Below are 64,136 nucleotides of genomic sequence, written 5' to 3'. Positions count from 1 at the left end.
GCCCTGAAAAAATGTTCCTAGGAATCTGCACGTATCCTGTGGCCTTTCCAATTACCCCGCCTTAGTTCGACAGGAATATCCAAGCTCCCCCACACAGCCTCCCCCAAGGCAAGCAGGAGGTAGCACAGGACTCTGCACTTCCTTTCCAGGAGGCCTGGCCACAGCATCACTCTTCCTCAGGATGCAGGGCACAAGTGTATCCCTAGGAAATCCTCAAAGTGTGCTCCTGCCTTCCCAACCCCTGCGGCCCAAGTGCGTGGTCCCGGGTACCAACAGCCTCCACAGAAGCTCTTGGCAGAACCTGGGCAGGCTCTCCTGACCCGCCCAGCCCGCCAGCCCCCAAGTGCACAGTCCCGGCCTTGCCTCGCGACCGCGGGTCCCTAGACCGCGGGTCTAGCGGGTCCCTCACACACGCCCACAGCCAGCCAGGCTCGGCTGCTCCGCGATGGCCAACAACCGTGGACCCACCGCTCCTCCACCTTGGGGCCCAACCCTCTTTCCTCCACGACTCCCAGCCGCGATGCCAGGCCCAGCACTGCCTAGGACACTGGATGGCTGCTGGGGGCGAAGGCGGAGCCCAGAGGCGGAGGCGGGGGAGGAGCCCGCGGGTGGGGGCAGAGCCGGGGGGAGGGAGCCCGGGGACAGAGAGAGGCGGAGCCCTGGTAGCAGAGGCGGAGCCTACTGGGGGCAGAGCCCGCAGGCGGAGAGAGGAGCCCGGGGGCTGGGGTGGAGCCAGGGTTGGGTCGGAGGCGGAGCCCGGGTCAGGCGGAGGCGGAGCCCGGGGGCGGCAGGAGGCGGAGCCCGGGTTGGCGGAGGCAGAGCCCAGGCTGCGCCCGCCCCACACCCTTACCTGGCTTCTCCCGGTCTCTGCCTTCCACGATGAAGTAGTCCACTAACCAAGCCAAGACCGCTGCCACTGCGCCCGGGAAGCGGATTCCCGTCGCCGCCCTCGAGGCCGCCGCTGCCCACCTCAGCGGTTTCCCTTTGGCGGCTGTAGCCATAGCAACGGCGCTGCTGTCACGATAGACAATGGAGGCGCACACTGCGCCTGCGCTGCTCCTCGCGCTAGCCCCTCCCCCGCCCCACCCGAGTAGGTTCTGCCTTCGGGTTCCTCCGAGGCTGCTAGGACCCACGGCTCGGGAAGTGGGCGGCCGGGCGCATTCTCGCCACGGAGGCCGAGCTCTTAGAGGCCGGGCCTCTGCCTCAACGCCCCCTCCCCATTCTTTATTTTCCTGGAGCAGGGGTCTTTCCTTCCGCCTTCTCTCTCCCTTTTGGGGAGAAGGGCATGGATGGGCGTGGGGTCACTTGGAAAGTTTGCTGATTTCTGCTGCCTGTTTGCCACTGGCAGCACGGAGGAGATTCCCCCGCCCTCGGCTGGAAGCTTGGAATTTGCACCGCTGAGGCGTTTAGCTGCCCGTTCCCTGTTTATGTTATGCTGATGGGAATTTTAGAAACATGCCACCGAGCTGGCGGGGGGAGGAAAAGACTTGTGTAATCTTTAGAGGCGCCTATGGTTTCTGGGATTCCTGGGTTGGGGGCGCTCACCTTGGGCTTTCCTCTGAGTGCCCAAGAGAGTTGGGTTCCTCCTAGGAGCAGGGCATCAGGGCATCCCAGGGATCCTCCTGAAATGGTCCTGTCTTTCCTCCGGGAGCCCTGCCCACCTGAATATCACTGCTTTTTTTGTCTCAAAGTTCTGGTAGCTGAAGCAGGTATTAACTTCCAAGTTGCCTTATTGCAAACGTGCAATCAGATAAATTCATGGGGCTCTTTGTCCAGTCTAGAGATCATCCTAGTCGATTGAGTTTATTTTTTATTTCTTTTTTTTTTAATTTTCATTAGTTAAAATTTATCCACTTTGTATCCCTCCTGTAGCTCCCTCCTTCCTCCTCTCCCAATCCCATCCACCCTCCCCCTTCTCCGCCCATGCCCCTCCGACAGTCCACTGATAGGGCTGGTTTTCCTCCCCTTCCTTCTGATCCTAGCCTATCAGGTCTCATAAGGACTGGCTGCATTTTCTTCCTCCTTGGCCTGGTAAGGCTGCTCCCCGCTCAAGGGGAGGTGATCAAAGAGCGGGCCAATCAGTTCATGTCAGAGACAGTCTCTGTTCCCAAAATATCCACTAGTTATGTTTTCAAATTTGGCTGGCACAACAGTTGGATGAGTTTACTTTGTCACTTTTTCTTAATGATCATGAAGTTTTAGTAGTAGAATATGTACCCAAATTAAGACTGAAGCTTTCAGAACCTGTGGTTTAGAAATTATCTTTGTGAGGATATCATTCATTGAGGGGTTTGATCCTTAATATATTGTATGTAGTAGATGCCAATGAGCTTAGTGCAACACACACCTTCTGCCAATGACTAGCAGGAAGCTAGTGACTAGAGCTGTGAACTCAAAGAGTCCAAAGGGTCATCACCTCAGTTGCTCTGATTGACTAGTTCTCTTTTATGGGCCAGCGTTTCCCTTCCCGATTCCATGCTGGTAATTGAACTTATGGTCTCATACAGTGTAGGAAAGCCTTCTACCATTAAGCTATATTCCCAGTGACAGGGCAGACTTTTCCAGCAGGGGTCTGAGTGGGTTGGGCTGGGACATGCTGTAAGAATTGAAACTGAGGGGTACTTTAACTCAGGGCCTCCTTTGTAAATGGCTGCTAGTCAGACAGAGGAGTCACCATAACTGAAGTGATGAAGAGTAGGTTGTTAAAAAAAAAGAGTAGGTTGTTTTTCAAAATAATTAAAGCAAACAAAACAGCCAACCACACCTCATATAGACATTTTCCCAAATCATGTCCTTGGGAGCTCTTCCTCCACCTTTTCAGTAAAGAGAATCTCACTTCCTCCCGAGACAGCCTGTTCCAAGGCTTAACAGCCAAGTTAGAAAGAGCTTCCTTATGAAGTCAGGATTGGCCCCCTGTAACTGCACTTGTGTTCTCTGAAGCTACCAGAAGGGGAGGGACACCACATGACTGTGTCTGATTTTTTAAAATTATTATTGTCGGGTTTTTTTTCCTTCAGTTTTACCTATTTTTTTTTTTTTTGAAATTTGGGGTAAGGGACTGAAGTGATGACTATGCAGTTCAGAGCACTATTTTGCTCATCCAGAAGACCACATCCAGAAGACTAGATTCTACTCCAAGCATTTGCTTGACAATTCAAAACCATAACACCAGGTACATGGTATCCTCCCCTGATCTCCTCCAGAAACAGGCATGCATGTGGCACATGAACATGCAAAATCAATACACATAAAATAAACAATCTTTTTATACTTGGAATAAATTTATATATCATAAAAGTAAATATACACTCCAGTGGCATTTAATATATCTCACCATTGGACAATGAATACAGCTGTCTTGTTTCAAACCATTTTCACCACACACCCTAAATCCATTAAATATACACTACCATTTCTCTCTCTAGGCCCTGGCAATAACCACTCATTTTCTGATTCTATGGGTGTGCCTGTGTCCTATAACTTGAATTAATCTTGTCTGAAATATCGTTTCCTAGGATTTCGGTTTTTGCTTTTCAAGTTGGTTAGTTGATATTTTGAGAGAGGGTTTCTCTGTGTAGCCTTGGATGTCCTGGAACTGTCTTTGTAGACAAGACCAGCCTTGAACTCACAGAGATCTGCCTGCCTCTGCCTCCTGATTGCTTGGATTAAAGGCATGAGCCATCACAGCAGCACCTGGCTTGTTTCCTAGTTTTATCCCTGCTGTATCATTAGGACTGCCTTGTACTACATCAGAGCATCAGTACTGCATTTTCCCTTACTACTGAATAACCCTCTACTGTATGTACACAACAATGCTTTGCTTATCCACTGGTAGTTTGGGGTATTCTTTCTGTCTATCACCATGACCATGTATAGAAAATATGTGAGCTAAAGAGATGTCTCAGTGGTTAAGAGCACTGGTTGCTCTTCCAGAGGTCCTGAGTTCAATTCTCAGCACCCACATGGTAGATCATAACCATCTATACTAGAATCTGATGCCCTCTTCTGGCATGCAGGTGTACATGCAGATAGAGCACTCACATACGGAAAATAAATCTTAAAAGAAAAATAATGTCTCTGAGTACCAATTTGGAATTCTCTTGGTATATCCTTTCGAGTAGCACTGCTGGACAGTGGTGAATTACATATGGTAATGATTTTACCTACCAGCACTGAACAAAGATTCTAACTTTATTTCAAACTTTATATCTTTGTCAACACTTGCTTTCTTGTTTTTTTTTAATATTATAAGTATTTTAAGAGGTATGGATTACTTTTTGTTTGTTTGTTTGGGTTTTTGTTTTTTTGGTTTAGTTTTTGTTTGCTTGCTTTTTAAGACAGGGTTTCTCTGTGTAGCCCTGGCACTCACTCTGTAGACCAGGCTGGCCTCAAACCCAGAGATCTGTCTGCCTCATACTCCTGAGTGAGTGCTGGGATTAATGGAGTGCCCTGTCACTCACTCTGTAGACCAGGCTGGCCTCAAAACCCAGAGATTTGTCTACCTCATACTCCTGAGTGAGTGCTGGAATTAATGGAGTGCCCCACAACTGCCTGGCCAAATAAGTATGAATTATTAACCTTTGCTGATGCTTTTAAGACAGAGTCTCACTAGAGACCTAACTAATCTGTAACCTAGTTTACTCTTTTTTTCCTAGTTTGCTCTTAAACTCTGGATCCTCCTGCCTAACTTTCACCCCCAATACTGAGGTTAACAACATGGAATTGACCACCAGGTCTAGCTGAGGAGATGTCTTACTGTCCTTCTGATTTATATTTCTTTAATGACTCACAGTGTTCACCATTTTTTTCTGGTGTATGTCTGCCATTTCTAAATCTTCCTTGGAGAAATGTCTAGTCAAGTCCTTTGCCTAACCACACCCTTACCCTACTCTGCTGAGGCTCTAAACCTTGGCTTCTCCCATGCTAGGTAAGCTCTGTTGTATTGAGCCATACCCCTAACCCAGCCATGTTTGTGTTTTGTGTGTGTTTGTTTACTCTAAAAACAAGATTTCTATCAAATATAAACTCTGCAGTTGTTCTTCCTGTTGACTGTCATGTTATCTTCTTGATATTGCCCTTTGGTTGACAAAAATATTTTACTTTGATGAAGTCCAAACTTTTATTGGTTTTATATTATTTTTATATCTAAGAATTAATATTGAATTTAACATCATGAAGATCCACTTCTATGTAGGCTATGCATAATTATAGCTCTTATATTTGGACCTTTGATCCATTTTGGATTGACTTTGTAATGGTAGGATTTTCATTTTACCTTTTCTTTAAGATCTATGTTTATTTTCTGTGTGTGTGTGTGTGTGTGTGTGTGTAACTGTGTGTGTGTACATATGTATGGGTCTGCTTGTGATGACCAAAAGAGGGTGTCAGAGTCCCCAGAGCTGGAGTTAGAGGCAATTGTGATCTACCCAGCATGGACGCTAGGAACTGAACTTAGTTCTTTGGATGAGAATCAAGTTCTCTTAAACACTAAGCCATCTTCCCAGCCCCCATTTACTCTTTAAATGCATATTATTTAAATTATATTTGCAAATTTTGACATTAACCCAAGGTAATCATTGTTCTTCCTACTAATACTAAACTACACCCCAACCTGCAAGTTTATTTTGATTACTTTCTTTTTCTTTATCAAAGTTGTTTTTCAAACCAAGAATTGAGCATTACCTTCCTGAGTATACTTATTCTATTAAGGTCTTAAATAGACTAGTGGATATGTAAATTGCTGTTTTGTAAATAAAGTTTTCCCATGACCTAAGGTAAAGGCCTAAAAGTACTGTGTGTTCCTATCTACACATGAACACATTAGCATCCACTAAAACTCTACTTTGATTTCTCACCCCAAAACTGCCAGGCTGCTGAAACTGATAAGCCTGGACAGGGGAGCCTGATTGCTGAGGTTGGCTGAAGGCCATCCCACCTCCTAAGATAGATACCATCACCTTTCACTAACAAGGGCAAGAACAAAGCAAGTTCAGATTTGTTTTTCTGAAGGCTGGGAGCCACAAGGGAGGAAGGCTATACAGCATAGCGATGAAGCTACACAGGAGAGACTAGAGCCTTTTTTGTCTTAGAAGACAAAATGGAGCTGATTGCTAGTGGGAGGATTTCTCACCCTGGTCCTCTCCCAGTGGGCTACAGAGGGGCAAGTGGTTTCATTGTACAGTCATTGCAAGTGATTCTTGTGGTTAGCCACTACAGTTCAGGCAGGCAGTCTGAGATTTGGATTTGACTATATATCCAGCAGACACAACCAGGGCCCCTTCAGATTGCTTCTCCAACCCATAACAAAGGAGACTGAGAGATGTGTTGGAAATTTCCCTTATACATCACCACATCTCAGACCATTCAGTTGCCTAAGAAAGAATCTTAATGACTGCTACCCTTGATACTGGCCTTTCTCTCAGCCCCATATTCGTCATTCAGTCCTGTTGGTCCTACTTCCAACATGTCCACATCACCCTCATATCATTGTCATCTCTAATCTTGATACTTTATAATAGCTTCCTCACCTGTTTCCTTGTTCGTGTCTTCCATGTATGTAAAAGATGGTTTTATATATGTAAAACTTATTTTTTAAGATCAGGTTTTACGTATATCAGGCTAGTCTCAAACTTGCCAAGTACACAAAGATGACGTTGAACTTCTGATCCTCCTGATTGCACCTTCTTATTGGGATTACAGCTGTGTAACAAATGCAAGGTTTCATGGATGCAACGCAAGACTTTACCAACTGAGCTACATTCCAAGCCCTTACATAGAAAACCTAAAGACAAAAAGCAGTCTATTGAGCCTCTCTTAAAATTAAATCTGCAAGCCAGGTGCAGTGGCGCATACCTGCGAGTCCAGCACTCAGAGTGGCAGAAGCAGGTAGGTCTACAAAGGCCAGCCTGGTCTACAAAGCCAAGACAGACAAGGCTACACAGAAAAGTCCTGTCTTGAGAAAAAAAATGTTTGTGTACAAAGCACACCATTTTCAGGTTAAACTATGTTTTGGATGCAGGAAAGAGAAATTCAGAGATGGTTGATGGACTGTGTCCTAGGCCTTTTAGTCTTGACATATTTTTCTGAAGTACCCATGACTCTAGTGGCTACAGTATAAATAGGTACTGTGTAGCTTAGCAGGTTGCTCTTACTTATTTGCATGTTTGGTAAAGAGGCCTTGGCAACAGTGCAAAACGAAAGTGAAAGACCCCTTGTTCAAAAGTTAAGGATTTCAAAATTTGGGTCTTTCTTAGATTTATTTGTTTATTCTACATACACCGCAGAAGAGAGCACTAGGTCTCATTATAGATGGTTGGGAGCCATCATATGGTTGCTGTGAATTGAACACAGGACCTCTAAAAGACTGGCTTGTATTCTTAACCTCGGACACATCTCTCCAGCCTGGGTTATTTTTTTGTTGTTGTTGTTGTTGTTATTGTTTTTCTTTTATGAGTGCTCTACCTGCATATACACCTGCATGCCAGAAGAGGGCATCATAACCCAGTATATATGGTTGTGAACCACCATGTGGTTGCTAGGAATTGAACTCAGGACCACTAGAAGACCAGCCAGACGTTTTAACCTCTGAGCCCTGATACTCTGCTTTTGTTGTTGGTATTTTGGAGCTGACAATGGGGCCTAGAACTACCTTGTGCATGCTTAGTACATGATTTACCACTGAGCTACACACCCCAGCCTCAAAACGATCTCTGGTTGCTGTTGTGTTGTCATCATTGTTGAGATAATCTCACTATATACCCCAAGCTAAAATCCTTATGCCCCAACCTCCTCAAAGTGCATCATTACACCCAATATTCAAAATTATTGTTTGTAAAATGTGTGTGTGTGTTTAGCTTTTAGGAACTTGATTTTCCTTCCACCTATTTTCCCTTTGCTCAGGTGTCTGCAGAGTTGCTCAGGACCATTCAGTGGTGGCTCCAACCCACTCAGTACCCTGTGCTGTGGGAGAACTGACCAGTCATCAGTGGCTGGCTGGGTACTCCAGTCTTCAGTAGGTAACTGCTGGGTGGGTACAGAGGGCACCTGCTTACCCTCAGACCAGTCTGCCACCTTGGGATGAGCGACAGTGAACTCAGGAACTGGCACAGTCCATTCACCCTGGAATTCCTCCTTGCTCATGGCCTTCTCAGCAACAGCCTGCTACTCTTTCTCAGTCTCCTCTGAGTCTATGTAGAAGTAAAGATCAAGCATAACCTCCCATGACTGCTCATGGGAGATAGTGCCATGTATGAGCAGTACTTCCTGGGCCAACATCCACCACATCTGGCCCACTGAGTGAACTCCCTTGTTGTTGCATGGATGGCAATGTCCACATAGAGCAGAAGAGAATCTGTGTTGCACTGAGCGATGGTGGGCAGGTTGACCTAAGCAGCCTCTGTGAGGGGCTGGTTTCAGCCCTGGGATCAGTTACCACTAGAAGCCATGGCTCCCTGAAAGCTGCTTGCATCTAGTTAGTGAATGTTCCAGGTGTGAAAGGGGCAGCAATTGGAGTAGTGGCAAACTTCAGCATAGCTTGCTCACCAGGGTCCCTGGAGGAGATGACACTGACATCAGCAAGGTTCTCAATGGCAACAATAGCCTGAGCTGCAAGCAACAGGTCCTCTTCAGATTTATGATGTAGATACCATCACTCTTTCTTTTGTAGATGCATTGCTCCATCTGAAAGTCAAGGTTGGTGCCACATAACTGGGTTCCTGTGGCAAGGCATTTGAGGACATCCTCCTACTTCATCTGCAGGACATCAAGGGCTCAGAACATTGTGTAAGTTTCCCCTTTAAATTATTCTGGGAATCAAGAACAAGACCATATGGACCCATCCCCAGGTAGTGCATAAAAGTGTGTGTATGCTTAAATTTTTGAAATCTTACTATTAATTTTACAGGACAAAAAGATCTTTGAGATAAGTGTACACCAAATCAATTCTATCCTATTTTCAAACCACTTGTCTTAATTACTTTTCTATCACTATGCTAAGATATCATGACCAAAGCAGCTAATAGAAGAAACAGTTGTTTGGGTACTTAGAGTTTCAGATGTTAAGTCCATGAATATCATGGCAGGGACCATGGTAGCAGACAGGAATGGCAGGCAGAGCACCAGAGAGAACAGTGGCTGTGAGCCTACATCCTGATCTACAAGTATGAGGCAAAGAGCTAACTGAGAATCGTGTGGGATTTTAAAACCTCAAAGCCCAACCACAGTGACACACCTCTTCAACAAAATCACACTTCCTAATTTTTACAAAACAGTTCCTCCAAATGGGGACCAGATTTTCAAACATATCATTCAAACAACTACACTCCTCAATAGCTTCCTATGTAGCCAGGAATTAAGATAAAATATTTGAATGTCCCAAAGCATCCCAGGCACTCAGATTCTTGTGCTGTTTTGTTGTTGCTGCTGTTTGTTATTAGACAGAGTTTCATATAGTCCAGGTTGACCTTCATTCCTGAACTTCCTAATACTCCATTTACAGGCATGTGTCAACACACTTGCTTTATGATCTTGTTTATTTTTGTATTGTTTTGCTTTATTTTGTTGTTGTTTTGCTTTTCAAGACAGGGTTTCCTGTTTAGCTTTGGCTGGTCTGGACTCACTCTGTAGACAAGGATGGCCTCAAACACACAGATCTGGTGGGTGCCACTATGCCTGCTGATCTTCTTTTTTGAAGGGGGGGTATTTTTAAATTTTGCATAGATCAGTGTTAAGAGTATTTTACTTGTATGAATATAAGTGTACCACATGTGTGTCTTATATCTCAGGAAGTCATATGTCATCAAATTCCCAAAAACAGGAATTATAGAAGATTGACAGCCACCATGGACATGCTAGGAACTTGGCAAAAAAAAAAAAAAAAAAAAAAAAAAAAAAAAAAAAAAAAAAAAAAAAAAAAAAAAAGCAGAGAATGTTTTGTTTGGTTTAGTTTTAAGATTTTTATTTATTATGTATACAATGTTGTGTTTGCATGTACACCTGCATGCCGAAAGAGGGCACTATATTTTATTATAGATGGTTGCGAGCCACCATGTGGTTGCTGGGAGTTGAACTCATGACCTCTGGAGGAGCATCCAGAGCTCTTAACCTCTGAACCATCTCTACAGCCCCACAGAAAGTATTTTTCATCACTAGGCCATCTCTTCAGTCCCTCTGGCTTCCTCTTTAATTATCATCATTATTATTGTTCCTTTCTTCTTCCCTAGTATATTTCAAACAAATTCACCTTCTTTGATTTCCCCTACTGAACTAAAACTTTCTCACCTCGAGGCCTTTGAATATGTATATTCTTTATCCCTTTTGGGGTGTTAGGTACCTATTGCTTTTCTTTAGGTTTCACAGTGCAATTTATAGTGATGTACGCATTTCTATGCATGGTCTATAGGTTTGTTTATGGTGGATTCCCCCACAAGACTGTAAGCTTATAGAGAAAAAATGGTGTTTGTATGATTCATTTTCGTGTGTTCAGGACTTAGCACAGTACTGAATACCTAATTCACAAACAGTAACTATCTGCAGAAGGACAAATAACATGTTAAACAGTAAATGTTATTAACAAAGTTTTCATAATCTGATAGTAGTACAGAATTCCCACCTAGAGGATGGGAGCACAGAGCACTTTATTTCTTAATGCCAGCCATTATGCCATCTGTAATAAACTTCTCCTAAAATATTTTTTATCTTTCCTCTGTTTCTGCTGTTAGTAGGACAGCCTCTATGTCTGTTGCCTTCTCTGTGTTCTCTTTCATTTATCCCATAACAAGTTACTTTCTTTAAGCTTTAGTGAGTTTTAGCATCTGGCTTTATCATATGCAAAGACTATGTCTATCTGTCTGTTTTGTACAGAAGCTAGAAATACAGCTTGGGGGTAGAACATTTCCTTCACATATATGAGGTAAAGAAAGAAGAGGAAGAGGAAGAGGAAAAAAAGAAACAGAAGAAGCAAAGCATTGCTTTTCTTTATGCAGATGCTCTGCCTTAAATACAGGGATTAACAGTCTTCCTGTCTCTGCCTTCCAGATAAGTAGAAATTACAGGTACAACAACAGTGCTACTTATTTTCTGTTAGTTTTATCCTGGTCCTTCTCCTGACATTCGCTGTATACATGTTTTATACATAATTGGTTTTATGTACATGTTCATTTTCTGAAAAGAGTCTATGTTTTCATTAGGTTTTATGAGAGGTCAGGTCCTCAGAAAATGTCCTGGGCTTTGCATCCTGCCATACTTATCCCTAGGAGACCATATCCACAAAGCTGATCGTGTCCTCTCTGTACATCATTAGATGTTATGACTTCAGGATGCATCTTGAACTTTGTTTTTAAGAGCATGCTGTAAACAAACCCTAAGCTTAACAGGCATTTTGTTCCTCATGAGAAGATTTCATCATAAAATGACCTGTGTGAAAAGATCATCTGAGATCATTGTACAATGCATTCAGTTACTTTCATTTTAGTCACTAACATTACAAGTACTGTTTATTGTTTTTCATTACTTTTCTAGAGACCCAAGTATGATGACCCTGGTGTAATGGACTGTGGACACACTATTAACTAGGAAAATAAAACAACACATTCAAAACAAGCAAAACCTCTAAATATTGATAAGAATTGGGTCTAGATTTAGGGCCCAAAAATAATTCAGTTGAAATGTAAGGAAGACATTGAAACATCATTATTCAGCAAGCTTTTTCATCATATATGTAAATATGATGAAAGGATGTACACATAAACACAACTTAAGAATTCCTGGACACACAAAAGGTGGAAATTCATTAAGCAGGATGTTTTTTCCTTTTCGTTTTCTTGCCAGGAAGATTTTGAACATGTTCCTTCCCGCTCCCTCCATTCCCCTACTCTCTCCTCCCCTTCACTTTCCTCCCATTCCTTTCCTTCATTGCTCAGTGTGAATTTACAAACATTGCAAGTGAATGAATGCAATTCTGCAAAAGCATTGCCAAAAGGACCCCTCCAGCCTCACTTTTAGACCTTGAACTAATACATTCTAGCTATTTTTTTCTTGCACTAGTGATTAAGTAAATTAACTTATTTTCTGGGGGGAGGGGTAGATACCCAGACATGGTGAATTCCTCATCTATCCATCTCCCCACCCTCTACTGCACCCTCCACTTAAGTCCTTTTGCTCTTTGAAGAGCACATTGACAGAAGTTCCCTGAGGAGTTTAAGTTAGCATGTGTGACTCCATTTTGAAATAAGGCACCATCTTGACCAGGAGCTGAACTCAGGTACCAGGAAATATCACAGAATGTGCACCTGACAGAATACAAAGTTAGCTCTCCAAGCAACGGCCTCCAGGAAATATGACAGAATAAATGTTTAGTGAAAAATTGAGACAATCTCCCGGGGAATTGTGATCATGTAAACGGTCACCTCTCCCTTATGGCTTCTACCCAATTCTGTAACATCAAGGCACGAACCTTCCTGCTTTCTCTCATGGAAATATGTATCCTCCTGCTTGCTGTTATGGAAACCCACCTGCTTAGAGTCTTTCCCTTTAAAAACCCTGCTCACTCAGGGCTCAAGGTCCTAGTTCTCTACTGCTGTGTCAGTGAGACTTGGGCCCCAAGTTCAGTCACTCTTGTAATAAAGCTCTCTTGCTCTTGCATCAATTCATCTCCTGGTGGTCTCTGAGGGTTTTGTGTTCCTGGTATTACATCCCCACCTAAGGAAACCACAATCATACATGTGCTTTCTAAGATTTTCTAACAAAATTCTTGTAGTTGCCAGTCTGAGACCTCACCTAAAAAAGAATTGGCTGGGTTGGAGAGATAGCTCAGAGGTTAAAAAGCAATGACTGCTTTTCCAAAGGTCTTGAGTTCAATTCCCAGCAACCACATGGTGGCTCATGACCATCTATAATGAAATCTGGTGCCCTCTTCTGGCCTGCTATTACACATGCAGGCAGCACACTGTATAAAAAATGAATCTAAAAATAAAAAGGAAAAGAATTGGCTTAGTTCTGAGGTGACAATTTCATAAGTGCAGTCAGGCTAATAAACCTTGTGCCAAGGTGTGCAGGTGGGCATTCTTGGCACAGTTCCAGTACACTGGCACAGACCCAGGAGCTCAATGAAACCAAGCCTTCTCCTTTTGGGTTTGGTCCATTTCCTTGTGGAAGCCACCTGTGGTTCAATACAAGAAGCTTGAGGAATTGGGGGGTAGCTCAGTTGTTAAGAGGTGGAGAAGAAGGATCATAAATTTAAGGTCATCTTATAGCTGTTTAATTTCAGGCCAGGCTGGGCTACAGGGAACCCTAACCAAATAATAATAGTAATAACCACAATACATTTTGGCTGTGAGCATATTTGGCAAATCATTATTCCAAGTCAGAGCTAACCTCAGGTCACCAACTTTCCTCAGAGAGGAAGCAAGGAGGCAAAGAGGTCCAGCCCAGCAAGATTTTCTGCACACAGACCCCTCTGCAACTGAGCCTTCCTAGCCAACCATGTAGAAATGTGTGCTCCTACTAGTGACCAGAGGTGCCCCTACTTGTAGTGCTGGAAACATGGGGCAGGCAAAGTCACAAAGAAACACAGCTGTTTGGTCACTGGCCTACTGAGACCATCAAAAACAAACAAAACCACAAAAGAACAACACAAGAAAAGAATGTACCAGGTACAATGTGCACAAAGAGAATGGAAGAAGAAAATACCAAAACTCAGAACAGTGGCCTGTCACTCTACCGGCCATCTATCCTGTTCCATTAGTGGTGGTCTACCACCAAATCAGGCTCCACCCAAGTACACCAGAGTTTGGAATGGTGACCGCATTCAGACAGACCATAGAATAGAGCAGCAACATATCTTTTGATCTCTACCAGATCAGAGGCCAAAGCAGCAGCCAATCTCTACCAAACCAGAGACCATAGCAGCAGCCAACCTTTTCCAGACCAGAGGCCAGAGCAGAGGCTAAGTTCTGACAGACCAGAGACCAGAGGACATTTGCAGAGGTGCCAAAACTGGGGCTCCGTATACCTTATCCATCCCTTGGTGCCTCCTTGCCACTGTCACTGAAGCCTGTGGAGCATGGCTCAAGCCTCCTGAAATGGGAAAGAATCAAGTCAAGGGGGGGTAGAAGGATTCTGTTACATATACTCAGTCAGTCCCAATTAATAAAAAAAGGCAGCTGGCAGCAACAGACAATACAGTCAAACAAAAAGACACAAACAGCCACAACCCACTGCTTGCACAGCAGAAAACAGAGGGCCAGACAACAAATACCACTACTCATGCAGCAGAAAAACTGGAAGTAGGACATCAGTGAATCAGTGCTGCAGGAGCTACCTGTATTGTCCTTATCCAAAGATTCAGAGATCACAGAAAACTGGGTTCTCTCCCACCCTTTCCAGATAGGGGCACATTCATCATCTCTCCTGGTGACCTTGCAGTAGAGTCAGTAGTCTGGTGACCTTTGGGTGTTGATTTTTAGGCCTAGTTCCTGGTGACCTTGAGGGGTGTCAGGTCTGGTTCTTTCAGTTCAAAAAATCCATTTGGATTTTGTGGGGGTTGTCAATTGTATGTCATGTGTCAGAGAGCACTCCAATATTAAACTGTGATATAGAAGAGTAGAACTGATGATATAAAAGATTTCCTATTGCTGAGAAACTAGTGGCACCAATTAGAATTTAGCTGAGGGAAGCCTGCCTGTAAAACACTCCACAGATAAGTAGCATGCTAACCAGGCCTGTTAGAGAGTAGGATCTGGGGATACATGTTTGCTCACCAGGATTATCTAGGAATGTGGCAGGATGAGGTTTTTTAATTTGTAGTTTTCCAATGTGTATTTATTAATTCATGAATGAGAATGAAAACAGACCAGATTGGTGGGTGTACAGTTTGGGTCAGGTAGCTTGATCCAGTGAATATTGAATTTTGATTTAAGGGACTGTCCTATGCCCATATGTACAATCCTCATTAACACAGTTCTGTCAGTTCAACTTTGAGACACAGGCTATTGGTTAAAGCTGTGTCTGTCAGATTACAGGTCTCATCAGCTAATATGGTACACAGGGACAACCTTAAACAGTATCTTATTAATGGCTTTCCCTCTACAAGAGAATGGCCTTGTTTTTCAAAGTCAGTATACCTATGTGTATTTTTCAACTAAGAGATTAAGAGCACTGGCTGGACTTTCAGAGGTCACAAGTTCAAATCCCAACAACCACATGATGGCTCACAACCATCTATAATGAGATCTGGTGCTCTCTTCTGGTGTGCAAGTGTACATGCATGCAGAACACTGTATACATACTAAATAAAGAAATCTTTAAAAAGTCAGTTGTTGGTATGATTAAATTTTATTTTGTTGATGCATCACTGCTCTAGTCTCTTATTAGTTAATATTCTCTGATAATCCCTAGTCATTAAGAATTTCATTCCTTTTTCTTTAGTGCTTTGATATTTATGTTTAAAGTAATGTCTCCTGTAGATCTACCTTTCACATGTTATGTAACTGAGACTGTCTTTGAACATGGAATGCTGCCCCTACTGCCCACTGCCTAGAACATAGTCCTGCAGTTTTTTTGGTGGGCCCTGACTTGTGAGTGTGAAGTAAAAGAGACCAGTGAATGGGTGTCCACTGAACACCCTGAATTTTTGGAGGTGAGCAATTACAAATAAAGAGGGAACTGTGTAAGAATTGAGTTCACTGACCTACTTTGAAGAGTGTGTAGTCACAACACAGAAAGGGTGGGGGAGGAGGGAAGATGGCAATGAGTCAGGTAATCAATTTTAGATGGTCAATAAAAGTGAAAACTGTACATTTGGGGGAGTAATACACAAAGGGAATCAAGAATATAGATTAGTTGCTGAATTTGTTTCTGGAAAGCAAATTTCTATAGTTGCACAAGTTCAAACAACACAGAAGTTCTGGATAAACTTCTGTGGTAGTGACTAACAGGCATGTTTCCTCCCCCCCCCATCTGAAAATGCACAATCTGAGAGAAAAGTTGTGAGTAATACTTGGTGTGCTCTAATACATATTAGAATTCCCTGAAGAATATTGGACTATAAAGTCATTTTCAACCTTTAAAAATAATTTTTGAGATTTTAATGAAATCATTTCAACCTCCTCATTCCTCTTTACTCTTACGTCTCAAATGCTGGGATGAATTCTTAAGGTGGCTACTTAACAATCAAAGCAGACGTGGTTGTCAAGTTCTCTCAGCATCCCTCAGTCCTTACCTGTTACAAGGTATGAGTGTCAAACACAGATCTCTAGCCCAGGAGTTGAGCCGCCCTTCTCCCAGCTGTCCTTCCTCCTGTATTCCAACCATTTTGGTTACCTGGTCTTTTTCATTTATCATTTACCCTCCTGGCCTTTTGTTCTGGCTCTCCACTTTCCTCTCTCCTCTCATCTCACATGGTCATGTCAACTCTAGACTGTCCCAGATGTTCCTGTGTCTGAGTATGTTCTCTCATCTATCTATAATAAACTTTCTGCTCCAACATACTTAGGAACTGCCACATCCTTTTTGTTTTATTTATCATTTTCATTTAGCTCCCATTAACTACTCCTTGTTTTCAAATTCATGGCCATTTGTTTCTTTAATGGTTGTTACTGTTTGGCTTTGACTGAAGTTTGGCTGAAGGACTTCCCAACTATGAGGTAGAGATGACTGCACTGGACACTGATTTTGTAATGGGATGTGCAACATAAATGACCTGTATCTTGGAAGATGAACAGGTGCCCTGGGAGAATGGAAGATTGTATTTTAAAACATTTCCAAGATGAGAGTGTTGCAGGATATTTGATCCCAGTGTGATCCCTTAGACTGTGAACTGTAAAAGCCTGTGCTTTGTTTGGTGTGGTTGAGCCCTAACACAAACCTTAATTCCAAGAACTTTCTGTTTATCATAAACAGGTGATTATGGTGTAGTTCTGTCAGCCCTAGAATATACCTTTAATTCAAAAGCTCTCTGTGCACAGGATTTAATAATGTTAACCCTAGGTCAAGAAGCAAAGCAAGAAACCAGCTGACATGGATTAAAGAGTAAGAGGAACTTTCAGCTGAAATGTATTTATGACAGAGTGTAAAAGTAGAAGGAGTTTTAGCTTGGTAGCTTTTGGGCTTTTTGAGATTTGAGCTAGAATGCCTTTGGCCTTGGGTGTTTTTGTTTGTTTGTTGTTTGTTTTGGCCTATCCCCCCTGAACTGTCATCTGAACTGGTGAGCTTTTGGGGCTTTTCCCTCTTAGCGGTGAGGTGAGTAGGATGGTCAGCTGGGTGCTTTCTCTGCCTTTCTGAACTAGCAAGTTTTCACCCAAGTATATGGCTCCTGGGTTTGTTTTGGTAAAATTGAACAATTGGCATTTTTCATTCTTAATTTATAACAACACTAGAGTTCTGTGTGCCCATAGGGGTTGGGGCAAAGCTAGAATGCCTCTGATATCTGCATTATTTAATCTTTGATCCACTGGTAGAAGAGTTATTACTCTCCTGAGACTCAGCTGTATTGTCCAAGCTAATGAGGGAGTCTGCATGGGCCTAGCAGTCAGGAACAACAGTGGGAGGTAGCTTATGAGTTTGTTCTGGGATTGTCCTCTGATGTAGCTGTAGGGAGCTGTGAATGAGACCAGAGCCCATGCCATGGTGAGTGAGGGGTCATTGTTCCCAGGCCAGGCAGAGCAGGTCTTTTGAGCTATGACAGCCTGATCTGCTTTGACCAAGATGGGCTGTGGTTCAAATTCTGTTTCTGTTGTTCTCCATGTGGAGACTTCAGCAGAGATCCTTGTCCTCTGACCCTTCTTGAGTGTTGACTGTCCAAGGAGGAGGAGACCCTGTGGATAGGCAGTAGAATGTTGTGGTGCTTATAGTATCACTATCTAGTGTGCACACCCAGGCATTGCTTTTGCTGTGCATTAGATAGATAGATTGGAAAACTGAAAATCTCAATACCTCATGTTATATTCCACACATGGTTTTGTGTAACAAATTTTACAAATAGTTTTGAAACTAGTAAAAAAAAAAGTGGTGGTGGTCATCATTAAGCAATACTTGCTTACTTTTTAAAAAAAATATTTTTTACCTTTCAACTACCACCGGGCACAATGGTGTGATTCAAGGAAATTCAATTCCTGGGTTCAAATGGATTTTCTGAGATGCAAAATTTTGTCAGTGTCAGGTGTGCCTGGATTTAGGTAAGTGGGAAGGGAAGATTCCACATCTTGTGACATAATCCAAGCAGCAGGAAACAGATATTAAATTATTCTCCAACATTGTTTTGTGTGTGAGTGTTGGTGAGGGCAGGGCTATGCTTGAACCCACAAGGGAACATGAGGGACTGCAAGCCATAACCCATCTTTATTATCGTCTCCATTTTCCAAGAGACTTCCAGAGAAAAAGGACTCTCTGGAAAGGAGATTAGTAGTAGCAGGAGGGTCATAAATATAGCAGTTTAAAGGTATCACTTTGAGTTTGTCTTGTAGGAGTTGTGAAATCTGTGTTTATTTAATTTGTATTAAATTAAAAAAAAATCAAAGGTACCTCTGATCCAGTGCACATTTTTCATGTTAGAGTTTCCTTAGGCCTTTTCATGTAAACTTGGCTATATTTTAGGCTTATGTTTTTGGCTTTTTCTCTTATCCCCTCACTCTTTCACAAAATCTGTGCATTCTTGACTGTTGATGTTTGTGCTAAGTATAGAAGTCACATCATGCCAGAAGATTATGAGATTAGTGGCAATAGAATTGTCACTTATTTTTCTGTTTTCCTCTGTTTTTTACCAGGTGGCTTTTCTGATATGAGATAGAGATTTTGTGTTGTCCTTTAACAAGCATAGAACGACAATTTGCACTTATGTCTGTAGAAGGCAGAGGAGACTACATGAAGGTGGGTGATACCACTTGGCCAGTTTACTCCTTTTCTTTGGGCATAATCTTTTGGTGATCTGTCCTTTTTCTTTAGAAGTTTCATGTTTCCAGTGGACTCCATATTCTTTATTTGGATGTTTTTATTCTCCTGAAATTATTATATCAAAACCCTGCCCCATACCTAATTCTGGGGTGAGGATAGTTCCTTTTCAGGCAGTTATATCTTTTATAGGGCAAAATGGTTTTTGGAAATAGAAAAAGTATAATCTCTCAATCTAAGTTACAAAAATCTTTGAAAGTTTACAAATATACCTTCAACTCTATTTATTTCTAGATAACAAAGGACATTTACTTTGATTTTCACCCTGTCTTTTACAAGTAGCTTTTAAGTGGAATCAATGTAAATCCTATGTGCCTGCCTCTGCCTCCCACGTGGTATGTAAAAGGCATGTGCCTCCCAAATGCTGGGATTAGGGCTATGCTATAAACCACCAACACCCTGTCATTGTAACTCCTGAATTTAGAAAACAACTAATTAATAGATAACTGCTTGTCTCTGCTGGGATTAAAGGCACTGTCTATCACCACACTGATCAAATATGTTATATTCACTCCAAATTATTCCAACTCAAACAAGTTTATACCTTTGAATTTACTTAAAACATTTTAAACCTCTTAACTGTTTTTAATATGAAACAACAAAAGTATCCTTTTTTATTTAAAAAGAAAACACTAGTCTTTATAAGTTTGTGTGGACTCAAGGACCAAGTTGTCTGAGGAATAGTTACCCCTGCTTATTCAGGAGATCTCTACTATTCAAATCTAATTATTATCAATTTTGATAGGATCCACCATTCTATTCCTGTGGAAGCATTCAGTTTTACCAGTGAAGACACAGTTTCTCACTATCTACTCCTTTTAGTTATGTTTACTTTTTTTTTTTTTTTGTTCTACAGTATTTAGGTGTGCTGTTAAGTTGCTAGGAATAGATCTTTCTGATTTTTTTCTGAATGTACTTAATGCTATAAACTGTCTTCTGGTCAACACTTCTATTGTGTAGTATGAGTTTTGATATGTTATGTATTCATTTCAAGAACTTATTGCAAGTTTCTTATATCTTTTGAGACTTCCACTGTTCAAGTATATCATCAATTTTGGAGAACAGTATATGAGTTGCTTAGAAGAGGGAATACAATCTTTTGTGCTTGGGTGCATGTTCTGTAAACATCATTTGGGTATATTTAGTTTTTTGATCTTAATTATCTGGATCATTTCTCTGTTCAGTTTGGTCAGAAGGACCTGTCCATTGGTGAGAGTGATATATTGAAGTCTTCCCCTACTGGTTTATGAGGGCTAGGATGTGATGCAAGCTGCAGAAGGGTTTCTTTTATAACTTGGGTGCTCTTATGTTTGGGGCATAGATGTAAAGTATTGAAATGTTATATTGCTGGATGTTTTTTTTTAATATGCCATGTCCTTTGCCATCTTTTTATTAGTTGTTTTTGAAGTCTGTTTTGTTAGATATTAAAATTGCTATACAAAATTGATACTATTGTCCATTCATTTGGAATATCTTTTCCAACCCTTTACCTTGAGATAATGTCTATCTCAAGGTAAAGCTGTGTTTGATGTATTTAGAAGGATAGATTCTGTTTTATCATCCATTTTGTGAGCCTGTGTCTTTTTATTGGTGAATTTGGGTCAAGGGTATTAAGAGATATGAATGAACAGTGATTGTTAATCTTGTTATTTTGGTGGTGGAGGTGGTGGTGGTTTTAGCACCTTGTGTGGGGCTGTATTTATAGATACATATTGTGTAAATTTGACCTTAACATGCAACATCTTATTTTCTCCATTTGCTGATTGAAAGGTTCTGGGCATAGTTAGTAATATTTCTTGGATTCTGTAGCATTTTAGAGTCAGAAGCACACTGTCTATGTCCTTCAATTTCTAGCATCTTAATGAGAATACAGGATTAATTCCAATAGATCTGCCTTTATTTGTTTCTTGGTTGGTTTTTGTTTGTCTGTTTGATTGGTTAGTGTGGTCCATTCGATTTTTTTTTCTGTTACAGCTTTTTATATTTTTTCTTTGTTCTATATATTTAGCATTTTGATTATTCTCTGGAAAGAGGACTTTTTTTTATAGTCCAGTGTCTTTGGTATTTTTGTATGCTTCTTGTGCCTTGATAGACATCTTCTTCTTTAGATTAAGAATTTTTTTGTATGATTTTGTTGAAAATATCTTCTAGACCCTTGATCTCATCCTTCTTCTGCTAATCTGATTATCAGCACGTTTTTTCTTTTCATAATGTCTCAGAGTTCCTGGATGTTTTGTGATAGGGAGCTTTTGGATTTAACATTTTTCTTTGATACATGTATCTATTTCATCTTTTTTTTTTGTTTTTTTTTGTTGTTGTTGTTGTATATTTTCAGACAAAATTGCTTTTTGTAGCCTTTGCTGTCCTGGAATCACTTTGTAGACCAGGTTGGCCTCAAACTCACAACAGTCCAGCTGTCTCTGCATCCCTGACTTCTGCTGTTAAAGGAATGTATAAACACACCTGTCTTCCATTTCTTCTATTTTGTATTCAATGCATAAATTTATCTCCTTGATCTCTGTTTTCTGTGCGAACCTTTCCTCTGTATTTTCTTGCCGTAGTCTTTAATTTTTTCATTTCCAGGATTCCTTAAGTTTCTGCATTTAAAAATTAATTTTCTTTGGTTTTTTGAGCCTAGAATTCTCTGTGTAGCATATGCTGACCTTGCCTTGCTTTGTAGACCAGGGTAGCCACAAAGACACAGAGATATCTCTGCCTCTACCTGCCAAAGTGCTGGGGTCACAGGTGTGATCAACATGGCCAGCTTGTTTTTGCTTTCTTTATTGATTATATTTCCATATTTCCAGAATGTGTTTCATTCTGTCATTCTCCATTCAGCAGAGGCCTGGAGCTCAGCTTCCAGATGAAGAACAGTGGTTCCATTTCTCTCAGGGGCAGCTAGAACACTTTAGGCAACACCCATGTTCACTAGGCCAGGGTGTGTAAGAATTTTCTATTGACTGTTACAGATAGCTTGTTCTTTTAGAATGAAATCACCAGTGGTAGTGGAAATTCTGGTATTCCAGAGCCTATGGCAATACCAAAGTGTTACCATTCTTGGATACACTGCTGTGCCTTGCTCTAAGGACTTTCACCTCAGAGGTTCAAGTAAAAGTCCATGCCTGATTGGCTTGCAGCCAATACATAGGCCTAGTGAAACACAGACCCAGTGAGGCCTAGGCACAGTGGGCCAGTGAGCAGGCCCAGAGGGGGATAAATGATGAATCTCAGAGGCCATGATGGAAGGCTGATGGTATCAGGTGGCATCTAACCTGCCAGCATGCCTGCACCCCCAGCATGTTTGTTTGCGGTCAGAATTTATAAACCTTGGCCAGAGGGACAAATTTCCAGGGTGAATGTTTGGTTTTCTGTGTCTAAGTATCAAGGATCCTTGGCTTAAATATTGGGCCATGATGCCTCATTTTCCATGCAATAGCATGGTCCTATTGCAAGAAGGAGGACACAGTACTTAATTATCCTATATGTGTGGGGAAATCTCTGAGCACAGTTGAAAGTCACTGCTGAAGACTAAAATCCTTAGCAGGGTAATGCATTTCTAGGAATTCCCAAATACTTGTTGGAGCAATTTCCTTATCAGGAAAGGGTTTGGCTAATAATCTGCCCTGAGGTCTATGTGAGGCTCTTTATAAAACCTGGGGTCATACAGATCCTGAGGTGAATTTTTAGGCTCTTCACTGAGAAAACAGAGTTCACTATCATAAACCAAGTGTAAATAACTGGCTATCCAGAGATGTCAGAGTTCACCCTAATCCAGAAAAGCCTCACATCCCTCAAATGTTTGTTGTTTCATGGCTTTGTTTAAGGAATTTATTGGTTTCCTCCAATTGTTTGATTATGATTTTCCTGGATTTCTTTATGGAATTTATACATACCACATACCACAGCACATCCTGAATATATAAACATAACTGAAAGCACAAGAAAAAGATCTTAAAACAAAATAGATGAAGATGATATTGGTTGTTAAAGCAATTAAGGCAAAAAAGATGTTTAAGTGTATAATACAAACTCAGAGACAGATGTGGTACTGTGTCCTTACCATCTTACCAATTGGCAAAAGGATTGTGAGTTCAAGGCCAACCTGGGCTCCATAGCAAACTCACTTTTTCTTTAAAATTCTGCTTTCTTCCACTTGGCTTGAGAAATTTACATTTTCTTACACTGATGCAGACATATATCCAGTCATAGAAAATAATATGGTTTCCAAGTGATTTTAACAGATATCTTTTGCTTTATCATAATAATATGAGATAATTTTAGTAGTCAAAATTATTTATCTTATATTGAAACATTTGTATGCTTTAATGGAATCTTCAATTGGAATAGCCCTCCACCTCCAATACATATTTTATTGTTGCCAAAGGAAATAATTAGATTGCACAAATTGAGTAATGGCCAGTGATTTCTTTGATTTTGATTTTATCTATAATCCTATTTTATTTGCTTATAGGACTATGTTATTTTTATAGTCCTATCTTTGTGTTTGCTTTTGACAGGAGTTCTATGTATATTGTGTGATTTGATTAGTTATAATCTAACTATATTGTTTTTTTAAAGTGATAGACCTTCACATATTTTCCCTTCTGAAAATTTATTATATTATGCTATAATTCCTTTAGTTTTTGTTGATTTGGAGACTTGATATAGAGAAGCAGTTTTACTTTTCTCTTCTTGATCTTAAAGGCTTGCCTCTCCTCATTTCTTGGTATATCTATGTTTTCAAGTTGTTGCAATCATCAATGTCTCGGTTTTTGCTTTTTAAGTGACTGATAGAATTAACACATTGTTTTTAGGCTTTTAAAACTTTCTCCTATATTGTTGTCTCTTTGTCCTTATTAGCTTCAGTTGTCAACATTTCCAAGCCTGCAGTCATCTGAGGGGCCTCAATAAATGGCATGCCCTCATCAGAGAAGTTGTTTGCTATATCTGTGAGAGATTGTGTTGATAGATGTTTGATGTGGGAAGGCTCTTCCACTGAGAGATACAATATCCCTAAGCAAGTGGGCCTGGGCTACATAAGATAACTACCTGAGCATGAGACAGTGATGAAGCAAGAGACCAACCTAGGAAACATTTGCCCATGGCTTTTGCCTTAATTTCCTTCAAGCTTGACTTTCTATGCTAAGCTCCCAAAGTGATGGACTGTGATCTGACAGTACCAAACTAAACGTGTAAACGCATTCATGACCTGAGATGCTTTTAGTTAAGGGATTTAGTCACAACAACAAAGAAGCACATTAGAACAAAAAGTTATATGCAAAGAGTGATTTTACTGCTGGACAGAATCTTGGAATGTTCTCTTTTTAAGGAGTGCGGAAAACATCAGGATTTACGATGGCAAATGCATTACAAAGCTGTACGCAGAGATTCATCAGCTGTTCTGGTAGGACCTAGAAGATCAGAGTATTGAGAGTAATGCAGACAGAGGATGTCCATGTCATAAGATTCGGTGGACAATAGACTCTACAGAAAATCAAGCTAGAGGTCATTTGTGTGATATTTTAGCTGCCAATCATACTAATTCATTCTGCCCATGCCTTGAAATTGAGTGAGGAAGAATTAAAAATTGATGAACAGGATTTCTTAGATGGAATATTGAATCTATTGAATGGTTAATATTAGAGAGACATTCAGGACCACAGTGAAAGAAAGAGACAAGTGGAACAGAAATTAGTGTAAAGCCTTTGTAGAGAAAAACAGTACTAGATAGTTTCAGATGGCAGTCACATGATGAAAGAGGCAGAATTTTTTCAAGGAGATTATCACCATCAAAGAAGAAGTCCTAGTTCTGGATTTGAAGCCTAAAATGATATTCATAGAGTAAATGCCTTTCTGCTAATTCTTCTGTTAATGGAAGGAGGACTCAAAGTGATTCCTAGTGCCAGGAATGAACTTCATATAAAGCCTGCTCCAAACGGTCCAAGAGTGACACCGTCCATCCCAATTTTGAATCCAAATTGACAGGCTCACCCATGTTGTGCTTTTTTTGGAAACAAGAAAGATGTAAAATTTAACGTAATAGATTCTTTGTGGTTTCTATTCAGCACTGCGCCAGCCTTCTGTGTTTGGCAGAGTCAGATCACCAGTGAAGATACTGTAAAGGTTCATTGCATGACACCATGAGGGGTGAAGCCTGAGTTGCATCTTGACACTACAAGATGTTGATATCCCTAAGTTATGAGATACCTGTCATGGAGTGCTGCCTATAGGGAGTGGAAGTAACCAATCTGAGAGATGTATGAGACGTTGCATAGATAGGACCCTCTAAGCCTTTTGAAACAGCAACAGGATTTGCTGTTTTCCTTGCTGGTCTTCTTTCCTTGGTACAGTCTTCTCTCACTGTGTATACATTCCTCTCTACTGGAATGGGAAGGGGTATTCTGTGTATCTATGTTGGAATGATGTAATTTGCTTCTGATGTGGCAGTCAAGAGATTTTCTTATATGTCAGAAGAGACTTTGGACATTTAAACAGTGTATGAGTTATTGCCAAATTTTAGGATCACTGAAGTTAGACTACTTTTTCATCATGGGATGGTCATAAGCCAATAGTGAATTTGGTCAGAAATTATTTGATCGAATCAAAAAAGCTCCCAGAGAAGATGATGTTTCTCATTTTGACATTGAATGAAAAATTTTCTGTCCTGAAAATCAGTATGTACACCAGGTAGGTTTTGCACTTACAGGTCTAACTCCAGTTGAGTTTGGGGTAAAATTTAGGCTAACATGCCTGGCATCAATAACATCATCATTAGCTGCTGAGTCTGGAATGTAGGGTTTTGGATTTTTTATTTTGTTTTGTTTTGTCTGTGTAAGCATAGGTTTTTGTGGCTATCTTCATCCACATCTTGCATTTGTAATTGCCAGAGAGTATATTTAATTTTTTAGGGGCATGTATTCATGACATTAACACTGAGCTTCCTGAGTCATTGAATTGCAGGAGTGTGACATTCTTCCAACCTGTTGTGTTTTTTTTAACTTTATTCATTCATTTTATTCACATTTTTATTTAACTTTTATTAATTACACTTAATTCATTTTTTATCTCCCCATAAGCCCCTACCTCCTCCCCTCCCGGTCCCACCCTCCACCCTCCTTTCTGCATGCATGCCCTTCCCCATGTCCACTGATTGGGGAGGTCCTCCTCTCCTTCTTTCTGATCTTAGTCTATCAGTTCTCATCAGAAGTGGCTGCATTGTGAGGGTTCTAGGTTATCTCCATGAATAGTCCTTGGTTGGAGTATGAGTCTCTGGGAAGTTCCCTGTGTTCAAATTTTCTTGTGTTGCTCTCCTTGTGGAGTTCCTGTCTTCTCCAGCTCTTACTATTTCCCACTTCTTACCTAAAATTCCATTCACTGTGCCCATCAGTTGGCCATCAGGCTCAGCATCGGCTTTCACAGTCTGCATGGCAGAGGCTTTCAGAGGCCCTCTGTGGCAGGTTCCAAGGTTGTTTCCTGTTTTCTTCTTCTGGCTTTTAGAGGCCCTCTGTAGCAGGTTCCTAGGTTGTTTCCTGTTTCCTGATAAGCTAGGGTTAGATAGAAGGGGAGTAAGTAGTTCCTTCCCTATCAGATTAGGGAAAGGGCATAGGAAAAAAGAAAGAGTGTGGGTGGGACTGGGAATAGATGACAGAGGGGTCTACAGTGGGTATACAAAGTGAATAAATTGTAATAAATAAAATTTAAAAATAATTTAACATCTCAATTGTAGCCTCCTCTCTTGTCTCTTCCTCACCTCATCCTCCATTCCTCTTTCCCGCGTATCCCATTTCATCAGATAGGGGGAGCCCTCCACTCCTACCAGCTGATCCAAACTTATCAAATCTCACTAGGACTGTCTACACCTTCTTCCTTTGTGGTGTACCAATGCCTCCTCCACCATGAGGAAGTGATCAAAGAGCAGGCAACAGAGTCCAGGTCAAAGACTGAGCTGCCTATCAGCTACATCTGAGCAGGGGTATGGGTCCTCTTCATGAACGGTCTTTGGTGCATGCATCAATCTCTGCATGTCCCCACAGTCCCAGATTTGTTGACCTTGTTGGTCTTCTTATGGAGCTTCTGTCAGCTCTGAGTCTTTCTATCCCCCCACTCTTTCCTATGACTCCCTGTGCTCTGCCCAAAGTTTGGTTGTGAGTATTAGCATCTGCTTTATCCCCTACTGGGTTGAGTCTTTCAGAGGACATGTATGTTAGGCTCTCATCCTGTTCCCTCTTTTCAGTCATGTCTGATATCGATTCTATTTGCACTTTTGAATGAGAATTGAGCATCCTCCATAGGGTCCTCCGTTTTATTTATCTTCTTTAGGTCTGTGGATTGTAGTATGTTTGTCCTGTATTATGGCTATTATCCACTTATAAATGAGTATATACCATGCATGTCTTTCTGGTTCTGGGATACCTTACTCAGGATGATCTTTCCTAGTTCCATCCATTTCCCTGAAAATTTCACGATTTCCCTGTTTTTAATACATGACTAGCATTCCACTGTGTAAATATACCACAATTTTTGTAACTGTTGTTCCATTAAGAGACATGTAGGTTGTTTCCAGATTCTGGATGTTATGAATATAGATGCTGTGAACATAATTGAGCAAATGTATTTGTTGAATGGTGGAGCATCTTTTGGAAATATGCCCAGGAATAATATAACTGAGACTTGAAGTAGCACTATTTCCAATTGTCTGAGAAAGCATCAGAATGATTTCTAATGTGGTTGTATAAGTTTGCACTCTCACCAGCAATGGAGGAGTGTTTCCCTTTCTCCACATCCTCATTAGCATGTGCTGTCTCTTCAGGTTTTGATCTTAGTCATTCTGATGGACTATCAAAGTCATTTTGATTTGCATTTCCATGAGGACTATTGATATTTGGCATTTATTTAAATGTTTTTCCACCATCTGATATACCTCTGTGAGGAATTCTCTGTTTATTTCTGTACCCCAGTTTTAAAATGGTTTGTTGGAGTTTAATTTCTTGAGCTCTTTATATATCTTGTTACTAGCCCTCTATGCTGTATATAGATAGGGTTGGTGAGGATCTTTTCCCAGGCTGTGGGCTGTTGATTTGTTCTATTGACAGAATTTTTTGATTCATAGAAAGTTTTAGTTTCAGGAGATCTATTTATTAATTGTTGATCTTAGAGCCAGTACTCTTGGTGTTCTGTTCAGGAAGTTATCTTTATGTCAATGTGATCCAGGTGTTTTTCCCACTTTTTCTTCTAACTGATTTAGCGTGTCTGGTTTTATGTTGGAAGTCTTTGATCACCTTGGACTTTAGTTTAGTGTGGGATGGTAAATATGGATTTATGTTCATTTTTCTACATGTAGACTTCCAGTTATACCAGCACCATTTGCTGAAGATGTTGCCATTTTTTCATTGCATGGTTTTGGCTTCTTTGTCAAAAATCAAGTGTCCATAGGTTTGTGGGTTTATTTATAAGCCTTTGCTTCAATTCCATTCATTCACCAGTCTGTTTCTGTAATAGTACCATGCTGTTTTTATTACTGTTGCTTTATAGAATAGTTTGAGATAAGGGATGGAGAAACCTCCTGAAGATCTGTTTTTGTACAGGATTGTTTTAGCTATTCTGGTGTTTTCTGTTTGTTTGTTTGTTTGTTTTGTTTTGTTTTGTTTTCACATGAAGCTGAGAATTATTCTTTCAAGGTCTGTAAGGAATTGTGTTGATATTTTGATGGGGATATCATTGAATCTGTAGATTGTTTTTGGTAACATGGCAATTTTTATTATGTTGATCCTACTGATCCATTTACATGAGAGATCTTTCTATCTTTTGTTATCTTCAATTTCTTTTGTCAGAGGCTTGACAGTTTTTTGTTTTTTTTCATATGGGTTTTTCACTTGCTTGGTTAGGGTAACACCAAGATACTTTATGTTTTGTTTGTTTGTTTGTTTTTCTGGCTATTGTGAGGGGTGTTGTTTCCTGAATTCTTTCTCAGGCAGTTTGTCTTTTGTACACAGGAGTGCTACTGATTTTTTGTTATCTTTGTATCCAGCCACTTCGCTGAAGTGTTTTTCAATTGTAGGCATTCCCTGGTAGAACTTTTGGGGACAGTTATGTATACTGTCATTTCATCTATGAATAGTGATACTTTGACTTCTTCCTTTCAATTTGTACACCCTTAAACTCCTTTAGTTTTCTTATTGCTCTAGATAGGACTTCAGATACTATATTGAAGATATTTGGAGAGAGTAGGTAGCCTTGCCTTGTCCCTGAGTTCAGTGGAATTGATTTAACTCTCTTTCCATTTAGTTTGATGTTAGCTATAGGATTGCTGTGTATTGCCTTCACTGTTTTTAGGTATGTGCCTTTTACCCTCGGTCTCTTCGAGACTTTAAAGAAGAATAAGTGTTGGATATTGTAAAATACTTTTGCAGCATCTAAGGAAATGATTGTGTGGTTGTTTTTTTTCAATTTATTGATATGATGGATTACATTGATGGATTCCATGTTATTTAACGACCGCTGCATGCGTGGGATGGAGCCTACTTGGTCATGGTGGATGATATCTTTAAAATGTTCTTGGATTTGGTTTGTATTTTATTTGAGTATTTTAAGAGGGATTGGTCTGAAGTTCTCTTTCTTTTTTGGGTCTTTGGTTCTTTGAGGATTTATCAAGGTGCCTTCAGTCTTACAAAAGGTGTTTGGTTATGATGCTTCCATTTATATTATATAAAATAGTTTGAAGAATATTGCTATTCTCTCTTCTTTGAAGCTCTGATAGAATTCTGTTCTGAAATCATTTGTCCCTTGGTTGGGAGTCTTTTGATGTTTGCTTCTATTCACTGAGGGGATGTAAGACTATTAAATTTCTTTACCTGATTTTGATTCAACTTTGGTAAGTGGAATCAATAAAAAAATTGTATATTTCATTTTGATTTTCAAATTTTGTGGCATATAGGCTTTTGACATAAGAGCTAATGGTTCTTTGGATTTTCTCAGTGTCTGTTATCTCTCTCTTTTTATCAGACTTGGTTGATTTGGATAGTGTCTCTCTGCCATTTTCTTAGTTTGGCTAAGAATTTGTCTGTTTTTTTATTTTCTCAAAGAAATAGCTCCTGGTTTTGTTGATTATTTGAATTGTTCTCTTTGTTCCTAATTAATTGATATCAGCCCTGAGTTTGGTTATCTAGTAGTCTGCTCCTGTTGGGTGTGTCTGCTTCTTTTTCATAGAGTATTCAGATGTGCCATTAAGTTGCTTGTATGGGAAGTCTCCAATAGCTTATGAAGGTACTTAGTGCTATTAAATCTCTTCTTAAGACTGCTTTCATTGCATCTCATAAGTTTGGGTATGATGTGCCTTCATTTTCATTGAACTATAGGAAGTTCTTTATTTCTTCCCTGACCCAGATTTCATTGAGTAGGGAGTTGTTCAGTTTCCACGTATGTGTAGGCTTTTTGCTATTTCTGTTATTGTCAAGATCCACCTTTAGTCCATCATGGTATAATAGGATGCAAGATATTACTTCAATCTTGTATCTGTTGAGGCCTGGTTTGTGACTACTGTATGGTCATTTTTAGAGAAGGGTCCGTAAGGTGCTGAAAAGGAGATATATTCTTTTCTGTTTGGGTGAACATTTCTCTAGATATCTGGCAGGTCCATTTAATTCATGGCATCCCTTAGTGTCATTATATCTCATTTTAGGTTCTGTTTCACTGCTCTGTCACTTGATGATATTGAGTTGTTGTGGTCTCTCACTATTAATGTGTGGAGACTGAAATGTTCTTTGAACTTAATTAATGTTTCTTTTACAAATGTGGGTACTCTTGAATTTGAGGCATAGTTGCCCAGAATTGAGACACCATCTTGGTGGAATTTTCCTTTTTTTGAGTTTGAAGTATCCTTCCTCATCCCTTTCAATTAATTTTGGTTGAATGTTTGTTTTATTAGATATTAGAATTGCTATTCCTGCTTGTTTCTTGTGTCCATTTGCTTGAAAACCACATTCCTGCTTCAACATCCCAGGAACTTTTTCCAGGGATTAGCTCAGTGATCTGAGGTTGGAACCAATTTTCCCTCACCGTTGGGTTTCCTTTCACCTGGGAAACACAGTCAGTGGTGTTTTGTGGCCTACTGTTCCAACTGTTGGTCACTGTGCAGTCTCTGCTACCCTGCTGATCAGACACAGTGTGCAATCAACTCTACCATCTGGGATCTGTTTTTTTTTTAATTTTTACTGAATATGAGTATTTTGCTTGTATGCATGACTATGCACCTCTTGTGTCCCTGCTCCTCATAGTCTGAAGATCACCTCAGAACTCATGAACCTAGAACAATGGATAGTAGTGGGTTTCATGTAAACACTGACAATTGATCCCAATTATTTGCAAGAGCAGCAAGAATTCTTCACTGCTGAGCCATCTCTCCCACCTTATGTTGCTTATTTATGACCAGAATTTACATTGCTAATATTTTTCTCTTTCAATTTTTACCTGTTTAAACATGCTTTCCCTTTTAGTAAGATCTTATTAATGTTACAGTTTAAGCTGTGGCACTGCTGGTTTCTGGAAGATTAATACAGAATTGAGTTGAATGTATAATTCTTTGTAGGAGCTTCAGTAAAGACCTCTGAGTTTTTTCTACCTATTATATTTGTTTGATTGACATTTAAGGAAGACTCTGACTTACAATATAGGTCTGGATGTCCTGAAACGCTTTGCATAGATCATGCTGGCATCCAACTCAATGAAATTCACCTGCCTCTGCCTCCTGAGTGATGGAATTAGAGGCATAACTGAATATACCCAGCTTGTTCATCATTTTTGTAGTTAATAAATGTTCATAAATTTCTCTGATATGTACTCAGTACTGTTCATTGTTCATTTCTCTCTGTGTCTCTGTCTCTATCTTTCTCTTTCTATTTCACTCTCTTCTCTCTGTTTGTCTTTGTCCACATTAATTGGCATGTCTATTCCAAGGCTATATCCTATTCAAAAAGTTCAGATATGACAGTTATTCAATTTTCTTCTGAGAATGATTATTGATAACATTAGCAATTCTTTTTTTAATATAAAAGCTTTAATCTTTATTCTTCAACTATAGACTATACATGATTTGGAAAGGAGAATATATAAAACAATTATCAAAAAAGAATAATGTGGTCTATATCTTTTCTTTTGTCTGGTCATTCACAAATATGATCTTATCAGCTATGATTGTTGTTGTTTGACACCTCACATTATTTTTATTCATGTATTTACTGTAGTCCACTTTCCCTTCCACAAATATATGAATCTCCCTTTTCACATATTGATATGCCACTTCCCTGAAGCATGGTAAAAAGATGATATTCAGTGCCATGTTGTGTTTTGACTGAGGTTATCCATTTATTCAGTGTCCCCTGATTACCACATCTCATTTGTTGCTAGATAAAATATTGTGATTCCTTTTCCTTCCACCTGTCTCATGACAGAGTCCTGACTGACTTGATCAAGGAACTGACCAGGATTCATAGATCGCTCAAGAACCCAACTGCTCACTACTTTAGATTCCTGTCTTACAAAGTGATGAAACTCCTGTAACACAGTTCTTCAAAGCACACCTTTGGTTTTTCTTACAATCTAACCTTTAGGCTTTTTCTTCTCCCCTCCTTCACCCAATGCACAGCACCCAACTGTCTAACATTAGCACTTCTGTGTCAGAAAATATATGGAAGAAGCACTAGAATTATATGGTTATATTTCCAAAGAAGTATAAATTTATATTGTTGCCAATGTTTCTGTTGTACAATTGTATATTGTACAATTATATTTTAGAATTCAGTGACATTCAATGATGTGCATGTGAAATTCAGCCAAGAAGAGTGGGCTTTGCTGGAATCTTCCCAGAAGCAACTCTACAAAGATGTGATGCTAGAGACATGCAAAAACCTCACTGAAATAGGTAAGACTGTGAATTTTCTTTCACTTTTAAAATAAGGAGACAACTCTTACTTTGTTGTTGATCCTCTTCTGCAATTCCAATTGAGAATGAGGAGGAATGAGGTGATTTAATCAGGCATAGTACTAAGGGTCACAGAATGTAGTGATTTAAGTTTTTCCTTAATAATAATATGATATTTCCAATAATATATATTTCTGGTACTATATTTTAGGTTACAAATGGGAACACCATAATATTGAAGAACATTTTCAAAGTTCTACAAGTAACAGAAGGTAAATTTATATGCATGCTGATACAGACACGAGTGTTAAGAAATTTTAATGTGTCCTGGAAGTGTTTGTTTTTATTTTTGTTTTTGTTTGTTGGCTGCTTTTTATTTTTTGTTTTTGGAAGATTTTTTTTTTGTAGCCGTGGCTTGTCTTAGACTTGCTTGGTGGAACAGCCTGACCTTGAAATCACACATATCTGCCTGTTTCTGCCTCCACGAATGCAGGGATTAAAGGCATGTACCATACCTGGCTGTGTCCTGGAGGTTTTGAAGAAAAGCAACAGTGTAAAAACAGCACTGCTTTAAGTGTGCTGATGATCATTAAATTCCCACAATTCCATTTACCTTAATGTCAGGTATCTGATTTGTGTTTGCAAGGCATTCCCTAAGATAGAAGAAAATTAAATAATGTTGTAACAGAAAATACCATTTAAATCATATAGACATTACAACTACTGAGTTGAACTGCCAATCTGTTTAGTCTCATTTTATCTACTCAGATATTGTAAGAGGTATACATATTGAATAGGTGATCAGTATGTGTCCAAAACTTCCTAATAACAACCACTGTTACTCATATTCATGCAGTAACATTGGAAAGTTTAGTGAAAGGAGCAGCTTATGAGAGTCAAGAATATTGTTGTGGAGAAACATTAATCCCTATATGATATGTCTATGATGAACAAAAAACAAACTGTGTTAATTCAATGAGGGAATCCTTTATTATTCTTGTAATTTAAATAGGTATAGCATATGTCACAATGTTTGTAAGGCACATGAGTAGAGGGATATTGAAAGAAGCAGTGTAGCTGTCTTTCTCCAAGAACAATTACTTTTGTAGTAGTCCCCACTTTGAGTAGAATTTCTGAATGCAATAAATGGTTACTGTTAATTGGTTTTGCAACTTAAATGAGAATTCATCAGCAAACTAATACTGCTGAAAATACCTATGAATACTAGGAATTTGGAACTTCTTCTGCTTCTCTTGTCTCACTTTGCAAAGGAAGTGTCATTCATACAGTAAAAACAATGCGAATGGGATTGCTGTGGTAAATCTCTGTATTCTTACAATAATCTCTCTATATATAAATATAAAAAAATACTCTTATAGAAAAATGATGCTATGAAAGTGAACCATGGAACAAATGCTCTTACCATCACAGGGATCTTTGAAAATACCCATAATGAAGGGAAAAATCATTAATGTAAATAACATGATAAAACTTTAAAATTTGATTCTCCTTTACCATTAGACCAAATTATGAAATTAATTAATAAAGATAAATATATTTATTAGTGTAAAGCACTGACTGTGGTAAATCTTTCACATGTGGTAATTATCTCTGCAGGCATGCAAGCAGTTGTACTGGAGAGAAACCTACTAAATGCACTCTATGTGGTAAAGCTTTCTCCAATACCACTGATCTCATACGGCATAAAGGAACACACACTGGAGAGAAGCTTTACAAATGTAATCAATGTGGTAAAGTCTTTGCACAAAAGAGTCATCTCATAAGCCATAGAAGAACACATACTGGAGAGAAACCTTATGAATGTAACGAGTGTGGTAAAGCCTTTACACGAAACAGTACTCTCTTAAGCCATAAAAGAACACACACTGGAGAGAAACCTTATGAATGTAACCAGTGTGGTAAAGCCTTTGCAGAAAACACTCATCTCTTAATCCATAAAAGAACACACACTGGAGAGAAACCTTATGAATGTAACCAGTGCAGTACAGCCTTTGCACAAAAAAGTCATCTCATAAGCCATAAGAGAACACATATTAGGAAGAAACCTTATGAATATGCCCAATATGATAAAGCCTTTGCACAGCCGAGTAGTATCCACAAACAAGAAAAGACACACAGTGGAGAGAAGCCTGGTGAGGGTAATTAGTGTGATAAAGCCTTTGTATGTAATATTCATCTCCTAAGACAACAACACATTGTGGAGGGAAACCATATAAATATAACTATGTGGCAAAGCCTTTGCACATAACTTCTAATAAATCAAAAAACACATACTGGAAAGAAGCTGTATGACTGTAACCAATGTGAATAAACTTTTGCACTTCAGAATAATCTCCACACTCATGAAAGAAATCCTAATGGACAGAAAGCCTGTGAGTGTTTTTAACATGGTGAAACCATTCCACATTTGTATAATCTTCATCATCATGAAAGGATTCATAATGGAGGAAAAACTTACGAATGTGTTAAAATGGTGAGGCCTTGCACAAATCTAGAGTCATCATTATCATAAAAGTATCCTTACTGGAGAGGATTTCTGTGAGTATAAGCAATGTGGAAAGGCCTCTGTGTACTTTGGTCCACTGAGATCCAACAGAACTGTAAAACTAGCTCAATGGAAATGACCTCCCTTTTCTAAAGGGGAACGGGAATAGGGAGAATAGGAATGGAGGGTAGTACTGGGGGAGAGAAGGGAGGGGGACTACGATTGGTATTTAAAGTAAATAAACTTATTTATAAAAAGAATACAATGAATATTGAATATCAATTACATGCAACAGTATTATATAATAAGGTGTTTATGGAAGACTTATTGATAATCCTGATTCTCAACATTTACTGTTTTCAATTGCCTCACATTACACAAGAAACTTTTAGTCCAGTGGATGAATATGTAGGGAATGGTGAACTAACACCAGCCAGGAAGTTCTCTGAGAGTATGAAAACAGTGGTAGCCTGTAGAAGTTTCTTTGTGTACACATACCTATTGTTCCAGCGGTACTATTGAAAAACATCACAACCAACACTAAATTTTGAGATATGAGGGAGGAGGCTTTCTTTTCCATGTATGACCCTGCTTCTGGCCTAGATGTGTAACCATGTCAAGGGTGAGTTTTTCTGGAGAGTGTCTTTAGACATAGACACCACCAATCAAATTTGTTAGATGGCCTTTGACACAGATACCCGATCACTCCTCCCTTCAAATATCAGAAAATTTAATTATTTGTTCTTGTTCTTGTTCATATGATAGGAATGTGCTGTTTAATGCAAATCGAGCACCCTTGAATTGCCTAGTATTAAACAATTATCTACACCTATGCTTGGAGCATCCCAGGCACTCCCCAAGGGGTATAAGCTTGTTTTCTGGAATTAAAGTTGAACTTACTTTCTGAGGTGATTCCCAGTGTGGCTCATCACTGTTATGCTTGTAGGCTTTCCAAGCTTTATACCTCATCTTCTGCCCCTCATGCCTTTCTGGGTTGGTTGAAAACAGCCTTCTAGGCAGCAAGAGAATCATGTTCTCTGAAATGCTTGTGATAAAATGTTTCAGAGGTTATAGCATTTCAATTTCACATGCTTCTGCATGTGAGATGGTAAATTAAACACTATATTGGGGGCTGGACTCTTTAAAATGAGTTATACCTAGTGTTTCTTTCATGGCAAGGTTGCAGGAAAGCTTCATGGTATGAAATCTTCTAAGGTGAGTATAGTGGCCGATGGAAAAGAAATAATAGCAGAAATTTTATTTCTCTGCTTTTAGTAGCTGAGCACTTTTCCAATAAGGTATGGGTGGATGGCAGAGGAGAGTTACTTCCCTTTTGAGTAGGCTAGGGAAAGGGGATGGGGGAAGATGAAGTGAGGGTAGGAGCAGTAGGAGTTGAAGGAGTGACCTTCAACCATCATACATAATGAATAAATTGTGAAAAATAAAATTTTTATTTTATTAATAAAAACAATTAATAAAATAAAAAAATACTAAAAAAAACAAAAGAGCAAAATAGCAAAATTTTGAGTCTAGTTTGGGTTACTGCCCTTCCTCAAAGAGAAGAAAGAAGATATATAGAAAGAAAAGAAAAACATAATCTTTGTCTTTGTCACCTTTCTTCCCTGTGGGCTCACTTGATAATCATTATCCAATGGAGACCATGCTTCTCTCTCTCTGAACTTTATGTTACCATAGCAGTAGGATTCAAACCTGGAACTAATGGCAGAGGTTCCTAGTTAACATATCAAATCAAACCTACCTGACATTTTCTCCCAGCAATCCTTCAGTTCTTCGATGTTGTCTGGTCCTCCAGGCTAGTATAGCCCATGCAATACCCTGAATTCTCCTTCCCAGGGCCTGAGCTAACCTCACTTCCCCTTCACCCATATATAGGCAAACTATTTTGGCTACCCGGTCCTGTCAAGAGCCATTCAGTAGCAATAGCAAAAGGGCTGTAGAACTCATGGAATGTGGCTCCCCTGTTAGCATAGTCACGAGGAGTTTGTCTTGGAGAAGCATAATCCCTAGAACTGCTTGTCCTGAGGACTTTGTGCTCTTATGTAGCATATCTCTGCTTGTTGCCCTTATGATGCCCATATTCCTCATAACATGAGTTGTATGAAAACTCTAAAGAGGCTTCTAGCCCATCACTGGGCGATATCATTGGCATTTAAAATTAACAATATTTGATCTCTTTCCACCTGTTTACTGGAGCAGATTAATGAATTAACCACTGCCCTTGAAAGGAGCCATAGATGTAGATTGTTAGCAATGACCATTATACTTAGAAACAATTTGGTAAAATAGATTGTTTAACAAGGTCAGGGAAGATGTTTTTGCTAATGGCTCTGATGTAAAATATCTTAAAGAACAATTTAAAGTTAAGAAAAGTACACCGTTAAAAAAAGCCAGGGATGATTTAAGGTTGATGAGCCGAAACAATAGCCCAAGGTAGCATTGGCTGTCTGGACTCCCTCAAACTGGGTCTAAAACTGAGACAGCAGTTGATTCCTGTATATTTGTTTTTCCCCTCAGCTTCTTGATATGATTTAATAAAAATGATTAATGAGTAGATGCACACCCCTTTAAGATTTAAAGTACAGGTGCCAGTACAATGCCATTTTTATTACTGTTGCACTATAGTACTACTTGAGATCTCAGATGAAGATACCTCCAGAAAATCTTTTATTGTACAGGCATTTTTTAAAATCAATTCTGGGTTGTTTTTTTTTTTTTTTTTTTTTTTTTCCATATGAAACTGAGAATTGTTCTTTCAAGGTCTGCAATGAGTTGTGCTGGTATTTTGATTGGAATTGCATTGACTCTTTAGATTTCTTGTGGTAGAGTGGCAATTTTTACTATGTGAATCATACCAATCCCAGAGAATGGGAGATCTTCTGATATCTTCCTTGAAGTTCTTTTTTCCATACAAATCATTCACTTGCTTGATTAGAGTCACACCAAGGTACTTTATATTATGTGTGGCTTTTGTGAAGGGGTTTTGTTTCCCTAATTTCTTTCTGAGCCCATTTGTCTTTTATATACAGGAGGGCTTCAGATTTTTTAATTTAATTTTGTATACAGTCATTTTGCTGAAAGTGTTGATCAGCTGTAGGAGTTCCCTGGTTGAATTTTTAGGGTCATTCATGTGTACTCCCACACCATCTGCAAAACAAGTTGGACTCGATTTGGAGAAAAGGGAACCCTCCTCCATTAATGGTGGGAATATACACTTGTACAAGCACTTTGGAAATCAATCTGGTGCTTTCTCAGAAAATTATGAATAGTGCTACTAAAATATTCAGTTATACCAACCATGGGCATATATTCAGAAGATTATCAACCATACAACAAGGACATTTGCTCAACTATACTCATAACAACTTTATTGACAATAGCCAGAATCTGGAAACAACTTAGATGTCCCCAAACTGAGAAATAAACACAGAAATTGTGGCACATTTATACAATGCAATACTATTCAGCAATTAAAAACAAGGAAATCAGCAGGCAAGTGGATGCAACTAGAAAAGATCACTCTGAGTGAGGTATCCAGAAGCAGAAAGACACTCATGGTATATACTCACTTATATGTGGATATTAGCCATATAATACAGGATTAAAAATACTAAAAGCTAGATTCCTAAAGGATCTAAACAACAGGAAGAACCCTAAGGAAGATGCTTAATTCTCATTCAGAAGGGCAAATGGGATAGACATCGGTAATGGGGGATGATAGGGAACAGGGCAGGAACTACCACAGAGGGCCTCTGAAAGAATCTACATAGCAGGGTATTGAAGAAGATGGTTAAACTCATAGCCAAATTTTGTGCAGAAAGCATGGATTTATATGGAATATTTAGGAGGTAGAAAGACCTGGATGTGAGAGGCCCTCCACAAGGAGGCCAATTGAGCCCAAAAATATGGGCCTGGGGGGTCCTGTTCCAACCAAGGAACATGAATGAAGAACACCTAGAATCCCTGCTCAGATGTAGCTCATAAGTATCTCAGTTTCCATGTGAGTTCCCTATTAAGGGTGACAGGGGCTGTCTCTGAAATGAATTCAGTGGAAGGCTCCTTGATCAGCTACTCCTGGAAGATGCAGACTTGCCAGGCCACAGAGGAAGAAAGTGCAGCCATTCTTGGTAAGACTTGATAAGATAGACTAGGATAAGATAGTAGGGAAGGAGGATTTTCCCTATCAGTGGACTAGGAGAGGGGCATAGGGGTAGAAGAGGGAGGTAGGTTGTAACTGGTGGAAGATGAAGGAGGGGCTTACAGCCAGAAAACAAGGTGAATAAATTGTAATAATCAATAAAAAAGAAAAAAATGAGTTTTTTTTTCATGAGATGGCTGGACTCAGGCAACTGTCTCTTAAAAACAACTAGAAAGAATAGTATTTCATCTCTACTCATTTTCCTTTTTCCTGTGATACTATATATAATAAATACCCTTAATAAAATTCAGTGGTTTGTCATATATTCCTAGTATTGTAATATTGTAAAATATTGTACAAATCAAATTTTGGTATGTTAAGTGTGTAAAAATAGTTTATGAAAAAGTGGCTTGAATTTTCAAAAGAGCAAAGAATGATTACTCAAAACTCAGGAGGGTGAAAATGGAAGGAAAATTGATGGAAGAGTAAATAATATATAAATAAATTAATATCTCTTACACAGTAATTATAACATTTTGGTTATTGAGATTTAAAAAAATATACAGAGAATATTTCTCAAGTAAACAATGTAAGCTATTATTAATAGCTCTTATGCATGCACCCCAAAGTATTTCTTTATATTATTCCTCTTGTCACTGAAATGTGTTCTTTGACAAGTCATGCCACTACACCCTGATGTTCAGGCTCTAATACTGACTATTCAGTTCTTATTTCAGAGCACTGAGTGCTTATAACCCAGTTATAAGTCAGACAATGTTTCATTTCTGTGTCTAGCTCAGGTCATAACTTGATACATTTTGAGTTCATCCACAATTTCAAAGTAAAATGATTGCCTTTCTTGAAATGTTAAATGTTCTCTCTCACTCTTGCATACACACACACACACACATACACACACACACACGATACATGTAATAGCAGTTATTGGCAACCCAAGACTTGAAATTGAAAGAGCCAAAAGAGGGATATATGAGAGATTTTGTAGGTAGGACAGAGAAATGAGAAATAATGTGATTATATTAAAAATCTCAAAAAACAAAAGTACATGTTTTCCATGAATAAAATTTGAATAATATATTTTGCACTCATGTGATTCAGGACAATCAAGTCCATTCTCTCTTAGCATACGGTAAGCTTTGCTTCAGTAAACATGAGTGTAGATGTGTGCTGGACCAGTCCAAGTCATCTGTTGCATATCCTTATTCAGTGTGTACAGTACATACTCTCTTTTAAATTGACTCAAGAATTTTAGTATTTGTTTGTGTGAACTTTATAAAATAAAGTTCCCCTAAACTTCTTTTTTGGTCCACTTTCTTCTACTGTCTCCTTCCATCCTTTTAAACAGAGATGCTGTCCAACCTGGATGATAAAGAGTGTTCAGTAGATGCAGCAGAAAAATGGACATTGTTGTCTAGTCCATTCTGTTAGTTCCTGACTTTCTATTGGAGAATTGAACATCCAAGTTGAGAGATTTCAATGAGCAATGTTTATTATTTCCCTTTATTTTGTAGTTATGGTGTGAGGTTTTTGCCTCCTGATTTGATGCTTGGGATTATTCATTCTTTCTCTCTTGAGCGATCAGGAGTTATTCTAAAGAGCCTGAATTTATATGCAAGTTAGTATTTTCAACTTGCATCTTTTAATATCCCTTCTTTGTTTAATATACTTTTCTTCACATTTAATGTTTTAATTTTATGTGCTGAGCACAATTTCTTTTCTGGTACACTTTAATTGTTGTTCTATATACTTTTTGTACTTTTATAGGCTACCCCTTCTTCATTAGGTTAAGGATACATTCTTCTATTATTTTCCTGAAAATATTTTCTAGAATTTTTGATCTGAGTTTTGTCTTTTTTTTTTCTATTTTTATTATTCATAAATTACTTTTTTGCACTTTTTAGATTTTCTGGATCTTTTGTGCATAGCTATTTAACCTTTCTTTTGACACACTTGTCTTCTTCTTCTTCTTCTTCTTCTTCTTCTTCTTCTTCTTCTTCTTCTTCTTTCTTCTTCTTCTTCTTCATCTTCATCTTTTCATCCTTCTCCTCCTCCTGCTTCTCTTCTTTCTCCAACTCCTCCTTCTTTTTTTCTTTCTCTTCATCCTCCTCCTTCTCCTTCTCCTCCTCCTTTTCTTCTTTTAAAAATAGTCATTTTACTTATATATTTATCCGGATTAAAGTTTTCTGTTCCTCTAATCCTGGCAACTCTTTCCCATCTCCTCTTCTATTCTGTCTAAATTCACCCTCATATTAAACAAGGAGAGCTATAATGTATAATAAGAAAATAAAATAGCAAAAAGACAAAAACAAACACATCCAAGTAGGAAAAAAAAAGAAAAAGAGCCCAAGTTGGGAAATGATGTAGACTTGCTCAAACATGCAGGAATCTCACAAAATATTAAACTTGAAACAATGGTATACACACAGAGGACATGTAGCTTTAAAAATAGAAAAAATCTTCAGCAAATTAAAATGAGAACTATGATAAAAACATTTTAAATGAATGCCAGAATTCCAGGACATGAGAATCCAAACTTGTCAGTGAGGGAAATTTTTGGGCATCTGCCTATTGGAAAGTACTCTTAAAAATACAATTAAGAGTAGTCCCTTGGATAAAATGAGTGTCCCTTGGAGAAAACTACATTTTCATTTGCAAACATTTATCAATTAGAGATAGGGCTAGGGCAGAACTCTAAAGGCCTTGTGCATGGTGCCTCAGTCTCTCACAGTTTATCTATTCTTCAGTCCTCTTAATTTATACTGCTTTGTTCTTTGATATCCTCTTTCTTTTCTGGCTCTTACACTCTTCTGGCTGAATTACTGAAGAGCCTGAAGGGCATATTCTGAGGTCTTTCACTGACTGTCTATTTTCTCTATGGGTCTCTGAAATTGTCTCCATCAGATGCAGGATGATACTTTTTTGATGATGGCTGAACAAGATACTGGTCTATGAGTATAGCAGAATGGTGTCAATGGTCATTTATTACTTTTAGTAGAATGTACTATTTGTTTTTCCCCCACAACCATGGGCTGTGTAATTTCCTTTTCTTGATCAAAAAACCAGTGTTAGGTGTGGATTCCATCATGTGAAGTGGGCCTTAAGTCAAACTATAGATTGGTATTTACTCCTACAACTCTTGCACTAATATGTCTTACAGGTAGAGCATTGTTATAGTTCAAAAATTTGGTATCTGGGTTAGTGTTTATATTTCTCCTCTTGTAGTTGCAAAGTACATCACATATCAAAGTTGCTAGAATGTAAGTGTGAAGGTTCTATGTAAGCACAAGCTCTATTTATCTATGTTCCAGGTAAGTGTAAGTGTTGTCTCCAGCAAGAGGGCATTGTAGTCAATTTCTGAAGAGCATCCTATAGTCTTGGCAAAAGCCTGTATTGTTTTGGCATTACAATCACACTACTTTAACCAGTACCTCAGTTAAATATTACCAGTACTGGATGCTTTACTTAGTGTCAAGAAATTTCCATTTGGGACTTTCTTCTTGTGTGGTGATTTCATTTATATTGATTCTTTTTATAAATATGATTTAGAACGTTTCTATTGCATTAGGTTTCCAATGACCCTTAATTTTACCTGTCTTTTCTCATGTTACCTTTTCATTGCCCTCTTCCTTTCCCAATCCCCTTCAATTCTATCTTTTTAGCCCACTTTCCATTTGTTCCAAGTATTTTATTTCCCTTTCCTATGGAGAAATCTCTGCCTGCCCTAACCTCCAGTTCTTAATCTGTATGTATCCCTGTGGTATTATATTCAGTTGCTTGCATATTATACATCTTGCAACTAATACATATGTAAAGCAAATACATACCCTATTTCTCTTTTTGGGTCTAGGTTCTCTCACTCTCAGTTACCTGCAAATCTGCATTTACCTTCATGTTTCATGATTTGATTTTTTAAATGTCTGAGTAATATTTGATTATGTAAATGCACTAGTACTATAACAAAAAAATAGAAATACACACTGCAATGCAAGAAATACACATTGGAAAAACAAATAAAATCTTCATAAATGGTGCTGACCAAACTAGATGTCTATATGTAGAAACATAGAAATAGGTGCTTATTTTCACTCAACGTCACCTCCAAATGGATTAAAACCTCACCAAAGTTCATATACAGTTAAAGCCATGAAGTCAGCACAGCTATTTGACAAAGATCCAGCACAGCTGAGCTGCATGTTATAGTAGCCTTCATGCTATCTTCCAGGCTTTGTCTTGATCTCCACTTGCTACATGCTTAGAGGGCTTTCAGTACATGTATGACCTGGGGACATTGGAGCAATGAGAAAATTTTTAATGAATCATTTATGCCTTCACTCTGTGGTACTGCTTCTAAGCTTCCCCAGAAAAATTCTGAGCATACTGCCCCTCTCAGAAATATCAATTATCTGGCCCTACATGAATGTCTTCCTTGTGGAAGTTGTAACTCACATAAAAATGGCAGAGAACTCCTTATGAGACTTCAGCTCCAAGACAGTCTTGAAAAATCTACCCCTATGCTTCCTCAAGAAGAAAATAATCAGAACAACATACTCTTAAAAAGGCAAACAAAGTTTGTAGTGCTAGGAGAGTTGATATCATTGGAGAATAAATACCTCATACTGCTGTATCCTCAGGTGATTACTTTGCATATGAGATTAGGAGTTACATATGATATGCCCCCCATGACTATATGGAGCTGTAAATGAATGTCTGAAGATATCATCACCTTAAACTAGGATCTATAATGATGGACAAAGAATGTTTTGTAAAAATGATTTTAAAAGTGAGGTATTATGACCTCCTTTTCCTAGAAATATCAGCTTTCACAGTATCACTGTAGTGTAGTATGACCAAAATAATGAAAAAAATACTTAGATTTAGCACATAAATAAATTCTACAAAGATATGAGGTATAGACATTGATTTATGCCAGGAATTGAATAATAACTGTTGCTGCTTTGGCCTAAATTGTTTTTCTTGAGGTTGTCCATTAAAATTTGATAATATACTTCTCAGGACAAAGCAATATGTCCAAGGCTGCTTAAAGATTTTTTATTTATTGCCATTGAATCTGAGAATGCTTCCAACCTGAGAATGGGCTTTCAGGCTGTGGCAAATATGCCTCCAGATCCTCAAAACTGTCAGGTTATGGGACTGATGAAGAAAAATGATAGTAAAAGATAAGGTTTATCAATGATGACTAAATTTATGACCAAGAGACAGTTAAAACACACGTCTGGGGACAAAAAGGATATCATCTATGTTTTAGAACAATGTGAATCCATCTTTTATTATTGAAATCTGTCTAAATAAAGAGGTACTATGACTGCCAGTCAGTCAAGACTCTAAGTTTCTTTGGACAACCATTTCTGACTCATTTCTGCCCTGCCTTATCCTTCCCTTTTCTCTGGAAACTATCAACTGCTGGGGCTGGTCCCCAGTCTTTCATGACAATCTTTCTTTTCTTTCACAGTAGGGTGACTACTCACAACTGAAGATCTAGAATTACATGCTTCAGAGTAGATAGGACATGTGATATCTGTTTTCTGGATTTTAGTTACCTAAATCAATATTGTCATTTATATTTCTATCTACTTATATGCATACCATTTCACTTATCTATATCAGTTGAAGGATATTTAGGTGTTCCCATTTTGTACCTATTGTGAACAGAATAGCAATGAGCATGGTTGAGAAAATATTTTTGAAGGAGTATGTTGAGTCCATTGTGCATATGTCAAGGAAAGTTATAAGTGGTTCATATGGTAGATTTATTTTCATCATTTTGAGAATTCTGCACACTGATTTCCACTGTGGATATACAATTTTGCAAGCACCCTTTGCCAGAGGTCCAGGTTTTTGCCTGTCCAACAGAAGATGTCAACTGTCAGCCTAATTCCTGTTTCCTCCAGAAAAATAAAATACTAAGGGAAAAAAATATAGTACCTGTATTATTTATCACAATTACGATTATGTAATTAAAATTTGAATACTTATATGTCCATGAATTAAAAAGTAACATGTATAACTTACTAAAATGTTTTTTCAGAAGTGGTTTCTATTCTGAAATAGAGTGTATCTATATAACATTGTTTAAATGAAGGGCTCTTTTAGTTACGGTTAGAAATACATTTTATATAAACTTACTAAAAGTAGGGGTAAATAATTTCATTTGAAGACACTAAGGTATTTTATTATAGTCTGGTTATTGGACTTAATGATGGGTGAGTCATGGTGCTTGAGAAAGATCCCCAAAACTATAGCTGTGCTGACAGATAAACACAAAGCCATGCAGGCCAGGACCAAACCCAGAGGATCCTCAAATGACAGGAAGGTCACTGCCATGGGCAGGCACTTGTTTCTCTCAAGGTTTGGGTACTCTTGAATTCAGCAAGGGATACATTCCTGCTGATCTGTGGCGAGAAAGTAAATCAACATCTCAACTCCTACAAGTCACTCCATGTTCAGTGCATGAAGAAAGATTTCCAATGATACTGTGTGCATCCTATCACATTCTCTTTTACTATAGTACCAAGAAGGACACTAAACATACATTATTTGTCATTTGAGGTAATGGTTGCCTAAGGTTTTTTTTTCCTAGCTAGATCTATGATTAAAGATGTATTTTTTTTGTGTTTTTCTCAGTCAATTGTGTCTTATTTATGCTTTATTCTGTCACCCTTGTTTATCATTAATTTTTACAATTTATTCACTTTGTATCCCAATTTTAGCCGCCTCTCTCTTCTCCTCTAGGTCCCAGCATCCCTCCCTACTTCTCTCCTATCCTTCTCCTGTAGTCCTCTGATAGGGAAGGTCCTATCAGACCCTATCCTATCAGGTTCCTTTAAGACTCCCTGTATCCTATTCATCTGTAGGTTGACTAGGTGGTCCCACCAGGGAGAAGTGATCAAGAAGCAGGCAGCCAAGTTCAGAGACTGTCTCTTCTCCCCTTACTAGGAATCCCATATGGACACTGAGCTGTCTATGTGCTACATCTGAGCAGGGGGTCTAATTCCTCTCATGCTCTTTGGTTGATGCATGAGTCTATGCAGGGCCCCAGGACCCAGATTTTTTTTTGTTTGTCGGTCTCCTTGTGTGACTCCTGTCCCCTTTAGGTCCTTCTATCTCCCACTTCTTCAATAAGACATTTTGTGCTCTATACAAAATTTTGCTGTGGGTCTCTGTATCTGCTTCAATCACCTCTTGAGTGGAGTCACTTAGTGTTCATCTGTGAAAGGCTCCTATCCTGTTCTCTCTCTTCTATGCGTTCTGGCGTCTATCCTGTTTTCTTTTCTGAATGAGAATTAAGCATCTTCCCTATGTTTCTCTGTTTCTCCTTGTACTTTAGGTTTTTAAGGTCTGTAGATTTTAGTATGTCCAATCTATATTGTATGGGTAATAATCACTTGTAAATGAATATATACCATACATGTATTTCTGCTTCTGAGATACATCACTCAGGGTGATTTTTTTTAGTTCCATCCATTTGCCTGCAAATTTCATGATTTTCTTGTTTTTAATATCTGAGTAGTATTTCCTTGTGTAAATGTACCACAATTTCTGTATCCATTCCCCCATTGAGGGACATCTAGTTTGATTCCAGATTCTGGCTATTATGAATAAAGCTGTTATTGTCATAGTTGAGCAAATGTCCTTGTTGTATGGTTGAGCATCTTTCTGATATATGCCTAGGAGTTTTTTAGCTGAGTCTTGGGGTAGCAGTATTCCCAGTTTTCTGAAAAAGCACCAGACTGATTTCCGAAGCAGCTGTACAAGTTTAGATTTTCACCAGCAATGGAGGAGGGTTCTCCTTTCTGCACATCTTCTCCAGCATGAGTTGTCCCTTGAGTTTTTTCTCTTAGTCATTCTGTTGGGTGAGAAGTGGAGTCTCAGAGTCGTTTTGATTTTCATTTCTCAGATTTTTAAGGATGTTGAGCATTTTAAGTGTTTCTACACCATTCAATATTTCTCTGTTGAGAATTTCTGTTTAGCCTTGAATCATATTTTAAATTGGATTATTTGATTTGTTGGGTTATTTATATATTCTGGATATTAGCCTTCTGTCAGATGTAGAGTTGGTGAAGATCCTTTCCCAGTCTGTAAGCCATCCTTTTGTTCTGCTGACAGTGTCCTTTGCTTTGGGGAAGATTTTCAGTTTCATGAGATCCCATTTATTGATTGTTGATCTTTGAGCCTGTGCTGCTGGTGTTCTGTTCAAGAAGTTGTCTCCTGTGCAAATATGTTCAAGCCTCTTCCTCAATTTTTTTTAATAACAGATTAAGAATGTTAGTTTTATGTTGAGGTATCTGATCCACAAGGAATTTACTTTTGTGCAAGGTGATAAGTATGGATCTATTTGTATGTGTGGACATCCAGTTAGACAAGCACCATTGGTTGAAGATGTTCTTTTTTCCATTGAATGGTTTTGGCTTCTTTGTCAAAAATCAGGCATTGTAGGTGTGTGGGTTTATTTCTGGATCTTTGATTCAATTCCACAGATCCACCAGTATGTTTCTATGCCAGTACCACACCGTTTTTACTGTTTTTCTGTAGTACAGCTTGAGATCCAGGATGGAGATACCTCCAGAAGTTTTTTATTGTACTGAATTCTTTTAACTATTCTGGATTTTTTGTGTTTTTTATGTAATGTTGAGAATTGTTATTTCAAGGTCTGTAAAGAATCGTGTTGGTATTTTGATGGGAATTGCATTGAATCTCTACATTTCTTTTGGTAGAATGGCCATTTTGCTGTTTTTTCTTACTGGTCAATGAGTATGGGAGATCATTCCATCTTATGATATCTTCTTCAATTTCTTTCTTCAAAGACTTGAAGTTTTTTATACAGATTTTGCACTTGCTTGGTTAGTCACACCAGTGCACTTTATGCTATTTGTAGCTATTGCAAGGTTGTTTTTTTTCCCTAATTTCTTTCTCAGCCCTCTTGTCTTTTCTATACAAGAGGGCTTCAGATATTTTTTTAGCATCTTTGTATACAGCCACTTTGCTGAAGGTGTTTATCAGCTGTAGTACTTCTCTGGTAGAATTTTTAGGGTCACTCATGTATACTGTCATATCATTTGTGAACAGTGATACTTTGACTTTTTCCCTTCTGCTTTGTATCCCCTTGATTTCCTTTAGTTGTTTTACTGCTCTAGCTAGAACTTCCAGTACTATGTTGAAGAGAAAGGAGAGAGTGAGCAAAGTTGACTTGTCTCTGATTTCAGTGGGATTGATTTAAATTGCTTTCCATTTAGTTTGCTATAGGCTTGTTGTATATTATCTTTGCTGTGTTTAGGCATGTGCCTTTTATCTCTGATATCTCCAAAACTTTAAATATTAATGGAACTTGGATTTTATTAAATGCCTTTCAGCATCTATTGAGATGATTTTGTGGTTTTTGTTTCTCAGTTTGTTTAAGTCGTGGATTACACTGATGGATTTCTGTATATTGTACCTCCCCTGCATGCCTAGAATGAAGCCTACTTGGTCAGGATAGGTGAGATATTTGATGTTTACTTGGATTCATTTTGTGAGTATTTTATTGAGTATTTTTGTTTCAATATTCATAAGAGAGATTGGTTTGAAATTATCTTTTTTAGTGTATCCCTGCCTTTTAGTTAGCCTTTGTGAGGTTTAGGTATCAAGGTGAATGTGGCCTCATAGAATGAGTTTGGTAATGTTCCTTATTTTTCTGTTTTGTGAAATAGTTTGAAGAGTATTGGTGTTACCTCTTCTTTGAAGGTCTAGTAAAATTCTGCGCTGAAACCATCAGGCTCTGGGCTTTGTTTGGCAGGGAGAATTTGATGATTGCTTCTATTTCATTAGGACATATAGGTCTATTAATTTAGTTACCTGATCCAGATTCAACTTTGATAAGTGGAATCTAGCAAGAAAATATTCCATTTCATTTAGATTTTCAAATTTTGTGGCATATAGACTTTTAAGGTAAAACCTAATGATTTTTTAATTTCCTCAGTGTCTGTAATTATACCTCCTTTTATTTTCTGATTTTGCTGATTTGTATAGTGTCCCCCTGTGTTTTAGTTAGTTATGCTAAAGGTTTCTCTATCTTTGTCATTTTCTCCAAGAACAAGCTCTTGCTTTTGTTTATTTTTTGAATTGCTTTCTTTGTTTCTAATTTATTGATTTCTGCCCTAAGTTTGATTATTTCTAGCCATATACTCCTCTTGTGTATGTCTGCTTCCTTTTGACTAGGTCTTTCAAGTGTGCTGTTATGTTGATTTGAGATGCTTCAGATTTCTTTATGAAGTCACTTAGTTCTATGAACTTTCCTCTTAGAATTACTTTCATTATGTCTCATTAGTTTGGGTGAGTTGTGCCTTCATTTTTGTTAAATTCTAGAAAGTCTAATTAGTTTATTTCTTCATAATCCAGCTGTGATTGATTAGAGTTCAGTTTCCATGCATATACAGGCTATTTACTATTTTTTGTTATTATTGAGGTCTAGTTTTAGACCATGTTGTTTTAATATGATACAAGATATTATATTGTTATAATATTCTTTTGTTGGAATGTATACAATTTACCCTTGTTCATTCAAAAGCTGGTTTCTCTGCTCCGTTGTCTGGTTTAAATCCAGATACTGCATTGTGATGCTTTTTATAAGCATCACCTGTCTCAAGTTTGCATAAACATGCCACCATTTGTTCTTTATATTGTCAATCAAAACAACCAGCCCCAATACTGAGTAATGGAGAGGATAAGGTGAGACATTCTGGTCCAGAGTGGGAGGAAGAGGAAGGAGACAGGAGAGGAAACTAGGAGAATCTGCAGGAGAGGGCTTGGCACCGCATGCAGAAATTAACTGGAACTAAAATATCACAAAAAGCAAGCATGATGGGTGAATCTGAATCATAGGAAACTCTGCAGACTTGGAGGTTTAGAATGGAGAAATTTTGGCTAGCATTGTGCTCTAGGTTAATTAAATAAATCCTAGTCTCTGTGTGGTGATTTGGTTATACAGCTGTTTAGGAATAACCACTGCTTAACTAAAAGATTTATCAATAGTAAATATTAATAATCTACAACAAATGGTATCCAACTAATCTAGTATCCACACACTTTCAATCCTACTTTAATATAATTTGGTGGGGGAGAGGAATAAGCTCTCAGCGATACAACCCAAACTTTAAACCTAAAAACTCCCAGATAAATTACTGGCTCTTTAAGAGAGACTCTTAAACATGCCTCCTACTTTGGGCAGAACTGAGACTGAACAAAACTGGCTGCCACTATATTCTAACAGGATGAGAGAAACATTAATACAGACTTCTTTGAGCTTGGCAGATAATCTCTTCTATGGTTTTAAGACAGAAATAAAGGAAAGTTTAGAAATTATGACTATGGTTACATTCATATTCCTCAATTTAACTTTAATAATTGATTTAGCCTTTTATGTCTTCTCAAAGGCAAAGGCATTAGAAAAGATACTGGAACAACACAAAGAACATGTAGAACAATGTGAAGAAAAAAATGAAGGTTGGAAACAGGACATAAAACAAGAGACACAAAAACTTATAGAACATGATAAACAACAGGAAATGAGGGCAGAGGATTTAGAAAAGATACTGGAAAACACAAACAATTAGAACACTACAAAGAAAAATTAAAAGTTAGAAGGGAGGCATAAAACAAGAGATTGAAGAGATTATTGAACAAAACAAACAACAGAGAGATAGGTATGAAATATGGGTACAGACTTAAGAAAAAGAGTTTAGAATACTAAGTAAAGAACATACTCAGGCAGAGGCAAAAGATAATAATAAAGAAAGCCAAACAAAGGTGGTTAGAAAACAAACGTTAGCTTATCCAGTCGGTGTACAACAGAGACCAGCAAATGATGATCACCCACAGGATTACCATGAGACTGAATGGCACCCTGTGGAAGTGCCAGACCAAAGAAAATTTAAAGAAAGTGTCACCAATTTTGGAATGCATTCACCATTTGTAAAACAAATGCTGACTTTCTGGTCAATCAGTAGAGGAATCCCAAAGGACTGGGAGGATATGTCAAAGGCAATAAAAGAACCTGACCCATATTTACAATCACTATCATGATGAAGAGAAGAGGCTAGAGAGATAGCATACAAAAATAGAGCCAGGGCTGTTGGTGTTTCTAAGGAACAGTTGCTTGGTGATGGCCAATAGGCTGACACAGAGATACAAGCTGTATATAATGAAGAAACCTTAGCATTATGTCACCTAGCAGCCTTAAATACCTGGGACAAGGTTGAGGAATCAGGGAAAAGGATTGAGCCATTCTCTCAGGTCATACAAGCTCCACGTGAACCATTCATTAACGTTTTGCAAAGATTGACCTCAGCTGGTGGTACAAGCATATCAGATCAACTAGCTAGAAAAGCCTTTGAAAATGCAAAGATTTTGAATGCAAAGAGGTAATACGGCCATTCAAAGCAAGGTGTGCACAAAAAGACAAATGGGTTATAAATACAATTGACAACAGACCTCAATCACCCAATTTGGCCTTGATAAGAGAAGCTATCCCTAAAGACATTGGGAAATGTCTTAATTTTGATGGGCAAACGGAGTTACCAAAAAAAAACCACAAAATAATTCAAAAGGGAGTCTATACTTTTTAGAATATGCAGAAGATGTGGCAAGGGTTGACATCAGATTAGTGAATGTAGAGCACAGAGAAATAGGGTAATCCTTTATCAAAAATGCCTGAGGGGACCTTTCTCAGGCCTCAATACAGGACAGGGATACTCTTCCACAAGAAAGTTAAATGCCACTGCCCTGGGAATAAACATTAAAAACTTCAACAGTGAGGCCAGGGTAAGTTTTATAGATAAATCAAACAAAACAAAACAAAACAAAACAAAACAAAAAAACAGGAAGGGAAAAAACCAAATATATTGGCAAACCTCTATAAATGATCATAGGCCAAAGTTAAAGATAATTTTAAATAATATTGAAATTGAAGGAATGGTGGATACTGGGGCTGATGTCGCAATTATCACTCCTAAATTTTGACCCCCAAATTAGCCAATTCAAGAGGTCGATATCCAATTCCAAAGAGTTGGAACTTTATCTAAAGTGAAACAATAAGTCAGGTGGCTTAAATGTATAGGACCAGAAGGTCAAATAGGAAAATTAAGGCCATATGTGGCTGAGATAGCCATAAACTTATGGGAAAGAGATCTGTTACAACAATGGGAGACCCAGATTAACAACCCCCAGTTTCAGAGGCAAAACAGGTAATACTCCTGATAAAGAAGTTAAAATTATTTTAAAATGCCATCAAAAAAGATACAGGCTGCCCAGGCTGTCCATAAACCAGATACAAGCATTCTTTTCAACTTCATGTTGGGAAGCCACTGCTAATAAAACCCCCACCACCTTACCAAGGTGGTTGGTTGACCAACCTATTTGGATTGAACAATGGTCTATGAGTAAAGAAAAATTACTGGCATTAAAACAGCTAGTCCTGGAAGAACTGGAGGCTCAACATATAGAGGAGTCCAACAGCCCTTGTAATTCTCCGGTATTTGTCATAAAAAAGAAATCTGCCAAATGGAGGATGTTAACAGATCTCAGAGCCATTAACAAAATTATTCCGGCAATGGGGTCATTACAATCCGGAATCCCATTGCCTTCCATCTTACCTAAACAATGGCCTATTATAGTGATTGATTTAAAGGATTGCTTTTTCACAATTTCTTTACATGAACATGATAGGGAAAGGTTTGCTTTCTCAGCACCCACTTTTAATAGAAGCTGTCCAATAAAGAGATATCACTCAAGGGTCTTACCACAGGGGATGTTGAACAGTCCTACTTTGTGCCAATATTTTGTACAACAGCTGTTAGAGATAATTCATAAGCAGTTTCCTCAATCCATAATTTACTATATGGATGATATCTTATTAGCTGATTCAGATAGAAAAACATTAGAAAATATTTTTGATGAAATAAATAGAACTTTGTCTTGTTGGGGTTTAGAGATTGCTCCCGAAAAAGTACAAAGAGGAGATTCTATTAATTACCTAGGGTACAAAATAGGTCTACAGAAAACTCCACCACAAAAAGTACAAATTAGAAGAACCCAATTAAAAACTCTCAATGATTTTCAAAACTTGCTGTGAGATATTAACTGGCTATAGCCTACATTTGGTTTAGCTACTCAAGAGCTAAATAACTTATTTCAAAACTTACAGGATGATAAGGACTTTAAAAGTCCAAGAACATTATCAATTGAAGATGAAAGTGAATTGGCTCTGGTAGAAAGGAAATTACAAGATGCATATATTGACCATATTGATCCAAATAGGACCTGTATTTTGGTTATCTTGCTTTCCACTCATTCTCCCGCAGCAATTCTTATGCAGAAGGTCAACTGTGTCTTAAAATTGATATTTTTGGCACACAAACAAAATGAAAAATTTAAAACCTATATAGAAAAGTTCCTGAATTGATCCTAAAAGGAAAACTGAGACTTCATCAGTTGGCTGGAACAGATCCAGCTGAAATTCTGGTGCCCTGTACCAATGCTGAGATTGTATCGTTATGGGTAGAGATATTGGCAAAGAGCTTGTTGTGAGTTTTTGGGAGAAATCAGCAAAAGGTACCCAAAAATCAAGTCACTTCAGTTTATAAAAAGAAACAATTAGATTCTCCCTCGTATAATAAAAGGAACTCCAAATTTTGGAGCTCCCACATTTTATACGGATGCCAATAAATCAAAAAGGGCAGGTTGTAAGTCAGAAAATCTGAGTAAAGTGGTGGGGGGGTCCTTATGATTCAGTTCAAAAATCAGAATTATATGCAATTCTCTTGGTGTTATCAAATTTTCAAGAATCTCTTAATATAGTCACTGACTCTCAATATTCAGAAAGATTTGTTCTACATATAGAAACTTCTGATCTAATTCAGGATAATTTGGACTTAACTTCACTCTTTCTTCAGTTACAATGAGTAATCAGAAATAGAAATAATCCATTGTATATAACATAGATCAGATTTGATATGGGTCCACCAGGCCCTCTAGCACAAGACAATGTTGAAATTGATCAACTATTGACAGGAAGAATATTAGAGGCCTCAGAATTTCATTTAAAAAAACACCATGTTAACAGCAAAGGCTTAAAAAGAGAGTTTTCTATCACTTGGCAACAAGCCAAAGAAATTGTGCAAAAATGTCCCACTTGTTCTTTATATAACTAAACTCCACTACCTGTAGGAAGTAACCCTAATGGTAACCAAAGAAATGAAATTTGGCAAATCACGTGTTTTATTTTATAGAGTTTGGTAAACTGAAATATGTGCACTATACTATAGACACATATTCAGGGTTCCAATGAGCAAAAGCCATAAGTTCTGAGAAGGCTGATTCAGTTATTACACATTTATTAGAAGTGATGGAAGTTATGGTTATGCCTACACAGATTAAGACTGATAATGCTACAGCATATGTCTCTAATAAAGTGAAAAGATTTTTTTTACATATTATAAGATAAAACATGTAACAGGTATAACTCACAATCCTGCTGGTCAAGCAGTCATTGAAAAATAGAATCATACTTTAAGGGACATGCTTAACAATCAGGGAGGGGTATTAAAACACCACAGAGATAGATTACATAATGCTTTATTGACCTTAAACTTCTTAAATGTTAATGAAAAACAAAAAACAGATGCACGACACTTGGTTATAGAAAAAAAAACTGCTGAATTATTTCAGCCTATATATTTCAAAGATATCCCAATTTCAAAATGGACAGTAGGGAATGTGTTACACACTGGGAAGAGGTTTTGCATATGTTCACACAGGAGAAGAGAAATTATGGGTTCCTTCAAAACTAATAAAAATCAGATATCACAGAGGAAGATCACCTGAAGACCTTGGCCACACACAAGAAGAGAGAAATCAAGAAGACCAAACAGAACAGGTAATATAAATTGATAATACCTTCACATGGGAACAACTCTACAACTGACTGAGACATAAAAAATGTCTCTAGCGGAATTTCAGCAGTGCATGGCCAACAATTCCTTGGCTATAATAGCCTCAATATTTATTATGCCATTCTTTTAATTGGCATTGATAAAATTGCTTTACAGTTTAATTTCATTCTGAACATCTCTTACATTTATAATTTTAGAACTGTGTAATGCTTGTGAGAAATTATATGTTTGCAGAACAAAAGGAGTGAATACTGGAGATGCTGGACCAAACCTGACAGAATCCTCCTTCCAGCATGCTGAGACATTAACACATCTGTTTCAGAATCTTGCATGTTCCATAATTCTGCTTGTTTCTGCCTCAACTGCTTCAATTGGTGTTTCTCATCATGACCTGTTCCCAAGAGAGCTTTGAAGAAAGCTACAAATCTTAATTGGTCCAGCATTTTAGACTGTTCTAAACAGGACTTTTATTAACTCTTATTATTTTCTCAACATTCAAAGACTGGACCACAAATATTGCTTGCTTAATTAAACATGTTTTCATTTTTCTTTGGGTCCCCAGCAGTATTTCTGCATGTCCAAAATGTCAGCTAGAAGAAATCACTGATAATGATGTCCTATTTTTTTAAGGGGGAATGGGTTGTTTTCTGTGGCTACAAGTGTTTATTGTTGTTGGGAGATATTTATAAATTAATAATGGTCTTACTCAGAGTGAAACTGTTATGTCCAGTACGGGAACCCCAAAAGACCAGGGATACACTCTGCTGTAAATACATGAGGTTTTTAAAATTGTATACATGTTTGGATATGGGACATAAACTTCCTGTGGACACAGGAGAGGAATGTAGCCCTGAGATCTAGGGAAGCATGGTTTTTATGGGGCAAAACTGCAAGCAGGAACTTACATGCTTTGGCATTACATGATTGGGGAAGGGGAATTGACTTTTGAAATGATTGGTCCACTTTAGGTACTGAGACTACAAACAGTTCTAGCCTGGTCTTACGGGCCAGTTTCCTAGCAACTGTATAATTAGTGGGCAGGAAAGAATGCAGTAAGGGTAATTTGTCCCCTCAGGGCATTAAGGCTAGTTCTTCCCCAAGGTGGCTGGACGTGTTTCCAACTAACTAGCCTTTATTCATGCTTCTGCTTTAAACTTTAAAACAATACCCACTGATTTTAAGTCTTTGGTCTCTCAAATCCACTTAGAATTAATGTAATTGAGATTTTAAAACTGAAATAAAATGAAGTTTCAAATCTTTCTTCCACCTGCTATTTTTCCCATAAGCTCTACTGTGTGCCTTCCTTGTGAAAGGAACCTGAAAATGTGCCAGTAGGCCTGGTTCTGATATTTTTTTTATTTCAATATTATTATTATTATTATTATTATTATTATTATTATTTTGGGTTTTTGAGACAGGGTTTCTCTGTGTAACACTGGCTGTCTTGAACTTTCTCTGTAGAACAAGCTGGCCTTGAACTCACAGATACTCACCTGCCTCAGCCTCCCAAGTGCTGGGATTAAATGTGCGTGCCAACATGCTTGGCAGGACTTTTCTGTAGCCTGATTGAAGTCATACTATGTAACTTAGAACATGTCCAGTGTTGTGAGTGTAAAGAGCTGGCAGGGGGCACAAGCCCTTGTTTTTTGGAGACAGGGTTTCTCTGTGTAGCCTTGCATGTCCTGGACTCGCTTTGTAAACCTAGATGATCTGGAACTCATACCACTGCTTGCCCCACTGAGGGTCACAGGCATATGACATCACAGCTGGCTTTTGTTATAATCCTTAAAAATGATTTATAATCTCTGTCTACCTTCCCAAGACCAGGCCTGTTTTGACTGGGAGAGTCGGCACTCACTAAAATAAAGGGGGCCAGGGACCCAGGATTCTTTTTTCAGTGAGCAGGGACTGGTTGGGCCCTGGCTGAATAGAAGAATTTAAACTGGACACATTTAAACTGGGATTATGTGAATTTGTGGCTGGGGCTGTGTGTGCAATAAACTAGCTTTACTTACTAATGGAAGGGTGTGCTTTTTCCCCCTCTCTTAGGAAGTGTAATTCTCATCTGATTGTTTATTTTTATATGTATGAGTGTTTTGTCTGCATGGGTAGGTGTGCCTGTGTATCAGATGGAGGTGAAGGTGTGTGAAGAGGGCAGAAGAGGGAGCTAAAGTCCCTGGAACTGGACTTACAGATGGGGCTAGATACCAGGTACAAAACAGAACTGGTCCTTGGCAAGAACAAGTACTCTTAACCCCTGAATCATCGCTGTAGCCCCTGAACTATAAAAGGCATCCATCATCTCGTCCTCAGTGTTGTGGCATATTGGAAGAAATCCTCTCACAATATTGACCATAAGTCTAGAAGGAGGTCACTGAAATTTCTGGGATCCTGCGATGCTCTGCAGCCAGCATGACCTTGCCCCCGGTGCTATGGGGGTTAGTAAGGAAAGTGGAAACCACATTGCAGAACACCATCATTCTGGGTGTCAGAAGCCTGGCTTCTGTAAATATGTAAAGCTCTAGCCAGTAAAGTGATAGTAGACACTCCTCAGTGACAGGACAGCTGGGTATCCCAGGATACAGTAGAAAGCAAGAGTTGTGTGCTTGTTGAATATGACAATTGCCATGGCCCGAGAGCATAGATTTGTGTCACTCCAAATTCCATGTTCCAATGTGGAGGGAGTCCCATGAAATATTTATAATATCAGAACAGCCATAAATGCTCTTCAGTTAGACCTTAGAAAAGTGGGTTATGGCAAAGCATAGAAAACAGCTATGGGACTCCAATGCCATCAGGTGAAAATTTTAACATCAGGCCTGCCAGACGCTTGTGTTCTAGTTAGCACCACCCTACAGGTATTCATCAGTCCTAGGATACTAGGTCCAACAAAGAGGCTAGCAAGGAATGGCTAATAGGAGCTAAAGAGGGCCAAGACAAATTGTTATTAGGCTGTGGACATACTGTCTCCACCTCACTCCATTTCTGATTGGTCAGGCAGATCTGTCCACATGTTTCCTCTGTAGGAATTCTCATTCCTATGACGAGGTAGGTGGTCAGGTTCAGGGTTTGCAAATCTGTCAACGTGGGAGAGACATTCCCACCGAACTCCACAGACAACAAGTCAAATCCAAGAGCAAATGAGAAGGACAGACAGGCGACTGATACCAGAAACCACCTCAGTGTTCCAGAATTATAGAAAGATCCACACATACACATATAGCAGTATTCTTTCTCTGTCTGTCTGTCTCTACCTCTCTGTCTCCCTTTCTTTCTCTCTCTCTCTCAAACATATACACCCCAAATGAATCATGAACAGACTCTCAGAGTGTCTTGCTGGGTAATACAGATGACTGTGCTGTGGTGGCCAACAAAGAATAAATAGTAGAAGAAGCAGTAGCAGCAGATAATCAAGGGATCGCTTAGAATTCTGGGATTGCCCTTGACAATGGCCAGGAAAGGCTTAGTACTTCACAAATTGATTTAAACCACAGCAGTGATAGCAAAGAAGCACAGAGATGTACCAAAACCTAGACCAGAAAACCCTAAAGGGCAGGCCAGATCATTAGTTTGGGGAGGTGGATTTATGTCACAGGCACACACTTTCGTATTTCATAAAGAGGAAATTGTCAGGCTCCAATCTTCCAGAAATCAATAAAACGGTTGAGGTGTCTAATGTTATCAATAAAAATAGCAAAGAAAAAACACGAGGGAAACGTGGGTACAAAGATACAGATATTCACTCACACAGAAATACCATAAAAGTGTGAAATTAGAAGCCATATGCATACAAAAGAACTGAATATATATTGTAGCCTTGACAACCCACAAATATGCCCTTGAGTTTTTCTGTTACTGCTCATGAGGCTAACCAGTTAGTCTGGTTTGTGGCCTCTTGGAGAAAACTAACTTTAAAATTCATTATTATTATTATTTAAAGAGGTAGTGAGTGTTCTTTTTGGAGGGAGGGGAATTTTATTGATGATCCATGGTGCATTTCTTTTTTTTTCTTTGAAAATTTATTATTTGTAGAGTATTCTGTCTGCATACCAGAAAAAGGAGCCAGATCTCACTATAGATGGTTGTGAGCCACCACGTGGGTGCTGGAAATCAAACTCGGGATCTTTGGAAGAGAAACCTGCACTCTTAAGCTCTGTGACGTCTCTCCAGCCCCATCGTTTATTATTATTATTATTTATTTTTTTCTTATCAGTTACATTTTATAAACTCTGTATCCCAGCCGTGTCCCAATCCCTCATTCCCTCCCAATCCCTCCCTCCCTCCCTCCCTCATCTCCTCCCTGCCCCTTTCCAAGTCCACTGATGGACTTGGAAAGTCTCCTCCCCATTCATCTGATCCTGTTTTATCAGGTATCTTCAGGACTGGCTGCAAAGCCCTCCTCTGTGGCCTAACAGGACTGCTCCTCCCTTTGGGGGTGGAGAGGCCAAAGAGCCAGTCATTGAGTTCCTGTTAGAAATAGTCCTTGTTCCCCTCACTTTAGGAAAACAATTGGTTACTGAGCTACCACAGGCTACCTCTGAGCAGAGGTTCTAGGTTATATCCATACATGGTCCTTGGTTGAATGTCAGTCTCAGAAAAGACCCTGTGCCCAGATATATTTGGTCCTTGTGGAGCTCCTATCCTTTCCCAATCAGACTAACTCCCCTTCTTTCTTATGATTCCCTGTACTCTGCCAAAGGTTTGGTCTTGAGTCTTTGCTTTGAAAACACTGCTAGTTAGAGTCTTTCAGATGCGCTCAGTAGACTCCTGTCATACGTTCAATGCACATCCCATCTGTCTTTCTAAACGAGGATTGAAAATTCACCTTCTTTCATTTCCCCTACTTAACTAAAATGTTCTCAACTCTGGGCCTTTGATATGTTCTTTATCATCTTGTGCTGTTAAATCCCTCTTGTTTTCTTTCGGTTTCATAGTAGATTTTATAGTGACGTACACATTTCTCTGCATGGTCTATGGGTTTGTTTATGGTGGAGTAGCCCACAAAACTGTAAGCTTATAGAGAAAGAATTGTGTTTGCATGAATTATTTTCTGTGTGTTCAGGACTTAGCACAGTATTTGGTACCTAATGCACAAACAGTAACTATCTGGGGAAGGACAAATAACCTTTTAAACAGTAAATGGCTTTAACAATTTCTTCATAATTTGATAGTAATACAGAATTCCCACACAGAGGATGGGAGTATGTAGCATTTTATTTGTTAATGCCAGCCATTGTGCTATCTGTAATAAACTTCTCATGAAGTCTTTTTATCTTGTTCTGTTACTGTTGTGACTAGTATAGCCTCCTCTATGCCTGTTGCCTTCTCTCTGTTCTCTTTCATTTCTCCCATAACAAGTTACTTCCTTTAATCTTTAATGAGGTTTAGCATCTGGCTTTATCATATGCAAGGACTATCTGTATCTACCTGTTTTGTACAGGAGCTCGGAATAAAGCTTGGAAGTAGAACATTTGCATCACATATATGAGGTAAAGAAGGAGGAGAAAGAAAAGGAACAGGAGAAGCAAAGCATTGCTTTTCTTTATGCAGATGCTCTGCCATAAATAGGGAGGTTAACAGTCTCTGCCTTCCAAGCAAGATAGAAATTACAGATACAGCAACAGTGCTACTTATTTGGTATTAGTTTTTAACCTGGTCCCTCTCCTGACATTCACTCTGTACCTGCTTTGTACATAGTTGGGTTCATGTGCATGTACATTTTCTGCAAAGAATCTATGTTTTCATTAAATTTTATGAGAGGTCAGATCCTCAAAAAATGTCCTGGGTTTTGCATTCTGCCATACTTATCCCTAGGAGACCATGTCTGTGAATCTGATTACCTCCTCTCTGTACATCATTTGATGTTACGACTTCAGGATGCATCTTGAACCTTGTTTTCAAGAGAATGTTGTAAACATGCCCTAAGCTTAACAGGCATTTTGTGCCTCATGAAAAATATTTCATCATAAAATGTTCTGTCTGAAGTGAGCATCTGAGATCATTGTAAAATGCACTCAGTTACCTTCATTTTAGTCATTAACATTATTAGAACTATTTATTGTTTTTCATTCCTTTTTTAAGAGACGTAAGCATGATGACCCTGGTGTAAGGGACTGTGTACACACTGTTAACTATGAAAATAAAACCACACATTCAGTACAAGCAAAACCTCCAAATATTGATAAGAATTAGGTTTAGATTTAGGGCCCCAAAATAATTCAGTTGAAATGTGAGGAAGACATTGAAACAGCAAGCTTTTAGAGTATATATATATATATATATATATATATATATATATGCACGTAACTATGATGAAAGGATGTACACATAAACACAACTTAAGAATTCTTCGGCATACACACAAAAGGTGGAACTTAATTAAGCAGGATTTGTTTTCCTTTCTGTTTTTTTGCCAGGAAATTTTTGAACATGTTCTTCCTCTCTCCTCCCCTCCCCTCCCCTTTAGCACTTTGGGGAGCACATTGACAGAGGTTCCCCACCCATGCAAACCACAGTCATATACATATGCTTTCTTAGATTTTCTAACAAAATTCTTCTAGTTGCCACTCTGGGACCTGGCCTAAAAAATAATTGGCCTTTCCAAGTACATTCGTTAGACTGGGAGGTCCAAGCTCCCCCACCTCTCCTGTCCTAGGGCAGGCAGAGGCAGCACTGGACCCTCTGCACTTCCTTTCCGGGAGGACTGGCCCATTATCACTCTTCCTCAGGATGCATGGCACAAGTGTATCCCGAGGAACTCTGCACACTGCGCCCCAGCCTCCCAACCCCGGCGGCAGGAGGGCACAGTCCCGGGTACCAGCAGCCAGCACAGAAGCTCTTGTCTGGATGCAGGCAGGCTCTCCCGACCCGCCCAACCCCCGGCTGCAACGCTGCGGTCTCTCCCCGCGACCGCCATCCTGCGGGTCCCTCACACACGCCCACAGCCAGCCAAGCTCGGCTGCACTGGGATGGCTGCTGATACCCGTGGACCCGCTGCTCCTCCACCTCGGGACCCAACCCTCTCTCCTTCCCGCCTCCCAGCCGCGATGCCAGGCCCAGCACCACCTAGCCCACTGGAGGGCTGCTGGGGTCGGAGGCGGAGCCCAGAGGCAGAGGCGGGGGAGGAGCCCGAGAACGGAGGCGGAGCCCGGGGCGGAGACGGGGGAGGAGCCCGGGAGCAGAGGCGGAGTCAAGGGTTGTAGGCGGAGCCCGATAGGGGAGGCGGAGCCTAGGTGGGCGGAAACGGAGCCGGGGCGGAGGCGGAGCCCAGGCGGCGCCCGCTCCACATTCTTACCTGGCTTCTCCTAGTCTCAGCCGACCAAGATGAAGTAGTCCACTAGAGGAACCACGACCCCCGCCACCACGCCCGGGAAGCGGATTCCCATCGCCGCCCTCACCGCCGCCGCCCACCAGGCCCAGGCGAGCTCAGCGAAAACCTTTCAGCGTCTGTATCTATAGCGACGGCGCTTCCATCACGCGTGACAATGGAGGCGCGCAGTGCGCCTGCGCTGCACCTCGTGCCAGCCCCTCCTCCGCCCCACCCGAGAGGGCTCGAACTTCGGGTTCCTCCGAGGCCGCTCGGACCCGCGGCTTGGAGAGTGGGCGGCCGGGCGCAGCCTCGCCACGGAGGCTGAGCTCTTAGAGGCTGGGCCTCTGCCTCAACGTCCCCCTCCCCTATTCTTTATTTTCCTGGAGCGGGGTCTTTCCTTCCACCTTCTCTCCCTTTTGCAGGGGGAGAAGAAGGTGGAGGGGCGCTGGGTCCCTTGAAAAGTTTGCTCTTCTCTGCTGCCTGCTTGCCACTGGCAGCAGGGAGGAGATTCTCCCGCCCTCTGCTGGAAGCTTGGAATTTGCACCGCCGAGGCTTTTTGCTGCAAGTTTCCTGTTTATGTTGTGCAGATGGGGATTTTAGAAATATGCCACCAAGCTGGCGGGGGTAGGAAAAGACTTGCGCAATCTTCAGAGGCGCCAATGGTTTCTGGGCTGTGACCTGTTAGTGCAAGCTGAAATAAACCCATCTCTTCCTTAAGTTGCTTTTGGTAAGTGTTTTATCACAGCAACAAAATAAAATTATGACAAAGCCGTTTGGAAAAGTCAACCCTATAATTCATGACAGCAACTGACCTAATTTTGCCAAGCAAAAATTTCAGGTTCTTAGAGACAAGTTATTAGAACTTCCTCATTCTGAATTAAGGTTTCATTTACTTTTTTTTTTTTTTGTGCTTGTTTTTTGTTTCCTTATGGCTAGAGCTGGAACATGGCCAGTACAGTGTTGTCCTGGCATGAACAAAGCTCTGGGTTCAGCCCACAGCAGGAAAAGCATGGAGTATGGGTTAGTTCATAGCTGTAATTCCAACATTTGGGAAGTAGAAGCAGGAAGGTTAGGAGTTCATGGCTTGCCACTATCTTTGTCTTTAAAAATCAAAACATAGCAGAGCATGGTGGTGTTATGGTTTTAATGCCTGAACTCAGAAGATAGAGGCAGGTGGAGCTCTGTGAATTCAAGGCCAGGCTGGTCTACAAAGCAATCTCCAGGCCAACCAGAATTACATTATGAGACCCTGTCTGGACTTTTTGGTTTGGATGGCGGATACATGTATAAAATGGATTTCATACTAAAAGTGTAAAATGTAATGAGAACATTCACAGCTTTTACTT

The 64,136-nt window shown here is 39.2% G+C and overlaps 1 pseudogene; it reads right to left on the bottom strand.

Moving 5' to 3' along the window:
• Positions 1 to 32,089: 32,089 nt before the first annotated feature.
• Positions 32,090 to 62,866, bottom strand: LOC132650731 (single-stranded DNA-binding protein, mitochondrial-like; annotated as a pseudogene).
• Positions 62,867 to 64,136: the final 1,270 nt, after the last annotated feature.

The sequence above is a fragment of the Meriones unguiculatus genome, assembly GCF_030254825.1.
Source record: "Meriones unguiculatus strain TT.TT164.6M chromosome 13 unlocalized genomic scaffold, Bangor_MerUng_6.1 Chr13_unordered_Scaffold_28, whole genome shotgun sequence".
NCBI lineage: Eukaryota > Metazoa > Chordata > Mammalia > Rodentia > Muridae > Meriones > Meriones unguiculatus.
This window is presented reverse-complemented; position numbering and strand designations above follow the sequence as displayed.